Raw genomic sequence first — 72,089 nt, 5'->3', positions numbered from 1 at the left:
TGGGCATTAAAGAGAAATTGCGACCGAGTGCAAATCAGCCCTGACTTACTGAATGGAAGGGCAGGTCTGGGAGGCTATGTGGCCTGGTTTTATTCCAGTATACCCCATAGTGCAGTCACTTTGTGGCCTCTTCCATTTCCTGTGTTACTGATTCAAGTAGCTGAATAGACTGATCCTGTTGCTGTGCAACTGGATACTGGTGCTGCATGATCTGGTTACAGTTTTCTCGGCCCTAGGGGCTTATTGGCCTCCTCCTGTGATTGTATATCAGGCTCCAGGGGCTGGAAAGCCTCATTCTTTTCTGGTGTAATTGAAATCCATATTGACTAAATCTACCGTCCATGGAGAAAGTGAGCACGACAGTTGTTGGAGATCAGTGTAGAAAAGTGTGGCACTGGAAAAACACGGCAGGTCAGGCAGCATCAGAGGAACAGGTGAATCGATGTTTTGGATTTTCCTGAAGAATACTGCCTGACCTGCTGTGCTTTTCCAACACCATATGTTTTGAAATCTACTGCCCCACATCAGTCAATTTTCCGAGTCACATCATCCAATTACTTTAAGAGAATTGTCAGGTACAAAATTCCTCACACAAAACCACACTTACTATTCCTAATCAAAGCCTGTCTTTCTAAATGCAAGTAAATCTTATCCCTCAGAACCTTACTGGTCTTTAGTTCCAAGCCTTTTTGTGTTCAGTTCTTCTTGAATAAGGGCACAATATTTGCTCTCCTCCAATCTTCCGGGACGTCACTGTGGTCAATGATGATCAACATTATAGGCCAGGGTCCCCGCAAATTCTTCTGGAGCCCCTTGAGGTGTTCTTGGATATATCGGGTAAGGACCGTGAGATTTATCCACTTTCAAACATTCCAGTACGTCCAAAATCTCCTCAACTATGATATGGATAGTCCCTAAGATATCACCACTAACTTCCTCAAGTTCTCAAGTCAACATGTCTTTCTCCACAATAAACATAGAGTAGAAATATTCGTTGAGGACTTCACCCATCTCTTATAATTCCACACATACTTGTCCACACTGGTCTTTGAGGAGTCCTATTTTCTATCGAGTTATTGATTTTTCTTTTAACATATTTAAAGTAGCTTTTTGGACTCATCTTAATCTTCTCAGCCAAAGCTCTTTCTTGCCCCCTTTTCACCCTACTGATTTCCTTCTTCAGTAAACTCCGTTATCTCTTATATACCTCCAGGGATTACCTTGATCCCAGCTGCCTGGACCTGAGCCACGCCCCAAGTTCGAACATGAACCTGTGGACCAGTTTTGCCCCTCTACATAACTATTTGAAAATTAATAGAAATACGCTTACTGGTCACAAAGTGCTCCCCCACTGTTAACTCAGTCACCTGTCGTGCCCTATTTCCTAAGAAAATTTCGAGTTTTGTCCCTTTCCCGAGTAGGACACTCTGTATACTGCTTGAAGAAACTTTCCTGACGCTTTTATCCGATTCTATCTCATCAAATCCCTTAGCTCTGTCCATTCCAGTCTGTATTTAAAAATTAATATTTCCTATTATGATAACCCTATTGCTCCTGCAGGTCTCCCCTCTCTTCCTGCATATTTGTTACTGTCATTCCTGTTGACTATTTGGGGGCCTATAGCACATCCATAATCACGTCACAAACACCTTTCTATTTCTTAACTCCACGCACAAAGCCTCACTGGGTGATCCACCAGTTATTTTATCTCTGATGACTGCTGTAGTACTCCCCTTAATCACAATGCAACTCCGCTCCCCTCCTTCACCCATCTCTGTCTCACCTAAAGCACCTGTACCCTGGCACATTAAGTTGTCAGTCCTTTCCATCACTTAGCCATGTTTGTGTAATGGCTATAATATACCAGTCCCACCGACCTATCCACTCCCTGAGTTCATCAGCCTTACTTGTAGGCCTTCTTGCTTTGACATAGATGCAATTTAATCCAAAAGGCATTTCTCTGTTGTTTTCCAGCCTAATCTTACTATTTCTGATTACTGTATCTCCTTCCAGCCTCGCACTTGCCTCCCTGCTCTTGAGGACCCACCCCCTGCCAATCTAGTTTAAACCCACCCTTGTAACACTATCAAAACTGGCCACCAAGATATTGGTGCACCCTCCAATGCAAGTCTCTGACGGTAATCTCCCTCTCATGATTTTACCACTGTCAAGGTTATTTTTGAAAATGTTTATCCTCGCTCTCTGCAATCACGCTGCAAGAACTCGTCCTTGTTGCTACGGGTATCATTTGTACTAACGTGCATAATGATTTCTGGCTGCTCACCCAACCCCTTGAGAATGTTCTGCAGCCACTTGGAGAAGCTTGGACCCTAGCAGCGGGGAGGTAACCCACTATCCTGGATTCCTGTTTGTGGCCACAGAATCTCCGCTCTGTCCCAATAACAATTGACCCTCCTATCTTTACCATCCTGTTTACATTTGCCCCAGAGCCAGTGGTAGTACCACCAACCTGGCTACTGCTGCTTTCCCCTGAACGGTCATCGCCCCCAACAATCCAAAATGGTCTACTTGTTATCGAGAGGAATGGCCACAGGGGATTTCTGTCCTCTCTGCCTACTCTCTTTGCCATTCCTGGTGGCCGCACAGCTACTCTCTAACTGGAATATGACAGGAAGCAGGGTACGCCTGTTGGCTTAAAGTGTGTTTATTTAAATACAACAGGACTGAAAGGTAAATCTAATGAACTGAGGGCAATGAACATTGCAGTGGAATATTACAGTCATTAAAGGAACATAACTAGGGGCGTGTCTTGGGTGTGGCCACCATACGAAAGCACTTACATATGAAAATCTCAGCATCTCAGATGACCCTGACTGTATCCGAAGTTAGATTACCTACAGTGTGTAAACAGGCCCTTTGGCCCAACAAATCCACACCGACCCACCGAAGAGCAGCCCACCCAGACCCACTCCCCTACACCTAGCACTACTGGCATGACCAATTCACCTAACCTGCACATCTTTGAACTGTGGGAGGAAACCGGAGCACCCAGAGGAAACACATGCAGACACGGGCGGAACGTGCAAACTCCACGCAGACAGTTGCCCGAGCCAGGATTTGAACCCTGGTCCCTAGTGCTGTGAGGTAGCAGTGCTAACCACGGAGCCACTGTACCATCCAGCTCCAGCTCCCTCACACGGTCTCCCAGGAGCTGAAGCTGGGTGCACAGTCCACACGTGTAGCCATCAGGGACGGTGGAAATCTCCGTGAGCTCCCACATCCCACACGAGGAACGTGAGACTGCCCTAACTGCCATCTCGACTGCTGTAGCAATAAAGTTGAAAGGACTTTATTTCAGTTTCCCTGTACATTTTGCTGAGCTGGAGCTGTCCGAAGCCCCTCGTGTCAAAGCCCCACTGCTACCTCCGCTACAACGGCATGTCTCTGTACCCCTCCACATTTAGTTTTGGTCAGGGAAGGAAGGAAGGAGACATGATAGTGATATAGTCTTTAGGTCTTCAGCACTCCTTGACACATGGCCACTGGCTACCAGGTCCGAGTGCAGGTCTCTGCTTGGCCTTGGAGGGTGACTTGCTGAGGTCTTTCTTCTAGCGATAGTGGCTGTGTCAATGCAAATCTTCACCCCGACAGGCAATCCGTGTTGTCACAGTCTTCTCGTACTTTCTATCTATTAGTATCGCGTTAATGAATTCCTTGAATCCCTCGATTGCATTCCAAACTGTGTCTCACTCCATAGTGAGAGAGGTTGATGTTCTTGTGAATACAGGGCTATTGGAAAAGAACACCATTAATCATAGAGGCAACAATATGTGTATCCGCTCACTGAGTCTGCTTTTCCTTCGATTAGGTTACATTTATTCCTCATTCCACTTTACTATGACTTCCCGTAACACTTGTATAAAAGTCTGTCTGTCTCAGCCTTGAAGATATTTAGTGATCCAGCCTCAACAGCCCTCCGACTTTTCGACAATTGTTTCCATCTCACTGATGTGAGACTTGGTGGTCTTTAATCTGGTGATTTTCCCACTCTATCTTGCATAAACTTCCAATTCTTCCTCAGTTCCTCTGTCAATTTGCTCAATAGTCAAACGGTCACTCTCCATGAATCCAGAAACTGCTTCTCTATACTGAAGACCGATTCGAAGAATGTATTTAACATATTCTCTGGCTCTGTGAACAGGTTGTCCCCTTCGACCCTAACACTCTCATTCTTTCCCACGTTATCGTCTTCCCCTTAATAAACCAAAACAAAAAATGACTTTGGATTCTTGTCAATCTTACCTGCTAAAGTTTTATCAACCCTCCTTTGCTCTTCCACTGACTTTTTAAGTTTAGCCCTCCACTTGCTATATTCTTTTAGGACCTTCATTGGCCTGCTCACTTGGTATCTGCTTTAAGCTTCTCTTTCTTTTCTCATCCTGTTTGGAATTTGTGTCGACATCTGAGGTTCTCTGGGCTTGTTTTCCTAAATATTATCTTCGGTGTAACATGCTGGGCCGACGCTGTCATCAATTCAATTTTGATCAAGTGATCCCCCAACCACCGCCCCACCTTGTTCTGCTACGGTTTCACCCAGAAGCAACTGCACTTTGCCCAGATCCTGCCATTTTTCTTCACAAAATCTGTCTACCCAATCTAAAAAGCTTTTTTTTTTCAAACAGTTTTGGGGTCTTTTCCTTAGCAAAGTCAAAATGTGTGATATCACGGTCACTGGTCCTATAATGCTCTCCCACTTCTGCCTGGAACAGCTCACTGGCTTCGTTCCCCACAGTGAGGCCCAGCACTGCCATGCCTATTGTTGTATCTGCTCTATGTTGATATAAGAAGCTCTTTGGAATTAATTTCAAAGCACCTGCCCCCGCTTAAGAAGTTATCACTGCCGTAATGAATGTTTGGAATTGAAATGCCTGAATATAATGATCCTATTATTGTTTTTACACATCTCAGTGAATTGGCTATATACCTGCTCCCGCACTTTCCTTTATCTGGGGGTCTACAATATATCCCAAGCAGTGTTTCTGTCATGGTTTTGAGACTGAGCTATAACCACCAAGCCTCATGACAAGATTCTTTCAAGATATCGTCCCTTCTTACACCAGTAACTGACTCCATAATTAATAAGTCACCACTACCCCCTCTTTTACCCTCTGTCCTGTCGTGACAAAAGTTCTGGTACCACAGAATATTGAGTTGTTAGCCATGAACTCCCTCAAACACATCTCTGTAATGGCAAAATTGTCACACTTCCACGTGTCACCTCGTTTCCTTGTCATATTTGTCTGTCTGATAATATTAGCAGCATAAAGGTAAAGTACATTCGACCTGGAATATATCACCTGGAATACTCTGCACCTCGGAGTTCTTCAGTCATTCACTGCTCGTTCTAAAGCTGTCCAATTCATGAACCAAAACTGTAACTCTGGGACTGAATGAAAATTTGTGGAATTGTTATTTCGTTTTTAGTAAAAGTGTTCGTCAAATGCAGCTTTCCAGAACTGAACAGTCAGCTCTAAATACAACGGGTTTCTGCTGATTAATTGCCTGCTCAGTGTGCAGAGAGGACAGCCCTCAGTAATGGAGAATGTGAGGACTGCAGATCCTGGTGATCAGAGTTGAAATGTGTGGCGCTGGCAAGGCACAGCCATTCAGGCAGCGTCAGAAGAACAGCAGAGTCAAAGTTTTGGCATCTGCCCTTCATGAGAAAGACATTCCCATGTTTTCCATTGCATAATACACAGGATATTGGGAATCATACTTGCTCAGGATTGCAGCACTGTACAGAGCCCTGAAATGGAAAACAGTCAATCAGTTGGTTGGACAGGGAGTAAACAAGTTGAGGAAAAATACAGATTGATTGAAGTACAAACATAAGGATAGATAAATCCCTCAGCCAGACAGGAAACACCCTACGTTACTACAGGAAGAGAGGAAAGAGATTTCTGAGCTTTTGGCGATGGTCTTTGCGTCTTCACTCTCCATTTGAGTAGCGTCGGTTGAATGGAGGGTGGCAAATGTTACTCCCTTTTTCAGGCAAGGGAACAGGGATTGACCTGAGAATGACAGACCAGTCAGCCTCACATCAGTGTTGGGCAAAGTATTGGAGACGATTCTGAAAAATCAGAGTTGATTAGAAACAGTCATCATGACTTTGTGAGGGGCAGGTCATACCTCACAACTCTTATTGGGTTCTTTGAGGATGGGATTAAACACACTGAAGAAGGTAGAGCAGTGAATGCGGAGTGCATGGATTTTAACAAGGTGTTTGATAAACTTCCCCGTGGTAGTTTCATTCAGAAAGTAAGGAGGCCTGGCATACAGGGAGACCTATCTGTCTGGATAGAGAATTGGCTAGCCCATAGAAGACAGAGGGTGGTGGTAAATGGGAAGTCTTCAGTGTCGAATTAGGTGACCAGTGGTGTTCCGTAAGGATCGGTTCTGGGACCTCTCTGTTTGTGATTTTGATAAATGACTTGGATGACAAAGTGGAAGGGTAGGTTAGTAAGTTTGATGATGTAACAACGGTTGGTGGAATTATGGATAGTGTTTGCAACGGGACATTGACAGGTTGCAGGACCCAGCTGCTAAGTGGCAGATGGTGTTCGATATGGAAAGTGGGATAGGATTCATTTTGGAAGGTCGAAGTTGAATGCAGAATACAGGGTTAGAGGCAGGATTCTTACATTGTGGAGGAATGGAGGATCATATGGGCCATAGCACAGCTCCCAGAAAGTTTCTACCCAGGTTTATAAGGTTGTTCAGAAGGTGTTTGATGTGTTCATTAGCCGAGGGATTGAGTTTAAGAGCTGGAAGGTTATGCTCCAACTATATGGAGCGCTGGTGAGACCACACTTAGAATATTGTGATCAGTTCTGGTTACCTCGTTCCAGAAAAGATGTGAAAGCTTTGATGAGAATGCTGAGGAAATTTATCAAGATGCTGCCTGGACTGGAGGACATGCCTTGCAAAGAAAATTTGAGGGAGCTAGGGTGTTTTCCTCACTGTAACGAAGAAGAAGGGAACGTGACTTGACAACGGTATACAAGATGATGAGAGGCATAGATAGAGTGGATAGCCAGAGACTTCCTCCCAGGGTGGAAATGGCTATCTCGAGGGGATATGATTTTAAGATAATTAGAGGAAGATTTAGGGGAGATAGCAGAGGTAGGTTCTTTACACAGACAGTGGTGGGTGTGTGCAATGAACAGCCAATAGTTGTAGTAAAATCAGCTATATTATGGATATTTAAATGGACAGGCACATGAATGGTAGTATTAGGGAAGGTATGTAGGTTAGTCTGATCCTAGAGTAGGATAAAAGGTCAACAGAACATCAAAGGCCGAAGGGCCTGTACAGTGCTGCACTGTTCTATGTTTACAGTTTCACCAGCTTGTGGATTTTCATCAATTGTTGAATGTGTGAGGGAGTGATGTGTGTGAGATCAGGAAGCTTTGGAGAGGTGTAAGGCCAAAACCTCCAGTTATGGTGTGCATTGTCATAGTCACCTGAAAGCCAGTATAATATGTGTGGTTACTTAGACCAGACAGAATCCACCAAGTTCAGTTATTAATGTGATTTTTGGTTTGTCGTTTGCTGCTGGTTACTTTACGTAAATTCTACTGTGTGATCCACGTAGTAATCTCTGACCATTCATAGAGATGTACAATTTTACTTTGATACTGGAGAATGTGAAGGTGACATGTATTGGATATGGCTTTAGAGGTTTCTTTGTGAGACACAAGGCACTGCAATAGATTGTCAACTTGTTACTGTCTTCACCCATGTCTGGTCCGGGGTGCAGAAGTATGGAGTCTGGGAGGCAGGTCAGGTTTCATCACCATAGGTAACTTGTATGGTGTGATTCTGGCTCTCCATGTCAACATGTCTGCTCTCCGGGACAGGCTCTGACTGAGATGAATTTCAAAACCTGGTTGCTGTTCAACCATTAGTGTTTAACCTGGGCAATATTTGTACCTACACTGAGACCAGTGATAGTCTGTTGGCGGGTTCTCCCCCTGCCCAAGGAGGATTCCAAATTATTTATTTTGAAGTAATGTTTGACTGACTGCCCTGAACCAGGTTAGAAGCTCAATGCACAAATTGTGGAACAGGCCACTGAGTCTCTCTGTATCACAGGCAGCTGTGAAGTCCAATAACACTGTACATGATTTCAGATAAATTGGAAGCAATTTTCAGCGTAGTTCATTGCAAGGTGTTGACTTTACTGAACCGAACAATAATCAGATGTTTGCTCTATTTCATGAATTGGGCAACAATAAGATGTGAACGATAACCATTCATCTGAACGATAATCTCTTAAATCAATTCTGTTGATTCTATATTTATGGAACTAAAACATAAACTCCTGTCAAGATTTTCTAACTCAGAAATAAAGCATGTACATTTTATTTTAGCGAAGAAAGAACATAAATCTTGTCGTTATCAGAATTAGATATTCAATGTCAGGATTCAAAGCAATGTTTTGCCACTCCAAAAGTTTTAAAGTGGTTGGCTTCTGAGTGATTGCATATTCAGAGTTAGCAGAAGATTGAACATACAAATATAATTAGCGTTCTTATACATTTATATATACCAATCAGTTTAATTTCTTACTGAAATGTACGATCTTCAGCTATTTACCAGCAATATTAAAATGGCAATAATTCAACATGCACTGTGAATATTAAACTAAATAAATTATTTGTGTTATCAAATTTCAGTGAACAATAACTTGAAAACTTCCAATTTTTAGAATGAATGATATTTAATATGAAATGTGAAGAGTTGAAAAAAACAACGAACATAATATCGTGTCAGTGAAATGTCAGAGCTTTCCAAAGGGTTTTGTGCCAAAGCAATGATATATTTGTTTTAGTAATTGGACTAAAACACGTAAAGTATTCATGTTCTGAGTAATAATTAGACTTCATATTGAAGCTGACCTTTCAATACTTGCATTTTAAATGCTTATGCTGCACCAAATAATCAGATATTTGCGAGCATTTACACTGTGAAATAATTGGATACTGACTTTTATTCACAGCTGACAAATGATAGAGTAAAAAACTTTAAAGTACAGGAGGAAGCCATTGGCTATTATGTATGAATCAGCTCCAAACACGTCCCCAAGCACCTCCCATTTGCCAGCACTCTTTCTGTTGCCCGTTAATTTCATAATTTCCAAATATATATCCAATTCTCCTTTGAATCTTCATTCACAACTTTCCCAGCCAGTCAATTCCAATTCGTAACAATTCTCTAAATAAAGACAATTTTCCTTATTTCACTCCTAGCACTGACAACCTTGAAATTAGAATTCTTTGATGCCAGAATGCCAAATAATAGAACATTATTTTTCACTTGACAGTTTATTCATACTTTTGAGCACCTTCATATCTTTCTCAGTTCTGCTCCAGGAACAATAAACCTTGCAAGAACTGTAACAAACACTACAACGGAAAAACAAGCAGACAGCTAGTCACCAGGATATATGAACATCAATTAACCACAAACTACATGACCCCAACACTAATTTATTGCGTACCGATGAGAAAGTACGCCACTTTGACTAGGTCTGCATATCCATTCTAAGACAGGCCAAACAGAGAAAAGCACCAAAATTTCTAGAAGTATGCATTCTAACCGGAACTCCATCAACAAACACATCAATTTTGACTCCATCGACCACCCTCTGAGAAAAAGGGCCGGAAATGACATCATCGACACAGAAAATTGCATTACCAATGCAAGGAAACTGAAACACTTCAATAGAAAGTGGGAGATAACACTAGCACTTCACTGGAGGCTCACTTACTGACACAGTCAATGGAACAAACCAGGAATTGCCATTAGCTATTGCTTCAGAATATATCAGTGTTCATGGCTGCCACCATATAGAATCATTGAATGAAAATGTGAGCCTGCACCACCAATTGCATATCCAAAGGCTTTTTTAAAAGTTTGTGAGATTATTTGCTCAACCACCCGCCGAGAGATTGCATTCCAGACACATGTCACTAGGGGCAGAACGATGGCTCAGTGGTTAGAACTCTTGCCTTAGTGCACGGGGACCCAGGATTGATTCCAGCCTTGGGTGACTGCCTGTATGGATTTTTCACATTCTCCCCGTGTCTGCATGGTTTCCGCTAGGTACTCCGGTTTCCTCCCACAATCCAAAGGTGTGCAGGTTATGTGAATTGGCCATGCTTAATTCCCCACAGTGTTCAGGGATGTGTAGTTAGGTGCATTAGTCAGGGGTAAATATCGGAGGAACGTTTTTGCGTGGGTTATTCTTTGGAGGGTCAGTGTGGATTTGTTGGGCCAACGAACCTATCTGCACACTGTAGGAATTTTATATTCTATGTCTCTGCCACACTCTCAGTTCAAAACTGACTCATAAATCCTCTGTCAATCCCCTGCCTTTCACTTTAAGTATGTATCCCTTTGTTTTTGACCCTTCGAGTAAGGTAAACAGCTGCCGTCTGTTCATCATCTCCATTCCCCTTATGCTTTTGTACACCTGTACCATGTTCCCTCCTCAACCTTCTCTGCTGCAATGAATAAAGGAGCAAATTTAGCCCTCACACTTCACAGTTTGAGTACTCACTTGTCTTGTTAGTTCAGATGTGCATTATCTCACATTTATCAGTGTTAAACTTCATCGGCCATTCATATACCAATCATCTGTTAATATCGTCCTTAGGCTAACCATTTTCTCCTCACTGTGAACCAGCCATTTAATCTTTGTGTCATCCCCACCATTAGTTATCATTCCACTGCCATCCATCTTTCACATTCTCACCATCATCATTTATGAATATCACAAACAATCCTTGATTTCCTTCCTGTTCTCCTGATGTTATTCACAGAAGAGGAATTAAGAATTCAAGTCTCTTGCTTTTGTTATTTTGGTGAATTTACAGTGTGATGTAGTTAACACCTATTAGGAGGGAGCTGCAAATAGCATTTTCGACACAGAGTTGAATTCACCTTTTAGACTCTACCACTCAGCATGTCTTATTCATAAAGCGTGTACCTAATTTAGGATGAACTAGGGTTTGGCACATTGCATTGGGAAACTTTTGTGTGGCACTGTTTTTCGTAACAATTGTCAGAACTGAAGAATTTTTTCATCTGCAGGATGGACACTGACTCATTGCTTGAATCATTAAATGTGATGAGGATAAATACTCAATTAAATTCTACGTTATGGACAAACTGCAGGAGATCAAATCATATTCTCATGTCTACATTGAATTCGAAGCAAATACATACTGTTAAAAAATTCAAAAAAGTTGGGACACCATACCAGGGAGAAAAAACATGTCATCTGCAATTGATGGAGATACAGAAATACGGAGTGAATGTGCAATCTGAACAAGAATCAAGTGCTGGAAAATGAAGTGCATCAAAACTTAATTTTCAATGGAACCAGATCACAATTTTCCTGAACTGTGATGTTTTTCACCCAACCTCACTTTTGCTAAAGCAAGCTTTTCCCAGTCACTAAAACTTCATTAGCCATTCTTGCTCAGCCTTCCTACTCTTTTTTTACACTCCTACTTCCCTTGCATCACTCTTTCTGCTGCTGCATACTCTTCCACTGCTGATACCTCTTCACATATTTCTTCTCCCACTCCCACTGTAAGTTACACCAGTTCTCTAGTTACTCCCACTTACACTGGCCATTCCTTTCCCTGTTTGCTTTCCAACTGGGATGATGAGAACTGCTGGCTTCTGTGCTTCTATTGGTCATCAGTGAATGATGACATTGAGATGATCAATGTCCAATTGGAACAGACAATAGTGTGTGTGTGTCAATGTCCAATGCACCATGAACAGGGTGGTTTTGTTCCCCATAGACAGTGGTACTTTTTTTTCTGTCTCTGTGTCACAACGCTTAAACAAACAGCCTCATCACAAATAAGACAAACCTCTCCTCAGAATCAGACGACCATCCATCAGTTTTTCCTTAAACGTTGTGAGGACAGTGACCACATTGTTCAAATAAGCCATGTTCTATAATTTTGCTCTTTACCATTTTAGCTGATTTTCCAATGTCATTAGAGGTGAGATCAGAGTAACTTCCCTTGTATCGAAGTAATATTTGACTCATGTAGCATCATTAACCATCAGCAAACTGTGGTTAACGGAAATCAGATGAAATTCTGTGCTGGTAATTACCTCAATGAACAATGACAACTTCCCTAGAGCTATTGGGAATGACATATAAACTCTGCCTTTGCTAGTACCTTCCAAAACCATGGATGGATTTGTCTTATTAATAACATCGTTTGTTTTCACGGGATGGTCTAAAGTCTCAGATCAGTAAGACCTTGCTGGTTGAGTGTCACCCTAGTTAAATCAGAGCATCACAATAAGATAACGGTTCTGAATATTTTCAATCAGTTACTCTGAGGACTGATCATGCGATGTCAGTGCCACTGAGACCAACATTTTCTCTGTCCAATAGCATCTCATCACATTGGCTCAAGGCTGCACCATTCCCCAATTCTACTTCATTCTCCAGCTCATTCGCCGTGCTCACCAGATATACGAGGCCCACAACTTAGAGATGCCTATGAGCCTCTGGCACCTGCCACCCCACCCACGCCCTGCGCTCTGAGTCCATCCCCTCCCCCCAGCCCACCTCCTGACGTGTATTTACCAGCCCTCCTGAAACTTCCACGCTCTAATGCTGAATGTTCTGTACTCAGCGAAGATCTCAGCTTTAGCCCTCTGTGCCCCCACTTTAATGAATTTCAGGAAAGACATAATGTAGAACTCGTCTTCCACCGTCTTCTCCTCAGTGTCCATTTCTTTGGGCAAGAGTCAATTCCCAATCCCAAAGACCCTCCCTCCAGCTCCAACACTCTCCCTCCACATAGATCCATTACTCTGGCGTTTACTTGGACTCAATCTGTTCTTTGAGAATTTTCAATGTGACACTGGTTGTTTTAATTTCTCTGCATCCCCGTAACCCTATCACACCTATCACTCTCTGAACCGACTGTATGCTGTATGCTTCGATCCAACCCAGACTGCGTTATTCAGCCTGTTCCTAGAAGGGTGGTGCTGCTGTAGTCTGGTGGACTCATCTCTCCATTTCAGAGGCTGAGTGCCAGCTCTCAGATACCTCCACATATCACCTGCTGTTCCATAACCCTGCCATGGCACATCAGGCCATTGTATTAACTAAATCTGACAACATTTCATCTGGAGGTTTCCACCCACTCGCCCCCTCCTAACAGTCCCGAAGCTGATGGTCCTCTGATAGCAGAGCTCGCTTTTATCTCCTCCTGACAATCCACAAACAGAACTGTCTGGGCAGACCCATTGCTTCAGCCTGCTCCTGCCATACAGAGGGGGTGCATGGATACACATCTGAGCCCAAGTTATACCTGTTCCTTCATGGGGTACGTAGACCATTCCTTGTTCCAGTTCTTTCCAGCCCCCATCCACAACTGTTTATCCGATACATAGATGATATCATAGCTGCTCCTCCTGTCTCTTGTCCAGAATTGGAAAAGTTCATCGTTTCCAATTTGCACTCCTCCCACACTTTCACCTGGTCTATCTCTGACTCCTCCCTTTCTTTCCTTGACATCTCTGCTTCTATTTCTGGGGATAGGCGGGTCACTGTTATCCCGTATTAACCCACCGACTCTCACAGCTACCTGGAGTATGCACCCTCACACCCTGTTTCCTGCAAAGACTGCATTCCATTCTCCCAGTTCCTCCGTCTCAACCGCATTGCTTCTGATGATGTCAACTTCAAAAATGTTTCCTCTGAAATGTTCACCTTCTTCCTCAACCGAGAATTCCCCAGCACTTTTGTCGACAGGGCTTTTAACCAGTTCTGACCCACCTCCTGCAATTCTACCCTCACCCTCTCTCCTCCCTCCTGCAACAGCGTTAGAGTTCTCCCTGTCGTTACCTACCATCCCACCAGCATTCACATGCATAAGGTCTCAGTCTGCATTTCCCCACATCCAGCGAGATGCCACCACCAGACACATATTGGCCTTCTCTCCCTTTTACCGCCTTCTGAAGTGACCATTTCCTCCAGAACACCCTGGTCCGCTCATTATTCACTGCCCACACCTCCCCCCACATCTCCCACCCCCCTCCACGGGTCTGCTACACTTTCTCCTGCCGGAGGTATTACACCCCCCCATTTACCACATCTCTCCTCACTATCCAAGGGCCAAACATGCCTCCCAAGTGAAGCAGCATTCCATCAACATTTCCCACAATCCGGTCCACTACATTCGCTGCTCACATTGTGGTCTGCTCTACATTGGGGAAACTAAAGGTAGACTGGGTGAACACTTCACAGTATATCCAAGCTGTACCTATGCAAAAGAGTCCGATTATCCATTTGCCTGCCAGTTTAATACCCCATCCTGTTCCTTGGCCAATATCTCTGCGTCAGGCTTGTTTCAGGACATCTCAACGCAAGCTGGAAGAACAACACCTCATTTTCCGTGGGCGGAACCTGTAGCCATTCAGACTCAAAAAAAATTCAAAAATTTTAGGGACTGAACTCCCCAAGGCTTCCTACCCATACAACCAGGCCTAGTACTCACTTAGCCTTCCATTACTCATCCCCTATTGTTAGCTACTAACAATCTCCATTAACAGCTATTCAGCGTCTTCTGTATATAAATCAACATTTTCAGGGCTACCATCCGTTCTGAGGAAGGGCCACTGAACTAGAAACTTTAATTCTGGTTGCTTTGCACAGAGGCGGTTAGACTGAAAACGTCGGGTCTCTTCTCTCCTTACAGATGCTGCCAGACCTGCTGAGATTTTCCAGCACTTTCTCTTTTGCTTACATATTACTCGAGATTCAACTGAGATAGCAGCTTTGCTTATCTCGTTCAGATCAGTCAATATGTCACAGTTCAGAATGAAAAAATCGATAGAGTGAAACTCAGCAGGTCTGGCACTCTCTGAGCAGAGATACACAGAATTAACTTTTGATTCCAATATGACTTTTTCAGAACAGTTTCGCATCATATTCGATATGTTAACTCTGTTTCTCTCTGCAGTTACTTCCTCATCTGTTGCGCTTCTCCATCATTTTTATTTGTGTTTCATGCTTCCGTATCACTATATTTCATGTTTCTTGATAGGGTTACATGCTGAATTTGGTTATATATGAACAATGGGATATCATGAGATATCAGGAATACATTATTGATGGTGTCCTTCGTTGAACTCGCTTGTCTACCCCCTCTCCAAAGGCTTTGATTACACAGAATTATTTACAGCAAAAGTGTGGGCAACTCAGCCCATTTTCTCTTGCAGCTTGGAACGACTATATCTCTACTTTAGTCTGCTGTACTGTCCCATAGCCCTCCACATTTTGTTATTAGTGTCTGCTTTTAATTTTAAGTATCCTGCCAGATATGAACAATATGATCAAACTCAAAAAAAAAACCACCCAGAACTTAGAGGGCAAGCTCAGCAGGTCTGGCAGTATCTGTGAAGAGAAATCAAAGTTAATGTTCTGGTCCAGTGATCCTACTCAATCTGTATTCCCAATAATTAAATGGTCTCTATATAAAATATAGTTCACTTTATCATATTTAAAATTATCCTGTTTAATTCACATTGTCATTCAGCATTGCATCTCCCAAATGTTGGCTGCTTCCTTGTTGTGCATGAGATTTAATTCTGTCTGTCAGAAAGAGTGGGAATATCATTGTACTCCCCATGCAGTCTCCACAGCCACTATCCTCATTCTGTCCCATCTCCCAGCCAATGTCACGTTCATTCGAACAAAATAGGTTCATTGTACTTACCATTCTTAGTTTTGAACTGTGGCCAAAATGCGGAAAAAATACGGTTTTACTGCACATAAAACTGCATTTAGAAGTTTGTCAATTTGTATAAATAAATTACTGAAACATATTCTCTATGGAAGTTCTAAAGTTGCCTTATTCCAACAGTGAGAGGAACATTCAGAGAAGTCCACACTTCCTGTATATGTTCAGGGCAACTGTGCCCAGTGATAGTGTGTTGGCTGGCATTTGTTCCCGTGGTGGAAAGATCAGCACAGTAAGAATATCCTGGTTGTGTTTCTTTTGGGGGTGGAGGGATTTGGGGAGAGATGGTTACAGCATAGTAAAAGGAAAACAGAGCAGAATCATCTAGCCTATGAAAAGTTAACATCAATCATTCTCCCTTAAAACTGACTTCACTGGAGTAATTGGAAATGGGAGATTTGACCAATCGCCAGCAATGTCAACATGTAGTCCAGGCCAGTTATATTGTGAACTGAATGTACTGTATTGAAAGCTGGTACTGGTTGCTCAGTGACTATGATTAATGTCAGTCTCCATGCAATGTAACTGTGTCACTGGAGGGTTTCCCTCTCCTATTGGTGAAGGGCTTCATTCAGTGCGCTATCCCAGTGTAGGAGCAGATGCATCAATTCCAACAGTAGCAGAGATCAACAGCTGCGTAGACAGAGAGAGGACAGATCTGAATCTGAGACTAGCGGACTGGAACATTACAACAATGGAGAGGAGGTTTCCCTTGAGTCTTTTCAAGATTTCCCCCTGCTGGGAATTCCTACCATATCGGATGATTATTCTGGGCGGGGTGGAGGGTGTGCTACTAACCTATTATCACTATTGTTGGTGTTCTCTACCTCCGTCCATTCATTAATCGCATAAACAAGTTTGAACTCCGGTGCAATTTCTGTTATCTATATTTGTCAGAGAAAGAAACTCTTGTCTTCAGTTTCAATTGCAGTCTCCACTCATTACCCATGAATTGCAGACCACTCCCTCACAAACATCTGAGAACAAAACTGTGCACAAACTCGAGATCCCTTTTTGTCCTGAACTGATTTATGTCTCGTGTTCTCTCTGTCATGAACTCTGTATACTCCCAGGTCATAATATTTCCAATCTTCATCTCTGCGTCAGTGCTGTTGCTGAACAATCCATTGTCTACACGTTTGTAAAATCAGACTTAATGTTTCAAACTCTCATCTGACCACTTTTCCTATGATAAATATTTCAATCATAAAAATGTTCTTGTCTCGGACGTTACTTCATGATTAGGAATGTCACTGAATGTAATTCAGAATCAACGCTTATTAAACAAAAGATATTCTTTCAAGTAATTTGTTTCAATTCCACCACAAATGATGACAGAACTTCAATAAAACTGATAAGAATTTGAATAAAATTAAATTTCACAAAGACAACCATAAAAGCAATATTTTATCTGAAAGCCTTCCTGTTTCACTGATCACCTTCGGTAAAGAAAACTCATTCTATTACCCGGTCTGGGTTAAGTGTGACTTGAGCCCCATGACAATGTGCTTTACTTTATATTGGCTTGTGGAATGGCCTCAGAGTCAGGGCAATTAGTGATGGTAACCAAATGCTGGCCTTGGCCGAGATGCCAACATCCCACGAAATAACAAAATTTAAGGTGAAATCAATAAAGGAGGATGCTGAAAATCTGAAATTATACAAGGCAATGCAAAAAAAGAAAGTGCTGGGGAACTTTCCTGAACTGAAAGCAGCTGGAAAAGAGTGTGATTAATACCGTTGACAGGGAAGTCTGCTTTGAAGAGAAGGAGGAATCAATAGAGAAAAAGGGATATAGAAGAAAAAGAGGAAACAAAAAGAATGATGATTAGCTGGGCTGGAAATAAAATGTGAGATTCACCTCATTTATTTTTCGCCATTCCCATCTTCCTGAATATCATGCCCATGTATATACAGGTATTCCCCGCTTTTCAAAAGTTCGCTTTTCGCCAGTTCTCTTCCCGAATGACCTACGTTAGGGCCTTGTTTCGCTAACCAAAAGAAATCTGAAGAGGATTTTCACTTTTACGAAGAAAGCGAAGCTTTTCCCATGTAAATTAGTGCTACTGCACTTTACACCATATCAGCTAGCGGACGGTTTCGTTCAGATAGCAAGGGAAACCTGTGTTTGTCTAAGATCATGTATTAAGCGATTTGATTCCTCCTGTCAGTATTCCCTGAGTGTGGTCATCTTCTTATATTTGTTAACGGGATGTGGGTATCTCTCATCCGGCCAGCATTAATTCAGTTTCACAGTTGCCCTTGAGAAGACCTTGAGCCAATGCGGTCCATGTGATTGATCTGATTTGATTTGATTTATTTTATGCAAATCTACAATGTAACGATTTGTTTTGCGAGTAGTGCAGGCACATGATTGTAAACAAGAAAACAGAGAGCGTGGGGTACTTACACACAGTGAGGCATACATGGTTACAGATTCACAAAAGGTGAGCAAAGCTAAATCGACATTAGCAAGATTAATATTATTTGAAAAGTTAGAGATGTCAATTCGTCAGTCTAAATATAGTAAGGATGGAAGTGTTATTGAGCATGCTGGTCCATGTTTTCAAACCTCTGTCTCTCCTCCCTGTTGGAAGAGGTTGTAGGAGATCATTACCGGTTTGGGAGAGATCTTTGATGTTGCCAGCCTTTCTGGGACAATGACAAGTATAAATGATGGAAGGTGGTCTTCCGTGAACACACGGGCTGTGCACACAACCGTCTGTAGTTTCTTATGGTCCTGGGCAGAGCAGTTACCATGTCAGACCATTATGCACGTACCTAGAATGTCTTCAGTTGACAGTGTATGGAACATTGGGAGACAGGTTGTTCTAAAATATTTAGATGTAACAATTGGCTATTAAATGGATACCCATGTTCTGGTGCAGTTTTGACAACGTTTGAAATTTAACCGATAATTTTAAATTATGTCTTCGATACCAAAACCCAGTTGAGTTAGTTGTATTGCCAACATCGAACCAATGAGCCATCACCGGCTTCAAACGAATAGAGAAGACATCACCATCACAATGAGGGAGAAAGAGACAGATACGAAGGGAAGGAGAGAGAGAACACAGCGAGGGAAACAGATGGAGAGGCACTCGAAGAGAGAAAGGAAACAAAACAAGGAAACAAACAGTCACATGGACAAGGAGCGGGGAAGATAATAAGTTCATGGAAAGAAACAGAAGGCAGGGAAAAGGAAAACACAGGGAAACAGACAGGAAGAGAGACACAGGAAGAGACAAAGGACATGGGGAGCTGGGGATGGGGTCACAGGGAGCTGGGGTGTATGGGAGAAGCTGGGGGTGAGGACCGGAGAGAGCTGGGAGTGAGCACTAGAGGGAGCTGTGGGGGGGGGGGGGGGGGAAAGGTGAGGATTTATTTTTACCTGTACCAAGATGTCCAGGCAGATCATAGTAAGCAAGGATGGACAGAACGATGGCTTAAAAACATGTCTGAGAGGCATATAAGTTACGGTGCACAGAACATGCGCTAGGTGAGATCAACATGAACAAGATCAGCATTTTCTGAGATTAGAGAGTCTATTTATCAGTCTAATAACAGCCTGGAAGAAGCCGTTACTGAACAAGTTGATCGGTGTTTTCAAGCTTCTGTATCTTTTAGCCTGATGGAAGAGGTTGTGGATGATCTTTACAGGCATGTGATGGGTCTTTGGTAATGTTAGAACTAAGGAAATTCCAGTACAACAGGCCATTCGTCGGTCAAATCCTGCGCTGATCCAGATCCTCTATCAAAATCATCGCCTATTTTCTAAGGATCTGTATCCCTTTGCTCCCTGCCCATTCATGTATCGTTCTGGAAACATCTTAAATGGAGCACCACTGGTCACAGTTCTCCATTTTGAGAAATGGCCTTCCTCTACTACGCTCTGTACCCTGTTGCCCAGCCAGTTCTTTATCCATGTAGATAGCACACCCCTGACACCATGTGACTTCACTTTGTCCATAACCTGACCATGGAAAAACTTACCAAACGCCTTCCTGAAGTCCATGTATATGACATCTACAGTCCCTCCCTCATCAAGCAACTTTTTCACTTCCTCATAGAATTCTATTAAGTTGGTAAGACATGACCTTCCCTGCAAATAACCATCTTGCTTATCACTGATAAGACCATCTTCATCCAAATGAGAAAAGACCATATCCCTCATTATCTTCTCTAGCAGCTCCCCTACCCCTGATGACAGGCTCACTGGTCTATAATTAACTGAATTATTCACGCTATCCTTCTGAAACAACAACTTACCAGTCCTCTGGGACCTCAGTTGTGTTCAAGGATGCTACAAAGATACCCATTAATGTCCCAGCTATTTCCTGTCTCCCTTCCCTCAGTAATCTGCGATAGCAGTGGAGCTTCTCGCCAAAACGAAGAAGGTAGCTTACATAAGGTGGAGGAAGCAAGGGTCAAGCTCAGCTCTAGAGGATTACAGGCAGGCGAGGAAGGAGCTCAAAAATGGTCTTAGGAGAGGCAGGAGGGGTCACGAGAAAGGCTTGGCAGAACGGATTATGGAGAATACAAAGGTATTTTACATTTACGTGAGGAATAAGAGAATGGTCAAAGAAAGAGTAGCGCCGATCAGGGATAGCATAGGGAACTTCTGTGTGGAGTCTGAGGAGTAGTGGAAGCCCTAAATGTGTTTTTTGCTTCTGTCTTTACGAAAGAAACGAACTTTGTAGTGAATGAAAACTTTTAAGAGCAGATGTGCATGCTGGAATGGATAGAGATAGAGGAAGCTGATGTGCTGGAAATGTTGTCAACCATTAAGATTGAAAGGTCGCCAGGCCCGGACCATATTTGTCCTCGGCTGCTTTGGGAAATGAGAAATGCAATTGCTTCACCACTTGCGAAGATCTTTGCATCCTCACTCTCGACCGGAGTCGTACCTGAGGACTTGAGGGAGGCAAATGTAATTCCTCTCTTCAAGAAAGGAAATAGGGATTACCCCGGCAATTACAGACCAGTAAGTCTCATGTCTGTCGTCTGCAAAGTGTTAGAAAGGATTCTGAGTGATAGGTTTTATGACCATCTGGAAGAGCATGGCTTGATTAAATGCAGTCAACACAGCTTTGTGAGGGGCAGGTCATGCCTCACAAAACTTATCGAGTTCATTGAGGGTGTGACTAGAAACGTTGATGACGGTCGAGCTGTGGATGTGGTGTATATCGACTTCAGCAAGGCATTTGATAAGGTTCCCCATGGTAGGCTTATTGAGAAGGTCCGGAGGAATGGGATACAGGGGAACTTAGCTGTCTGGATACAGAATTGGCTGGCCAACAGAAGACAGTGAGTGGTACTAGAAGGGAAATATTCTGCCTGGAAGTCTGTGGTGATTGGCGTTCCACAGGGCTTTCTCCTTGGGCCTCTCCTGTTTGTAATTTTAATTAATGTCTTGGGTGAGGTGATTGAAGGATGGGTCAGCAAGTTTGAAGATTACACAAAGGTTGGACGTGTCCTTGACAGCATAGAGGGCTGTTCTAGGCTGCAGCTGGACATTGACAGGATGCAGAGATGGACTGAGAGGTGACAGATGGAGTTCAACCTGGACAAATGAGAGGTGATGCATTTTGGAAGGTCGAATTTGAAAACTGAGTACAGGATTAAGGATAGGATTCGTGGCAGTGTGGAGGAACAGAGGGATCTTGGTGTGCAGGTACATAGAACCCTTAACATGGCCACCGAAGTGGACAGGGTTGTTTGGAAAGCATATGGTGTTTTGGCTTTCATTAATAGGGGGATTGATTTTAAGAGTCCTGAGATCTTGTTGCAGCTCTATAAAAATTTGCTTAGACCGCACTTGGAATACTGTGTCCAGTTCCGTTCGCCCTATTATAGGAAAGTTGTTGGTGCTTTGGAGAGGGTTCAGAGGAGGTTTAACAGGATGCTGCCTGGACTGGAGGGCTTATCTTATGAATAGAGGTTGACTGAAATCGGAATTTTAGCATTGGAGAAAAGGAGGATGAGATGGGACCTAACTGTTTATACAAGGTAATGAGAAGCATAGATAGAGCCGATAACCAGAGACTATTTTCCAGGGCAGAGATGGCTACCACGAGAGGTCATAGTTTTCAGCTGATAGGAGGAAACTATAGAAGGGATGTCAGAGGCGGGTTCTTTCCACAGAGAGTTGTGAGAGCATGGAATGCGTTGCCAGCAGCAGTTGTGGAAGCAAGGTCATTGGAGACACTTAATTGACTGCTGGACATGCATATGGTCACAGATAGTTGAGGGTCCATACATGAGGATCAATGGTCGGCACAACATCTTGGGCTGAAGGGCCTGTTCTGTGCTGCACTGTTCTATGTTCTATGTCCTTTGTTCTAGATGTTGGCAGCCTTTCTGCGGCAACGAGCCATGTAAATAGAGTCAATCGTTGGGAGATTGGCTGTGCACCCAACCTTCTGTAGTTTCTTGCGGGTCCTGGGCAGAGAGTTGCTGTATGAAGCCGTGATGCACACAGATAGTATGCTCTCAATTGTGTATCTGTCGAAGTAGTACATGCTGAATTTCCTGAGCATCTTGAGGAAGAAGAGGCGCTATTGAACCTTCTTGACTGTCACACCTATGCAAGAAGACGAGGGAAGATTGTCAGTTATCGTCACCCCAAGGGAGTTGATGCTCTGCACTGCCTCAACCATTGATGTAGATGACGGCGTGTTCCTCTCCTTTCTTTCTGAACACAATGATCAGTTCCTGACCATTGCCAAATTGGAGAGAGAGGTTATTATCCTTACACCATGCCACTAGGCCCTCAATCTCCTTTCTGTATTCTGACTCATCGTTGTTTGATATCCGTCCTGATTTGGTGATGTCATCAGTGAACTTGTATCTGGCGTTGTTTGGAATTTGACAACACAGCCGTGTGTGTACAGGGCATACAGTAAGGGGTGAAGGCAGCGATATGGAAGGAGAGGGAGTAGAGTATGGGGATGAGGACACAGCAATGGGAGTGTAGGGACTACAGTAGGAGGCTGAGGGCACAGCCGTGGGTGTACAAGGAGTACAGTAGGAGGCTGAGGGCACAGCCATGTGTGTACAAGGAGTACAGTAGGGGGCTGAGGGCACAGCTGTGGATCTACAGGGAGTACAGTAGGGGGCTGAGGACACTGCTGTGGGTGCACGGAGAGTACATTAGGGGGCTGAGAACACATTCTCCAGGAGTTCCAGTGTTGAGTTTTATTGTGGAGAATGTGCAGATACCGATCTTCATATATTGTGCTCTGTGTGTAAGAAACCAGATTATCCAGTTGAAGAGGGTGGAGCCATGATCAAGGTCACAGAGTATTGAGATAAGTCTGGAGGGGATAATGATGTTGAAGGTGGAGCTGTAGTCAATGACCGGGAGTCTGGTGTAGGCATCCTTGTTTCCAGATGTTCCATGGATGAGGGCAGGGCAGGTATATGGCATCTGTTGTGGACCCGTTACATCAATCGGCACATTATAGGACAGCAGGTCAGGCTGGAAGACTGAAGGTGGTGAGGGCCATAACCAGCCTCTCAAAATACTTCATGTTTATTGAGGTCAGAGCTACTGGCCGGTAGTCATTAAGGAACGTTGCATGTGATTTCTCACTTACAAGGATGATGGTGGTCTTCTTGAAGTGGGTTGGGATTTCGGCTTCAGGAGGGAAAAGTTGAAGTTGTTTTTAAATACCTCTGCCAGTTAGAACATATAACGTAGAACATAGAACAATACAGCACAGAACAGGCCCTTCGGCCCACGATGTTGTGCCGAACTTCTATCCTAGATTAAGCACCCATCCATGTAACTATCCAAATGCCGCTTAAAGGTCGCCAATGAATGTGACTCTACCACTCCCACGGGCAGCGCATTCCATGCCCCCACCACTCTCTGGGTAAAGAACCCACCCCTGACATCTCCCCTATACCTTCCACCCTTCACCTTAAATTTATGTCCCCTTGTAACACTCTGTTGTACCCAGGGAAAAAGTTTCTGACTGTCAACTATATCTATTCCTCTGATCATCTTATAAACCTCTATCAAGTCACCCCTCATCCTTCGCCGTTCCAACGAGAAAAGGCCGAGAACTCTCAACCTATCCTCGTACGACCTACTCTCCATTCCAGGCAACATCCTGGTAAATCTTCTCTGCACCCTCTCCAAAGCTTCCACATCTTTCCTAAAGTGAGGCGACCAGAACTGCACACAGTACTCCAAATGTGGCCTAACCAAAGTCCTGTACAGCTGCAACATCACCTCACGACTCTTGAATTCAATCCCTCTGCTAATGAACGATAATACTCCATAGGCCTTCTTACAAACTCTATCCACCTGAGTGGCAACCTTCAAAGATCTATGTACATAGACCCCAAGATCCCTCTGTTCCTCCACCTGACCAAGAACCCTACCATTAACCCTGTATTCCGCATTCTTATTTGTTCTTCCAAAATGGACAACTTCACACTTGGCAGGGTTGAACTCCATCTGCCACTCCTCAGCCCAGCTCTGCATCATATCTAAGTCCCTCTGCAGCCGACAACAGTCCTCCTCACTGTCCACAACTCCACCTATCTTTGTATCATCTGCAAATTTACTGACCCACCCTTCGACTCCCTCATCTAAGTCATTAATAAAAATTACAAACAGCAGAGGACCCAGAACTGATCCCTGCGGAACTCCACTTGTAACTGGACTCCATGCTGAATATTTACCATCTACTACCACTCTCTGACTTCGACCGGTTAGCCAGTTTTCTATCCAATTGGCCAAATTTCCCTCTATCCCATGCCTCCTGACTTTCCGCATAAGCCTACCATGGGGAACCTTATCAAATGCCTTACTAAAATCCATGTACACTACATCCACTGCTCTACCCTCATCCACATGCTTGGTCACCTCCTCGAAGAATTCAATAAGACTTGTAAGGCAAGACCTACCCTTCACAAATCCGTGCTGGCTGTCCCTAATCAAGCAGTGTCGTTCCAGATACTCGTAAATCCTATCCCTCAGTACCCTTTCCATTACTTTGCCTACCACAGAAGTAAGACTAACTGGCCTGTAATTCCCGGGGTTATCCCTATTCCCTTTTTTGAACAGGGGCACAACATTCGCTACTCTCCAGTCCCTGGTACCACCCCTGTTGCCAGTGAAGACGAGAAGATCATTGCCAACGGTACTGCAATTTCATCTCTTGCTTCCCACATAATCCTAGGATATATCCCGTCAGGCCCGGGGGACTTGTCTATCCTCAAGCTGTTCAAAATGTCCAACACATCTTCCTTCCTAACAGGTATCTCTTCTAGCTTATCAGTCCGTTTCACACTCTCCTCTTCAACAATACGGTCCCTCTCGTTCGTAAATACTGAAGAGAAGTACTTGTTCAAGACCTCTCCTATCTCTTCCGACTCAATACACAGTCTCCCACCACTGTCCTTGATCGGACCTACCCTCGTTCTCGTCATTCTCAGGTTTCTCACATACGCATAGAATGCCTTGGGGTTATCCTTGATCCTATCCGCCAGGGATTTTTCATGCCCTCTCTTAGCTCTCCTAATCCCTTTCTTCAGGTCCCTTCTGGCTATCCTGTATCCCTCCACTGCTCTGTCTGAACCTTGTTTCCTCAACTTTATGTAAGCCTCCTTCTTCCTCTTTACTAGACATTCAACCTCCCTCATCAACCAAGGCTCCCTCACACGACCATTTCTTTCCTGCCTGATCGGTACATACATATCAAGGACACGTCGTATCTGCTCCTTGAAAAAGTCCCACATTTCCACCACATCCTTCCCTGACAGCCTATGCTCCCAACGTATGCTCCTCAAATCCTGTCTTACAGCATCGTAATTTCCCTTCCCCCAATTGTAAAAACTTCCTTGTTGTGCGCACCTATCTCTCTCCATAACCAAGGTGAAAGTCACAGAATTGTGGTCGCCATCACCAAAATGTTCACCCACTAACAAGCCCACCACTTGTCCCGGTTCGTTACCGAGTACCAAATCCAATATGGCCTCCCCTCTGGTTGGACAATCTACATACTGCGTTAGAAAAGCTTCCTGGACACACTGCACAAACACCGCCCCATCCAATCTACTTGATCTAAAGAGCTTCCAATCAATATTTGGGAAGTTGAAGTCGCCCATGACTACGACCCTGTGGCTTCTGCACCTTTCCAAAATCTGTTTCCCAATCTGTTTCTCCACATCTCTGCTGCTATTGGGGGGCCTATAATAAACACCCAACAAGGTGACTGCACCTTTCCTATTTCTGACTTCAGCCCATACTACCTCCAGAGGCAGATCCCCCTCAAACTTCCTTTCTGCAGCCGTTATACCATTTCTAATTAGCAATGCCACCCCCCCCTCCTTTTTTACCACCCTCCCTAATCTTACTGAAACATCTGTAACCAGGAACCTCCAACAGCCATTCCTGTCCCTCATCTATCCATGTTTCCGTGATGGCCACAACATCGTAGTCCCAGGTACCGATCCACGCCTTAAGTTCACCCACCTTATTTCTGATACTCCTTGCATTGAAGTATACGCACTTGAGCCCATCTCTGTGTCTGCAAGTAGTCCCTGTCAGTGCTACCTTCTCCACAGCCTCCCTACAGTCTTGGACATCCTGACACACAGCTAGCTTACTTGCTGGACTACAAGTCCGGATCCCATCCCCCTGCCAAATTAGTTTAAACCCCCCCGAAGAGTGCTAGCAAACCTACCCCCCAGGATATTGGTGCCCTTCTGGTTCAGGTGCAACCCGTCCTGTTTATACAGGTCCCACCTTCCCCAGAATGCAGTCCAATTGTCCAAATATCTGAAGCCCTCCCTCCTACACCATCCTTGCAGCCACGTGTTCAACTGCACTCTCTCCCTATTCTTTGCCTCTCTGTCACGTGGCACCGGCAACAACCCAGAGATGACGACTCTGTCTGTCCTAGCTTTTAGCTTCCAGCCTAACTCCTTGAGCTCTTGAATGACCTCCCCACCCCTCTTCCTACCTATGTCGTTGGTGCCAATGTGTACCACGACTTCTGGCTGCACACCCTCCCCCTTAAGGATTCTGAAGACACGGTCCGAGACGTCTCGGACCCGAGCACCCGGGAGGCAACAAACCATCCGAGAGTCTCGCCCATGTCCAAAGAACCGCCTGTCCGTCCCTCTAACTAGAGAGTCCCCTATAACTAGCGCTCTCTTCTTCTCCCCCTTTCCCTTCTGAATCTCAGATCCACAGACCCCTTCACTGCAGCTTACACCTGCAAGGCTGTCCCCCCCAACAGTTTCCAAAGCTGCATACTTATATTTTAGGGGAACGACCACAGGGGAACCCTGCACTGCCTGTTTCTTCCCCTTCCCACCTCTAACTGTTACCCAGCTACCTCTGTTCTCTGGCGTAACTATGTCCCTGTAGCTTCTATCGATCACCCTCTCAGCCTCTCGAATAATCCTCAGCTCATCCAGTTCCAGTTCCAGTTCCCTAACTCGTTCGGTGAGGATCAGGATCTGACTGCATTTCCTGCACACGAAGTCGGCAGGAGTATCGGTGGTCACCCCTACCTCAAACATCCTGCAGGAGGAACATTCCACCGCCTGTGCTGCCATGACTGTACACTGTCTCCAAAAACAAGAACACTGAGTCAATAACCTGTGGACTTTAAAGTTAGGTTAGAGGAGGAGGGTGGGAGGGAGGCCCTACAGAAGTAGGACCTGGGGTCTAGAACACACCCACTCAAATACTAATCACTTGCCTTCCCGCCCAGCTATGCGCTCCAACCTCACTTCCGCTGCCCGCTACAGGTAAGTAATTTTGAAACAAACTGTCTTACCTTAGCTGTAGTCTCCCGGGTTCGTTTTTCCTCGGCCGCTGCTCCCACTCAAATGACCGTTGGTGATTAAAGGGGGAGTTGGTCCTCACAGCATCTGAGTGCTCAGCCAGGAACACTCTGCAGGTCTGTCATTTTCTTTGATTTGACCTGCAGGAAGACTGATCATATCTGCCGTGGTGATAGCAGGCACAGGTACATCCGAGGCTGTCAGGCCAGGTTTCACGCTGGCAGTCACACAGTCATTCATCATAGACATTCCCTCCCCCAGCTCTCTCCATCATCATCAATACACAGTGACATTGGTTGCTATGAGCAACACACAGATAATGTTGAGACAGAGTGACATCATTAGATTGGGATTGTGCGCCATCAAGTCCTTTGTCACCATAACGGAGTAATGTCACAACAAAACGGGGGCAGGGTGTGCTCCTACTGGGTGTCAGTGGTGCAGGAGTGAAGATTTTAAAGGTATAATTCCAGTCAAGCCACTGCTTTAACCTGAATGGTGTCAACTACCTTGAGTGCTGTGTCTTTTCAATGGGGGACAGTTCTTAGGGAGTCAGGAAGTGCCATTTACATGAACCACCTGAACAAAGGACCTGAGGGCAGCTTTGCTCAGTTTGGAGATGATACAGTGATGGTTGGATGGGCAGGTGATATTCATGAAGTGGGGAGGCTGCATTAAAGCTTGGAGAGTTTCGGACTGTGGGCAAACACGTGGCTGATGGAACACAATATGGGATCGTGTGTGATTATGCACTTTGATAGGCGGACTAGAGGCATAAAAGGATCTGAAGCACAAAAGGATTTTGAAACACTCATCCTCTCTTACGGTTAATGTGCAGGTTCAGTTGACAGTTAGAAAGGCAAATGCAGTGTTAGCATTCATTTCAAGGGATCTAGAATACAAGAGAGGAGACATACTGCTGAGAATGTAATGGGCTATGTTCAGATGGCATTTGGAATATTGGGAGTTGTTTTGGGCACGATCTCTAGGGAAAGATCTGCTGGTGTTGAAGGTGATCCATCCTGGGGAAGGTGATTTGTCATATGGGTGGCAGTGTGTGTACTCGATGGAATTTAGAAGAATAGGAGGTGAGGTATCCGATAGAAACTGGTTGATCACTGTAACGAGTGACACAGTCAGTGTGTAGAAGATAGTTCCACGAGTCAAGCAGACAATGAAAGAATGGCAGTTTCAGCGTGTAGGAATGGGCTGAATGGCCTAAATCTATTGATATATCTCATGCTCTTTAGGTAGTAGGATCTATTCGTCAGTGCAGAATTGTAACTCTCTGACCTGCTCTTATAACCCTTGTATTTGTATGTTGATTTTACTTCACGTTCTGTTCAATAGTAACTGCTGTCATATGGAGGGTGGGAGGATTCAGTGTCGGACCGTAGTCCATTAAACGTTGAATATAAACAGCGATCTGTGAGTCTCATCTGGCGGGAGTACATTGTCTCTCCGATTATTGTCATTTTCAGTCTGGTATTTTCGAAGGATTGATCCTGTTACGCCAGTGTTGTTGAATTAAGCAAAACAGATGCAATTTATCACAGCGCACCGCAACAATAAGTCATCGAACACTGAACACCCTTCGAATAACAAAAAGTGTACAATGTTCGATATAAGAAACAATGATTTCCTATTCATGTTCAAATCAGATAACCTATCCCATTGAGATGTTCAACTTGGAACTATTTTTTTAAATCTGTTTTTGGATGCGGGCATTGCTGGATGGGCCCACCATTTCTTGGCCGTCCCTCGTTGCCTCCTTGTGAAAATGGTACTGAGCTGCCTTCTTGAACCGGTACAGTCCACCTGCGGTGTGCTGAACCGCAATGCTATTAAGGAGGGAATTCCAGGGTTTTCTTTTCCCAGCAACAGTGAAGGAAATGCGATATATTTCCACATCAGGATGTTGACTGGTTTGGAAGGGAATTTGTATCTGGTGGTATTCCCATAAGTCTGCATCCCTTGTCATTCTAGACATAAGTGTTCGTGGGATTGGAAGGTGCTGTCTGAGGATCTTTGGGGAATTTCTGCAGTGTGTCTAGTAGATGGTACACACTTCAACTACTGAGAAGCGGTGGTGGAGGGAGTGAATGCTTGTGGATGTGATGCCAATGAAATGGACTGTTTTGTCCAGGATGGTGTCAAGCTTCTTGGTGTTGTTGGGGCGGCACTCATTCAGGCAAGTGGGAGAATTCCAACTCATTCCTGACTTGTGCCTTGTAGATGATCGACAGGCTTTGGTAAGTCAGGAGGTGATTTACTCGCACAGTATTCCTAGACTCTGATCTGCTCTTATATTTATGTGGCGAGTCCAGTTGAGAGTATGGTCAATGATAACTCCCAGGATATGGGCAGTGGGGAATTTAGTAATGATAATGCTGCTGACTACCAAGTTGTTATATTGTTTCTTAATGTTGATGTTCATTGTCTGGCATCTGTGTGGTGTGAATGTTACTTGCCACTTATCAGCCCAAGCCTGGTGAGGGTCCATTTCTTGTTGCATTTGGACATGGACTACTTCCATATCTGAGCATTTGCGAATGGAGCTGAACATTGTGCAGTCATTGTGAAATATCCCCACATCTGACTTATGATGGATGGAAGGTCATTGATGAAGCAGCTGAAGATGCTTGGATCTAGGTTTTATCTGAAGAGTCACTGAAGATGTTACTTAGTATGGTGATGAAACATCTGATAATGAAACTTCCAGCTCAGCTAACAAAACTACATACACATTATCCTGAGGTACTACTGCAGAAATGTTCTGGAGCAGAGATGACTGACCTCCAACAATAATGACCATCTTCCTATCCGTCAGGTATGACACCAATAATGGAGTATTTGCCCGCAATGCCCTTTTTGCTCGGGTTCCATCATGCCACATTTGAAAGAATGTCGCATGATGTCAAGGGCTGGAATTCAGCTCCTTTTTCTATGTTTGAACCAAGGCTGTAATGAGATGGATAGATATTGACAGACAGAAGTAAGAAGTTTTATTTAGAAATTCCTCTGGACTGCAAACACTTTGTCTGGGTGTCATACACTGTGAGCAGCGTGCTGATACTGGCTGTTATCCCAGATCACTTATTCCCAATAATGTCACAGAGCTAGGTTACTGACGCTAACAAAATCCATTCGACCAATAGATCAGTACCATGGAGAAGGTCGGTTTAAAAAAAAATAGACTATGCCAGGAACAGCAGGGAATGATAACAACCCCCACTGTGTGCGAGACTGGTCCAGAGAATCTCAGTCAGGTAGATCGCTGACTGTCGTGGAAATTAATCTGACTGGACTCAGATATGAGCAAGAGCAAAGGAAAAGCTTTATTTTTAACCACTGCAGGGAACCAATAAACTTGGCAAACACACTTTGTGTAAGGGCCCTGAACATAATTAACGTATTCCTTTTGTGCTCTTCTTATCACACGCTCAAGGACATGGGCTGGGAAATATTCAAGTTCTTAATTTCTCATCCCCTTGCCGTGGACATAACTGTCTTTATGTTTTCCTTAGCTTTTCTGCTGAATTCGCCTGCTCGCCAGGCCAGGTTGAATGTATACAAAGTTCAGCAAAGACAAGCTGTCTCTTCGACTGCAGAATTCAACAAAGTGTTTGCAACGTTCAGAAAAGTTTTAGAATTACCATAGCATTCTCTTTCAGGTTTCACAGAAAATGTTAAGTTTGTTTCTTTTCTATTACACTGACAGAGGGGAAATCAGGATCTCAGCTGTGGATCAAATAATGATTGATAAATATCACACACCACTTCCATAGTTTTGTAATTCACATTTCAATTTATATAGCTCCTTATCAGGAGTGCATTTTAACAACCGTATCTCTTTGTGGTTTGCATATTTCCATCTGTACTGAAAATCACTTTTCCCTGTATTTTGTATTGCATAAATGCATTTCATTAATATTGTCTCTGCTAATTCCTCATTGTAGATGTACCCTTGAAATGTTCTTCATATGAGTTATAAAGAGTAACGTACCAATGCTAGTGATTGGGGAAAATCACTGTCCCTCCGCCCAGACTGAAGAGTCATGTCCCCGAGTCCTCGCCATCTTCTCTATTTTCCCCAATGTCATAATCACAATGTAAATGAAGTCCAGTAAATGATACTTCTTCACAGTTCTTTATCATCGACAACATCAACAACATGACCCACACCTGCCCTCTCTGATTCTGGAATAACAATCTGAATTGTGTTTGTCACGTACAATTCCCCGTTAACATATCCATGCCGTTTGTTTGTTATAAAACCACATTGTCTCAGGCACATATTGCCATCAGATCATGGATGAAAGATGTTCTCTCAACGTGTTACTGATATTGCAATGACTGATCTGTAGTTACAGGATTTGTTTCTCCATGTATGAGCAGAGAAGCATGTTCATGGTCTGTTAAACCTCTGGCATCATTTCCATATCCAAGGCAGACTGAATGATTACACACAATCAATCTTCCATCTTTAACATTCCTTCCTTCAGTCATACTCACATATCACACCCAGAATGCATGAATGTTAAAAGTTATTTTGAATTTTAATGAAATAGTGTTGAATTGAAAGGGATTAACTGAGCTGTTTATTCAGCGATTGTGATTATGTCAGTCTCCGTGGATCCTATGCGTCACGATAAAAGTTCTCTCTTCTATCAATAAGGTAATACTTTCAGTTTTTTAACCCAACGCATGATCAGGAGCATCACTTACACCAGTAACAGGGATCCGCAGCTTCAGACAGAGGGTGAGGAGAGATCAGAAACTGATAGCAGTAGACTGGAATATTCCAACAATGGACAGGAGTTTGTCCTATGGTCTTTAATGACTTTCCCAGCCTTGGATATCATTAGTATCGCGGATTGAAGATGTACTGATGGTTATTCAAGCTGGTTACTATCCTATCCTTGCGATAGTTGGTGCTACAGGTAACTCACTCGAGCTGTCTAGTGAAACGGTCTGAACTGAATTGATGCTAATTATATGTACATTTTGGAAAGGCGCAAGTCAACGTTTTCATTTTCAATCAAAGATTCCATTCCTTAGAAATTATAACGAGCAAATTACTCAATACCAGTTGTTCACCAATATGCGAGGATGAAACAGACTGTTCTCAACCTCCTTGATTCATTTTCTCCTGCCCAGTTTACATCTCCATATCTTCCCCTCTCACCAATCCTTTCCAGTACCACCATTGTGACATCCAGTGTCCTCCTCAGCCTCATGCAATTCCTGAATAAACCTTCGTTTGTGCCTTTGTTAATTCCGGATACAGCTGTTTAACGTCCCTTCTACCACGTGCCCATTGCAAATCAATTGCACTTGAGATGCTTAACTTGTTCTCTGCACAGAATCTGAAAGATGGGATGACAGTGTATGGTGGTCAGATCATTGGTTCATAATCTAGAGCCACAGAATTATAATCTGTTGTTATCGGCTTGCCTCATGACCATAACAGAAGGCAGTTGGTCATCCTTCCCTGGTAAGGTTTCTGTCTGACTGCAAACCCACAGCATTGTATTTTATTCTTTTCTGTCCTGTGGAACTAGCCACTCAGTTCAAGATCGGCATAAGATGAAGGGCTTTTGCCCGAAATATCGATTTCGAAGCTACTTGGATGCTGCCTGAACTGCAGTGCTCTTCCAGCACCACTAATCCAGAATCTGGTTTCAAGCATCTGCAGTCATTGTTTTTACCTCGAAAAGATGCTGGCCTGACTAGGTCTGCACAGATCCTGCAAGGGTAGATCAAAGGGAAAGATAGCTCCCTCCCTCTGCCTGTATCCCATATTCCAGCAGTTCATTTCCATTCAGGTAGGTGGCCATTCACTGTTTTAGATGTATTCTTTGTGATTGAGTCTCTCCCCTAGAGTGATGTCCATCTGAATAGTCACCTACGGTGCTGACTTTATTGATGCTGACGTACAGATGTAAGGTTGTTTTAAATTCCAAATCAGTGACACTGCATCGTAAATGAATGATTTCCTATTTCACACAAAAGGAACGGAGCCAGCTAAGTGAGGGAAAGGAATTATTGCGATCAAACCTGAGAGTGTAGTTGAGGCAGTATTTGTGGCATTGTGGACAGACTTTCTATCCTTTATAAGAAGTGATCTTACCACAGAGAGTGTGAAAAGGAGTTCCACCAGATTAATCTCTGAGATAATGGCACCATGAGGAGTGAGTGAAGCTTGATCTGCAGCGCTGTGAGAGAATTCGAGGTGATTGCATTGAACACTGGGGGGGGGGGGGATGGGCAATCACTCATTATATTTTAAACAGACAATTAGAAGGTCATAGATTCCATGACTGTTGTTTCACTCTGTATGCATATTTCTGGATAGTTCAAGTGCCTCTGAGGACGTTACGCCCTCCCACCAAAACTCGCACTCCCTACTGTAATTGACAGAGAAGGAGAGGTCCAGGTTTTGAATAAACTCTCCCCACATTAAATCAGTGCAATTGGTGTGCCATCCTGCACTGAATGTCATATTATCCACCACCCTGATAGCAGCCACAATGCCTTCATTCTAAAATAGTTAACTATTCCCTCAGCTTCTGACCTTCATGAAGAACATGAATCCATCCTCTCGGAGATGCAAGCTGTCTCCTTGAGGTTTAAACCATAAGATGATAAGACATAGAAGCAGAAAGTAGGCCATTTAGCCCATTGAGTCTGCACCGCCATTCAATAATCACTGATAGGTTTCTCAATCCCATTCTCCTACCTTCTCCTTGCAACCCTTGATCCCCTGGATAATCAAAATCTTATCTATCTCCATCTCAAACATACTCAATGACCTGGCTCCCACAGCCTTTTGTGGCAACAAATTTCAAAGATTCGCCATTCTCTGGTTAAAGACATTTCTCCTTTTCACTGTTCCAAAGGGTATTCCTTTTCATCTAAGGCTGTGCCCTCTGCTTCCAGTCTAATGTAAACATCTTACCAACATCCACTCTGTCCAGGTCATTCGGTGTTCTGCACGCTTCTGTTACAATCCCTCTCATCCTTCTAAACTTTATCGTGTATAGACTCAGAGTCCTCAAACATGCCTCATACGATAAGCTTTTCATTCCTACGACCATTCTCGTGAAGATCTTGTGAACATACCCCAGGGCCAGTACATCCTTCCTGAGATATGGGCTCAAAATGACGCACAATACTCCAAATGTGGTCTATTCAGAGCCGTATACAACCTGTTTTATATTCGATTCCTCTCATAATAAATGCCATCAATTGTAAATGCAATTGCACTCCTCACTACTGCCTCAACTTGCAAGCTTACCTTGAGAGAACCCTGCACTAGAACTCCCAAGTCCCTTTGCACTTCAGATTTCTGAATTTTCTCCACATTTAAAAAATAGACCATGCCTCTATTCTTCGTGCCAAAATGCATGACCTCACACTTTGCGACGTTGGAGTGCATCTGCCGATCTCTTTACCTGTCCAAATCCTTCTTCAGCCTCTCCGCCTCCTCAATATGACCTGTCCATTTGCCTATTTTTGCATGGTCTGCAAACTTAGCCAGAGTGCCCTTAATTCCCAAATCTAGATTGGTAACGTTACGATTAAAAATTATGATTCCAAAACTGAGCCTTATGGACCACCACTTGTCACTGGCCGCCTTCCTGATAAGGACCATTTCATCCCCACTCTCTGCTTTCTCCCAGACAGCCAAGCTTCTACCAATGCCACTACTTTGCCACCAATACAATGGACCCTATCGTACTCAGTCATGTCTTGTGTGAAACCTTGTCCAAGACCTTCTTGAAAAAATGTGCTTGGTTGAGCCTGCTCATTTCGTCTTCAAAGGATTCCAACAGATTTATCAAGCATGATCTTCCCTTGATGAAACCGTAGTGACACTGCCCTAGTTTACCAAACACTTCCAAGTATTCAGAAATCTCATCCTTCACAATGGATTCCAGGATCTTACCCACGACCGAGTTTAAGCTATTCATTGTGGATCTTTGTCTGTTTCCTTACTCCCTCGTTAAATAGGGGGGTCACGTTAGTGGGTTTCCAGTGTTCTGAGATTGTTCATTACTCTAGTGATTCCTGAAATGTCACCACGATCGCCTCCCTTCTCTCTTCAGCTATCTGTTTTTTAACACTGGGATGTAGTCCATCTGGTCAAGGTTATTTAATCAACTTAAATTATTTTCTAGCATGTTCTGCAATGGTGGTGGCCATCATACTCAGGTCTAGCCTCTCAATCGCTTGAATGTTTAATGTATTACTCGAGTCTTCCATCGTTAAGGTTGATGCGAAGTAATTCTTCAGTTCCTTTTCCATTTTCTCGTTCCCCACTACTATCTCTCCAGTATCATTTTCCAGCAGTCCAATGTTCAATTTTGCCGATTATTTGTACTTTATATATCGACAGAAACTGTTACAGTCTTCCTTTACATTACCCCAGACTTAATATTCTCCCTCCTTATTTTATTTTGTTTGCCCTCAGTTTATCTTGGTAAGCTTTCCAATCCTCAGATTTCCCTCTGCACTTTGCCACATTATATCATTTCTATTTTGCTTTTATGCTAAACCTGAGTTCCCTAGTCAGCTATGGTTGCCTCATCCTCCCTGTACCATGCCTCTTTTTCCTCAGGATAAATCTCTGCTGTATCCTGAATTACTCCAAAAATCTCCTGCCATTGCTATTTCACTGTCTTTCCTGCTGGGCCCGTCTTCCAGTCAATTCTATCCTGCTCCTCCCTCATGTCCCTGTAATTGCCTTTATTCAGCTTTAATACCGTTATGACTGATTCTACCTTCTCCACCTGAAATTGCAGAGTAAGTTCAATCATATTATGATCACTGCCTGCTAAGAATTCCTTCACCTTAAGCTCCTTCATCTAGTTCACCTGTACAAGCTGCTCCCAGAAGCCATCTCATAGACATTCCACAAATTCCTTTCCTTGCGAACCACTACCAACCTGAATTCCCAGTCCACCTGCATAATGAAATCCCACATGATCATTGTAACTTTGACTTTCCTACAGAACTTTCTAGCTCCTGGTGTATCTTGCACCCCAGCTCCCTGTACATAACTCTAACTGCATTTTTTTCACCTTTTTGATTACTCAATTCTACCGACACAGATTCTACACGATCTGACCTTACTTCATTTCTTATTATTGATTATTCATACAATTCCATTCTTAATAATGCAACAACTCTATCTCTCTGTTCACCTGCCTATCTTTTCGGCAGGATGAATATCCTTGAATATTCAGCTCCTAATCCTGATCCTCTTGCAATGATATCACTGTAATGCCTATATTGTACCTGCCAAGTTGTGAATGAGTCACAAGCGTATTTACCTTATTCCTTATGCTGCATGCATTTCGATATGATAGTTTAGTCCTGTATTACCCGTCGCTCTTTTCACTGTCATTTATTTGTTCAGCCGTTGGTACCTACACGGATCCTGACTACTGGATCCCCGCCCAATCCAAGTTCTTTTGCAGCCCAGATGATATATCCCAAACCCAAGCACCAGGTAGGCAACACATCAATTAGGACTCTCAATCCCAATCACAGAGAAGAGTAGCTATGTCTCTAACTCCAAGTATCCGCCACTGGGCGGCACGGTGGCACAACACTGCTGCTTCAAAGTGCTAGGGACTCTGGTTCAATTCCAATCTCTGGACCCTGTCTATGTGGACTTTGTAAATTCTTCCCGTGTCTGCACTGGGAACATTAACTCTTTCGTCTCTCCACAGTATGTCTCTGTGTTGGCTTCGGATTTCTACCATCTGCAGTATTTTTGATTTGGTTCGACAGAGAAATCTAGCAAACGTGACAGGTTTTTTTAAAAGCAGCCGTGCATCCCGGGTTCCCTGGTTGTTTAGGAATCTTGCCCGGCCCCTTCCATTTGTGCAGTGTCCCTGGATACCCATTCCATCCCTTTCAGTCCCTCAGTCCATCGTCACTGCATGCAGCCTTTCCTTTGCCACCCCTGGGACTCCGCACACCCCATTGCCTGGCACTGGACACTTCCTTCTCAAGACTGTGCACACAACGACACTGGGCACTTTCTGACCGACTGGGGATGCTGAGTAAAAATCCTACCATTGAAAGGAACAGAATAACTAAAGTCCAATTGAATAGCAAAGCTGAGTAAACAGGCTGCATGACATCCATCTGCTCTGATATTTTCTATTTTTCTGTTTATCCTCGTCCATCTACAAATATATGGTTCATATGTATACCTTGGTAAAAACAATGACTGCAGATGCTGGAAACCAAATTCTGGATTTGTGGTGCTGGAATAGTACAGCAGTTCAGTGGTGCTCTTCCAGCAGCACGAATCCATATGTATACCTTTTCAAACAGGTTTAGTGGCGGGGATAGATATCAGATCCTCTGGGCATTGGACTGATTCAGTGGACCCCACTTTCCTGATGTCACACTTGAGTTTTTATTATCAAGTCTAATCAACTTTAAAGAAAAGGCCTTGCTAGAGTTCTGTTGAAAGGATATTTGAATTTTGGAGACACTAGAATATGTCACGTGCTGGTGAGGTTAGGAATGGGAAGGTAGCACAGTTAAATACATGGCCAAACAGCTGGCAGGGCAGGCAGCACTTCTGATATGTGGATCATTGGGATACCCGAGTCGGTAGGACCTAAACAAGAAGGACAGGATGGACCTGAACTGGCAGCAATCTCTGATATGTGGAGAGGGGTATAGCAGGAAAGACAGTGGAACAGCAATGGCAGGTGATTCCAAGATTAATTCAGGAGACACTGCAGAGATTCATGCTGAGGAATAGAGGCATGATACAGGGAGGATAAGGCAACCAGGGCTGACGAGGGAAGTCAGGGATTGCATACAAGCAAAGGAGCAAGCATACAATGTGGTGAAGGGCAGTGGGAAACGAGAGAATTGGAAAACTTATAAAGACCAACAGAGGGCAAAACAATAAGGAGAGAGAAGATTAAATATAGGGGTAACAGAACCAGCAATGTAAAGGAGACTGTAAGAGGTTCTTTAGATATATAAAGTGAAAAAGAGAGGTAAAAGTAATATTGGACACTAGAAAATGATGCTGGAGATACGGTAGTGGGAAACAAAGAAATGAATGAGGAACATTGCATCAGTCTTCATGGTGGAAGACATGAATAATTTCACAAAAGTTGAAGAGAGTGAGAGGGCAGAGCTGAGTATGGTGGCCATCATCAAGAATAACATGTCAGAAAACTGAATGGCCTGAATGTGGATAAATTACCTTGACCAGATGGACTACACCCCAGCCTTGGTGGGGAGATAGCTGAAGAGGTAGTGCAAGTATAAGTAGTAATCTTTCAGGAATGAATAAAATCAGGAAGGGGCCAAGAGGCTGGAAATTGCTAATGTCATACCCCGTTTAACAAGGGAGTTAAAAAGAAAATGGAAAATTACAGACTGATTAGCCTCACCTTAGTTGTGGGTAACAACCTGGAATCCATCGTGAAGGATGGGATTTCTGAATACTTGAAGGTCTTTGGTAAAATAGAATAGAGTCAACATGGTTTCATCAAGAGGAGGTCAGGCCTGACAAACCTGTTAGAATTCATTGAGGGAGTAACGAGCAGATAAGACCAAGAAAAACAATAGATGCTATCCGCTTCCTCCTCAAGAATCCTTTGACAAGGTGCCACACAGGAGCTGTTGAGAAAGATAAAGGCCCATGGTGTTAGAAGCAACGTGCGAACATTGATAGTAGCATGGCTGTCTGACAGAAAGCAGAGATTTGGGATAAAAGAGTCAGGATGGCAGCCAGGGACAAGTAGTGTTCCATAAGACTCAATTTTGGGACCTCAACCTTTCCCTTTATGCATTAATGATTTACATGAAGGAACTGAGGGGATTCTGGCTAGGTTTTCAAACAGTGCAAAACATGATAGAGGGACAGGTAGCATCGAAGAGGTGGTTTGACTGCAGGAGGGTGCTCTAGCTCGTCTGCTCAATTTCCCGCACCTCCGCCCTTGATCTCCACCCTTCCAACTACAACAAGGAGAGAACCGCTCTGGATCAGCCTTCCATCCCACCAACCACAGGATACAATGCATCATCCCCCGCCATTTCAGACACCAATAGTCAGACCCCACCACCTGAGGTATAATTCCCTCCCCACGCATATCAACAGAGAGCATTCACTTCACAACTCCCTCGTGAGGTTCAAGTCCCCCAACCCCACCCAGCCACTTTCCACTCCTGACACCTTCTTTGTCACTACAAGAGGAATGAAACTTATGTCAACACTCCCTCCTCACCTCCATGCAAGACCCCAAATGATCCTTCCACATCAGGCAAAGAACATCCTGTGCATCCAAACACCACATCTAATCTGTTCATTGCACTGGATCTCCTCTCCATTGGCGAGACAGGACATCAACTTGCATAACGGCTAAGTTAACACACTCGGACACACACACACCCAACAACCCCACTTCCCTATCCTTGAATACTTCAACTCTCCCTCCAACTACAACAAGGACATGCAAGTTTTTGGCCTCCTCCATGGCCAACTTCTAGCCAGCAGTTGTCTGGAGAAAGAACGCATCATCTTCCACCGAGGGACCCTCCAACCAAACGGTATCAAAGGCAATTTCGCCAATTTCCTCATCTCCCCTCCCACCATCTTATCCCAGATCAAACCCTCTAGTTCAGTACAGCCCTCTTGAACTTTCCAACACGTCCATCTTCCTTCCCATGTATCCACTCCACCTTCCACTCTGAACTTTCGCCATCACCACTCACCTTCATCTAGCTATCGCTGTCCAAGCTACATTCCTCCCAGCCTCAGCCCCTCCCATTTATCTCTCAGCCCCCTTCCGCCCAACCCCCTCGTTCCTGATGAAACTTTGTGCCTGAAACATTGAATCTCCCTCTCCTCGAATGCCGCCTGACTGGCTGTGCTTTTCTAGCATCACACGTTTTGACTCTGATCTCCAGCATCTGCTGTCTGCACTTTCTCCTACTGAAGGATTTGTACAGGTTAGGGGAGTGAGCAAAGATGTGGCAAATGGAGTATAACGTGGCTACGTGTGACATCATGCACTTTGCCAGGAGGAATACAGACATGGACTATTTTCGACAGAGCGAGCAGGTTCTGAAGTCAAAAGTGCAAAAAACCGAGGGAGTTCCAGTCCAGGAGTCTCGATAGGTAATCTTGCAGGTTGTCAATAGTTAGGAAGGCAAACACAGTGATGGCATTTATTTCAAGAGGGCTTGAATATAAAAGCAGGGATGTACTTCTGATGCTGTATAAGGCTTTGGTCGGGCCACATTTGGATTATTGTGCATAGTTTCGGGTCCCATATCTCAGGAAGGATGTACTGGCCCTGGAGCGTTTTTCAAGGAGATTCACGAGAATGGTCCCAGAAATGAAAAGCTTAACATATGAAGAACATTTGAGGGCTCTGGGTCTATATATGATAGGATTCAGAAGATGTTAGGAGCTCTACTCGAAACTTATAGGATACTGAATGGCCTGGACAGAGTTGATTTTAGGTAGGTATTACTAATGGTAGGAGAGACTAGGACCCGAAAGGACAGAGTAAAGAGAAGACCTTTCAGAACAGAGATACGGACGAACCTCTTCAGCCATAGAGTGGTGAATTTATGGAATTCACCGCCACAGAAGGCTGTCGAAGCCAGGTCATTGAGTATATTTAAGAGTTAGACTGATAGGTTCTTGATTGTAAAGGGGATCAAGGGTTACACTTAGAAAGTGGGAGAATGCGGTTGAGAAGCTTTACAGCCATCATTGAATGGCTGAGCAGGCTAAATGGGCCTAATGGCCAAATTTCTGCTCCAATGTCTTCTGGTTGCATGGTTAATATTGGCTCTCCTCATTCCTCATTGGAGTTGTCTCCCGAAATTTGATCTTCATATGATATATGAAGAATAAAATTACAATACTGATGGCTGGGAAATATCATATTCCCTCCCTCCAGTCTCAGCAGCCATGTCCCCAGTATCATAATCACACTGCAATAGAAATCCAGTGAAATTTACTTCATCATAGTTGATTGACATCGATAACATGAACAACATGACCCTTACCTGCCCTCTCTGATCCTCGAATAACCATCTGAATTGTGTGTCACATCATATTCTATGGTAACATGTCCATATCATTTGTCTGTTATCACTCATGTTGTTGTATGCACATTTTCCTGTCAGATTATGGACTAGAAATTTCTCTCCATATTTTACTGACATTATAATCACTGATCAGTAGTTACAGATTACATGTTTCGATTTATAAATGGAGAAACTTTTTTAAGTTCTGACAATCCTTTGACATTACTCGCACATCTAAGGCAGATTGAAAGATTACATACAATCAATCTACCATCTCAAATATTTCTTCCCACTGTTCATCCCCACCCCACACATATCCAATGCCATATGTGTAACTTTAAACTTTTTTTTTAATTTTAATAAAATCAATATTGAATTCAAAGGGGTTAACTGAAGCTATTTGTTCAGTGACTGTGATTAATATCAATCTCCGTGGATCCTAATTATCACAATGGAGAGCTTTCATTGTTGAAAGCGAAATGGGCTTTGTTCAACTTGCTATCCCATAGCATGAGTAGGAGCATCACTGACAGCACTAACAGGGATCAGCAGCTCGAAAGAGAGAGAGACGGGGAGGAGCGATCAGAATCTGAGAACATTAGACTGCACTGTTCCAACAATGGACAGGAGCTTATTCTCGGGTCTTTACTGGCTCTCTCGGACTTGGATACAATTAGCATGGCGGATCCAGGATATCCTTTGGATTATTCAAGGTGGTTACTATCCCATCCTCGCTATAGTTAGTGTTCCTGGTAAGTCATTATATTTAATAGGAGAAAGTGAGGACTGCAGATGCTGGAGATCAGAGCTGAAAAATGTGTTGCTGGAAAAGCGCAGCAGGTCAGGCAGCATCCAAGAAGCAGGACAATCGATGTTTCGGGCATAAGTTCCTGAAGAAGGGCTTTTGTCCGAAAAGTCGATTGTCCTGCTCCTTGGATGCTGCCTGATCTGCTGCGCTTTTCCTGCAACACTATTTTCACCTTTCAAATTATTTTATTTGTCTACTAAACCGGGTTGGCTTGAATTTCTGCTCATTATATATAAATTTTGGAAAGGGCAAGTCAATGCCTTCAGTTCCAAACAAAAATTCCTTTCCTTATATATTATAAATATCAAACTACTATTTATAAATTACTCACTGATATGCGAAAAGTAACCAGACTGTTCTCAAACTCCATAATCCATTTTGTCCTTCACAGATTTACAACTCCATGTCCTCCCCACTCACCAATCCTGTCCAATACCACCATCATGATATCCCAATGTCGTCCTCAGTCTCAGTGCAATATCTGAATAAACCATTTGTGCCTTTGTTCAATCCGAATGCAATAGTTTCACATTCCTTCTAACCACATGTCCGTCACTAAATAATTGCTCTTGAGAATGTTTAACTTGTTATCTGCACGTATGGGAAGACAGTTTATGGTGGTCAAGCCATTGACCGATAATCTAGAGCCACAGGATAATGGTCTGTTTATATCTCATGAAGGAAATTGGGGTGTTTAAAAGCAACCATTATCATTTGTTATAAAAACCAATCTGCTTGCCTCAAGACCTTTAGTGAAGTCAATGTGTCATGCTTCCTTGTCAGTTTTCGGTGTGACTTCTGTGATGAACACGTGGGTGTACTGTACCATTGAGAGAATTAAAAGCCAGCAATAACTATCTGACAGCACCAAGTGTTCTGAAAAATTGATATAATGTTATATTTGGTCGAACAACCCGATTAGCTCATTGTATCGAAACAAAAACAAATTCAGCACAACATTTTAAATCATACCCCAAAATACCCACCTTCAACCAAGTATGAATTTATTATATTGACAATCTTAAAAGCCAATGATACAGTCCCCAATAGTTTGGCGGTACAAGACCATGGAAAATTGAACAGTTGAGAGGAGAACTGCCAAGCTACCAGCATGCAAAGACTTCCTGAAAAATAGCTCTCCTATTGGTACCTTTATTGATTAGTAACTGGTGAAGCAGAGTCCCCAAGAAGAAAAAAAGACAGGAATATGGAGAAGAACCGAAAGCTTCCTGATTTTGAGATAAGACGTTTTGTTTTGTAAATCTTAATTAGGAGTCTTATAGGACTAGTATTGTGGAGGGGGAAGGTAAAAGACAGGTTCGAGGAAGAAGTTGTAAATAGTCATTCGTTTATTATTCTCTGTTATACTTTAAGAAATAAAGTTGTTAATTTTTACTTTAAATAGATTTGGTCTCGAGAATTATGACAGATTACTGCATTGGATAAATCTTTTCTCTGTTGCTGGTTTTAATTAAGCAGGAAGATATATCCTGTGTTGTAACACTACAAACCCACAGCTATGCGATTTACTCTTTATGGTACTGTGGAACAGCTGAACTCAGTTAAAGATCTGCATAAAATGCTGCCCTGACCAGGGCTGCATACATCCTGTGAGAGAAGTACAGAAGTAAAGGTAGCTCCATTTCTCTGCCAGTTTTCTGTATTGCTACATCTCAGTTCCATTCAGGTACGTGATCATCACCTATTTTAAGTGTTTTCAATCTCATTGAAATTCTCCCCGAATGTGATGCAAAGCTCCATAGGTATCTCTGGTGCTGGCTTTATTGATGCTGACGTACAGATGTAAGGGACTTATTATTTTCCATGTCAGTCGTAGTGTATAGAGAAGGAATGGCTTTCTGTGGCACAGGAAAGAAATGGCGATGTCTAAGTGAGAGAAAAGGTGCTTTGTGATCATCCCTGAGAGTGCTGTTGAGGCAGTATTTGGGGTACTGGGGAAAGACTTTCTCCCAAGTTTCACCAGACTAATCCCTGGGATGATGGCACCATGAACAGTAAGTGAAGCTCAGTGAGAGAATAAGAGGTGATTGCATTGAACCTTAAGGGGGATGGACAATCACTCATGATGTTCTATACAGACACTCTGATACGGTGATAAGTTCCATGGCTTTTTTTCACTCAGGTTACATGATTCTCGATAGTTTAAGAGCCTCTGAGAACTTTCCACCTAACCACCCCCACTCCCTATTTCGCCTGAGAAAGAGAGGAGAAAGAGAGTAGAGAGAGACAGGGAGAGTGAGGGGTTCAGGCTTTTGAATAAAACCTCCCAACATTAATACAGTTCAATTGATGCGTGATCCTGCAATGAACGTCATGTTATCCATATTCCCGACTGCAACAACAATACCGTCATTATAAAAGAGTTAACTCTTTCCAGCAGTGTCGAGAGAAGGAAAGTCTTTTTACGCTACAGGAAAGAAACAGAGATGTCTAAGATGAAAAAAGAGTTATTGTGATCATTGCTGATAGTGTCGTTGAGGCAGCATTTGGGATATTGTGGACAGACTTTCTCTCCTTTATAAGGAATGATCGCCTTGCCACAGAGAGAGTGCAATTGGGTTTCACCAGATGAATCCCTGGGATGGTGGTGCCATGAGGAGAGAATGATGATTAATCTCCGGCATTGTGAGAGAATGAGAGGCGATTGCATTGAACCTTGGGGGAAGTGACAGCCACTCACGATGTTCGAAATAGACACTGATACGGTGAAAAATTCCATGGCTTCTTTTTTACTCGGGTTACATGACTGTCAATAGTTTAAGAGCATCTGAGAATATTCCCCTCACGCCACACCCAATCCCCATTTTGTATGAGAGAGACAGAGGACCAGTCTTTGAATAAACCCTCCCTACATCAAGACAGTGCATTCGGTGTGTGGTCCTACATTGAAAGTCTCGTTATCCGCAATCCCTACAGCAGCCACAATACCTTCATGCTAAAACTGTTAACTATTCCACCAGATTCTGACCACCACGGAGAACATGGGTGTGTCTTCTCGGCGATGAAAAATGCCTCCTTGAGACTTGGCACAAATCATTGGGCTTCCCTCCTCATTACCAGCAAACCATGTTAAAGCAGCACACGTTCTACAAACAATGGAACCATGATTAACATCATGGAGTCCTCTATCAGTGCAGTCTCGGTTTCATTGGTTTGTCATGTTGGAATATCAATGACCCCCTCTTGTTCCTGTGTAACTGTCTCGTGGGGATGAATAGCCTCCTCCTGGTCTCATGGAACAGATTTAAGGGTCTGATTGGGCTCTGCCTGTTCCTGTTTAACAGCTCGATGCACTGAACAGACCACTCTTCTTCCTGTGCAGCAGTCAGGAGTATTGCATGTGCTGTCACTTTTCCTGTTCCTGAATGCTAGCTCATACCCGTGTGCAACCACCTTGAAATGCTGAATGAGCATCTCTTTTGACTGCCGAAATGGGCAGTGTCTGGCCGTACATAAATGTTACCGACACTTTAACAGCACAAACCGGATCTTGCTGCACAGAATGGCTCAGGGGCTGATGGGGGACAAAATGTTCTGAACATTGTGTGATCTTCAGTCCCACTTCCGATCTTATGATGGGAAAATACATTGATAGAGCAACTGAAGATGTTTGTGCTGAGGAGGCTAACATGAAGATCTCCTGCAGAGATGTCCCGTGACTGAGAGGATTGTTGGCGACTGACCCCAAACCTTATTGTGTTCTGAAAGACCCCGTCCAGTGGGAAAGTTGCACCTGATTCCCATTCAGCTCAAATACATAGGTGGTCTCAATGGCATCCTCAGTCAAATACTGCATTGGCATCATAGCCATTCACTCTTTCCTGAGAACCTGTGTTCGCCTCTTGTTCATATCAATAGGTGACAATGTATGTGTAGGGAGTGTTTTCCTCTCACAGAAGGTAATCACTGTTAGAAATTATCTGGGCTAGAGAGCTAGGGGAGCTACATTACTAAAGCATTTAAGTAGGAGGTGGATGGATTTTTGACCTGTCAGAGAGCTAAGGGGTGAGGAATTGGGCGTTAAAGAGGAGTTAATGTCAACAGTAGATCAGCCATGATGGTATACAATGGCTTGATCATCCGAATTACCTGATCCTATTCCTTTTCTCCTCCTATTCAGTAATTGCAAAGTTAATGTTTGTAATTTTCCTGAATGTTCTTTTATTGAACTTTGCAATCAGAGAGAGTGAAGTATTTTGTGACTCATCTCTGGTTGAGGTATGGGGACTGTATTCACAGTGAATCTGGGTCTATAATATGACCAACAAATGAATCAAAAGTTGCAGAGAGGAAACACTCTGTAATGAGACCAGAAGCGTCTTTTGAACCAAATAACATTTTCCAACCTACACCAAACCATGTGTGACAGTCTTGACGGACTGGATGAGATCCTGTGTTACTGTTGATCAGGTATCTGGGACAAGTGGCCTCCATCTGCTCCTTGCAGGAGCTGTGAGAGGTTGAATAGAACACAGAAACATAGGACTGACCAGCAGGAGTGGGCCATTAGATACTTTATCACCGCTCCATGTGCTTTTGGTCTCAGCAGCACGTTTCTGTCTGTATGCCATTTTACTACATACCAAAAACAACTTTGAATAGATGCAAACATCCAGAAACCACAATCCTCTGGGGAAGGGAATTTCCACTTGAACAGCTCTTTAAGAATTTCTCATTTGTGTTCCAACAAATGTTGGAAGGTCACTATGTCCTTTTCCAGTCCCACCCCTCCACTGGTTACAACAATCTTCAATGCAACCAGTTTAGTGATGTGGCCAATGATATAGATCTCAGAGTAGGTCATTTTCGAGAAAAATGTGAGACACAGAAAGTTGAACTCATAACAAATGGTAAAATGACAGAGTGCCCCAAATGTTATTCTGCCTTTGAAGTTACTCTGCTCACACAAGCTACTGCTAGTGGGATTTCTTTCTGGAACAGTTGGATTTGGCTGAATTCCCTTCGTTTCAGGCAGCGAAGAGATTGCAATGAATTCTCACCAGGAATCCTTCACATGTGGTCAAGATAACTCAGGGATTGGCAGGTCTCACACTTTGCTATCGGGCGGAACAAAGTAAGAGAGAGGGATCAATCGGCTGCTGCTTCTCAGGCAGGGAACATTTTTCTCCCTTTCTGTGTTGGAACAAGCAATTATGTCAACTGACCAGCAAACTGGACCATGTGCGATCTCCTGCAACATTCTCTGGAAAACCTGATTATGGATTATATGCAAGTGCATCATTGCTCTTCTTGTGCACAATTCCTTCCAGTCCCAAAAATTTCCCAATTTATAATTTGCTGACATGCTTATATGTGTCTGTGTAATTTGTAAATATTGGTAGGTGTCTTCATAGTATGTGTGTTAATATCAATGTATCTTTTCCTTAAAATTTATTCTCTAGCTTTAGTCTCCCTGACAGGAGATAATATGCATTCAGTTTATACACTTTTCATAAAGTCATGGATGGTTCAATACTATTTCCTAGCTAAGATCAATACTGATAATCCCCCATAACAAACGACCTGCTTTCCAGGAATGAGTAAATCTTCGAAAAGAATTATATCTTTTTATTTTAGTTTAGGGGATCAAACCTGCACACAGTGTATTAGGTGTGGTCTCAGAAATACCCGGTACAGATGCAGTAAAACATTCCTGCAATTAAACCCGATGTTTTTTTTTGCCAAAAACAGCATTATTCCACTTACCTTCCAAATCACTTGCTACATCTGACTTCATATGATTCATGTCGCAGAACATGGAAACCTCCTGTATCACAGAGTTCTGCAATCTCTCTCCATTTAAATTGTTTACCATTGTTTCATCTTTCATGCCAAAATAAATAACTTACCTTATGTCATTTCTGCTGAAGGTTTGCTCACTAACCTACCCTGCCTTTATCACTTTGCAGCTCTCATACCTCCATTTAACGACACATTGAATGGCCATCTTGGGGTATGAGCTAATTGAGCTCCAAGCCAATCCCTCCCCTTCCTCCAGATATTTGAAAAAGATTATTGATCATTGATGACCCCACAGTGATGTCTGAGGCACTCCATCAGTTACATCTTTGCAGCCTGAAAATAAACATTTGTCTCTACTCTCTATTTCCTGTTGGCGACAGCTTCCCTGTTCCTGTGTAGCAGCTCGAGTGGGTTGAAAGGCCTCCTCCTAGACTGTGTAGTGCACTGAACGAGCTGAATTACTTCATTCTATATTCCTGTGTAATTCCTTAGAGGCGCATAATGATCTCCTACTGTCCCATTGTAACGATCCTGTGTGACTTAATGGAGTGGTCCCCTACCCTGTAACAGCATCGAGGGGTGGATTGAGGGAACAACACATGGAGTAGGGACAGCAGTATATCTCTGTAACAGCCTCGAGTGGTGGAATGAGGGAACACATGGGGTAGGGGCAGAATTTGCCCATTCGGCTGCACCATTCAGAATGTTCATGGCTGGTCCGAGTGTGCCTGACCATCCATTTCATGTCTGTTCCCAATAAACACTGACCCTTCTGTCCAGTAAAGATCTCAGTCTGGAATATCTTCTATAACCGAGTCTTCACGGCTCCCTGAGGATGAAGACACCAGAGGTAGCACAAGACTAAAGTGAAAGGGACATCCTTATTTCATTGTGGGACAACTGTTATTTTAAAACTGTTAAGTGAACATCAAATCACCACCTCTTTTCAGACATAAGTACAGAATAATTAGGAATAAAGGTGAACCACTATGGACTCCAAACCTATCCTACATTCCCACTGACCCTTTCCAATCAAATATTTATCACGCCGATCCTCTGCTGCTGTCTCAGGAAGAGAATGCCTGAGACCATAATACCGCAGGAGCATTAAGGAAATGAGCAGATTGAGGCTATTCAGCCTATCGAGTCTGAAATTCCGTTCAATAATTTCTTATTAGTACCTCGACTTCATTCTTCTGCCTTCTCCCTGGAATCCTTGATCCCCTTACAAATCAAAAACATATCGATTTGTGTCTTAATGACACTATTGTCTGTGCCCCTGTGTGTCTGTATGTGAGTAAGTGTTTGTGCGTGTATCTGTATGTGTGTGTCTGTGCCTCTGTTTGTGTGTCTGTATGCATATGTGTGTGTGTGTGTGCGTGTGTGTGTGTGTGTGTCTGTGTGCTTGTTATCTGTGTGTTTCCATGTCTACATCTGTCTGTCTGTGTTTCAGCCAGTGTTGCTATCTGTATTTATGTCTATTTGTATGTGACTCTATATGTCTCAGTCTGTTTATACGTGTGTGTATGCCTATCTCCTTGTAAGTATTGTGTGTGTTCGTCTGTGTATTCCTGTGTCTGCGTCTCTGTGAAGTGAGGTATCTGTGGCTGTTTCTTTTTTGGAAATGAAAGGACTGTTGCGACTGTTGCGGGAGCTGCCAGTGGGTTAAACTGAGAATTGTCTTTCACTGAACATTGCTTCTTAACTGGTCAGTAGGACGTGGATGTTTCAGATTCTCCACACGAGGCGTCCTGATCCACTCCAGCTCCTTAAGAGTCCTCCCCACATCGCGGGGTGAGGGGAGTGTGGGAACGGATATCAGGCACTCCACTACCCGGGTTGGACCTTTCTATCCTATTCCAGGCGGTTTCTCCTGGAATGGGAGAAAGGGATGGAGGGAGAGTGTGAATGGGTGACCCTGCTGTTTGTGCTGGTGTAGGTGGGGAAAGTTGTGAGGTGTCTGGAATGAGTCAGTCGACAGTTTTGAATCCATATAGTATGATTAGTTGCTGAATTCAATAGTGAGAGTGGTAGTGCCTGAGCCTTATTTGGAGACAGAGTGTGAACCTTGTTCGGGGCTAGGTGCTATAACAGATATACAGTGAGTGTGAGGGAGCAGAGAGTATATGGTAACAGAGCGAGGAGGATATTGTTGCTTGTCCAGTACCGTGGGACATTTCTTCACATCATCTCAGCGTCGTGGTGAGCTTCCCTAAATGTCTTGTCCAGGTCTATCACGAACAACGACACAGACCTGTCCCTCAGCTTCCACAGAATAGTTTAGCTAGAGTTTACAGATAGCAAAGAGAAGCAACTATTGGTTTGTTATATATCGAAAATAAAACGGTAGCAGAAAATCGGAGCATCATATGCTCTGGAAATTAGATAGGCAAGTATTGTGGATACCGCAGTGTTATTGAATGGTTAACAGAGTTAACTAAGTGACTGCTGAAGCTGTGAAAAATAAGTTCCGTAAGTGTATTTGAGGTGGGTTGAAGAGTATGTTGTGAAGCAAACTAGAGAGCAGGTTATTTCGGATTTGATGTGGTGTGGTCAGAAGGACGAATTATTAACCTTGGTCTGAAGCAGCCTTTAAGGAATAATGGCATTTATAAGGTACAGTTTAAAGGTGTCTGCATACAATATAGAATGCTTGAATATTCTAGTCAAACATCGCGGAAGACTGGAGGCTAGAATGTCAAGATATCTTCAGTAAATGTGGAAAGTACAATATAACATTCAGTGGGAGATAAGCAATGGCTGTTAGAGTCATAGAGGCAGACAGCACGGAGACAGGCCCTTCAGCCCAAACTGGTCAATTGCAACCAAAATGCCCATCCACGCTAAACCCATTTCCCTGTCATTGTCCCGTATCTTTCTAATCCTTTACAATCCGTGTATTTGTTCAAATGCCTTTGAAATATTGTTAATGTATCCACCTCAACCACTTCTCATTCCATATGCGTAACAGCCCCTGTGTTAAAAATTTATTCCTCAAGTTCCCTTTAATTCTTTCCCCTCTGACCTTAAACTGATGCCCTCTCATCTGTGATTGCCCAACCCTGGGAAAAAAGACTGTGTGCATTCACTATATCCATGCCTGTCATGATCTTATAAACTTCAATATGATCCTCCCTCAGCCTCATGCACACAAAAGTAAAAAGTCCTAATTTGACCAACCTCTTTCTATAACGCAGATCATTGGGACCTGGGCAATATCCTTATAAATGTTTTCTGCACTCTTTCCAGTTTAATAACATCCCTCCTATAGCAAAGTGAACATAACTGAACATAACGCTACCAATATGGCCTCACTAGCATTCTGTATAACTGCATCATAACTCTCTAATTTCGATACTCAGTGATATAAATCGAGTAAGGTTAGTGTGCCAAAAGCTTTCTTAACTGTCTTCATCTGAATCAACTTCCAGAGAACCATGTACCTGAATTCCAAGGTCCCTCTGTTCCACTACACTCCTTAGGACCCAACCATTCACCAAGAAACCCCAAACTTGATTTGACTTTCTAAAATGCAAGAACTTACACTGATCTATATTAAAATCCATTTGCCATTTCTCAGCCACTTCTCCAGCTGATCAAAGTACTGCTGTAATTTCTGAAATTTCTGATAACCTTCCTCACTCTCCATGATGCCGCTTGTTTTAGTGCCGTCTTCAAACTTACAAATCATGCCGTACATTCTCATGTAAATCATAGATATATGTAATATGTAGTGGTCCTAGCATCAACCCCAGAGGCATTCCACTATTCACAGGCCGCCAGTCTGACCAGCATGTTTCCAGTATTAATCTCTCCTTCCTACCATCAAGGCAATTTTGTAGCTAATTTGCCAGCTCCCCCTCAATTCCATGCGATCTAACCTTCCAGAGCAAAGTACCATGTGGAAACTTACTGAAGGCCTTACTGGAATCAACCTAGACTACGTATACCACCCGGACCTCCTCAACATTGCTGGTCACTTTATCAAAGAACTCCAACAAAATTGTGTGTCACGATCTCTCTTGCACAAACTCCTGTGCTGAATTTGATGAAGGGCTTTTGCCAGAAACATCGATTTTTTAGCTCCTCGGATGTTGCCTGACATGCTCTGCTTTTCCAGCACCATTTTAATCTTACTCCGAACCATACCCTGGCTTTCCAAATGCATGTATATCCAATCTCTCTAAATCTTCCAAAGTAACCTACCCACTAGATTTTAGGATTACTGGTCTTTAGTTCCCAGGTTTATCTTTGTAGCATTTCTTGAATACGGGCTCAGTATTCGCTATACTCCAGTCGTCCAGGGCGGCACTCGTTGGCCAGTGATGATAGAAAAGAGTCAAACAGTGCTCCTGCAATATTTTCTCTATCCCCCTATCCTCCTGCTGTGTTCCTGAATATAACTGGTCAGGGACCAGGAGTTTTTAGAAATACTGCAAAGTCTGAAACATACATCTATTTATTTCAGGTGCAAACACCAAAGAGTGAGAAAGTGACTCAGTGATGGTTAACATAACAAATTAGAAAATATATTAATCATAGGAAGTGACTTCAGAAGAATTCCAGCTATTGTGTAAACCTGAGAATTCTCAGAAATTAACGATACAAGAATGGAAGGCCATGAAACTGAAAAGGAAATCAAAAAGAGAACATACCTGCGAACAAACAGGACCACAAAGACTACATCAATCTGCGATCTACATTTCAAAAGAAACAAAATAAAAGCAAAGTCAAATGTGGAAATTTGTAATCTGGAGAGGAGAGGTCCTTGTGGAGAACAGGGAAATGGCCAACAAAATAACCAGTTACATTGCATCTGTCTTCATGGAGGAAGATTCAGAAAATCACCCAGTAATGCCAAGTTATTGTATCGGAATCCTGGAGCTAAAGACAAACTCAATTCATATCAGTAACAAGGTAGTACTTGAACATGTAGCTGGATTGAGCATTGCTAAGTCTGCTGAAACAGATGTACTCCATATCAAAATGCCAGAAATAAATACCAATAGCAGTATTAATTGCACTGTCGATGACTGTGTTTTATTTTCCTATGCATTCTGCAGAGACCGGAATCTATTGTGGATAAACCATAGATGAATGGAAGGGATCCAAACAGCTACAAAGGGAAAAAGACATAGTGTGGAGAACTGTAGACCAGGTAACTTTACATTTGTAGGGAAACTGTTGGAATCTATCACACAGGATGACATTTTTGCTATTTAGAAATTCGCAGCAACAATGGAGAAAATCAGCATGCATTTCCGATTAGAGAAATCATACTTGGTAAACTTCGGAATTGCTTGAAGTTTTTTCTTATAGCATAGATAATGGGGAAAGAGTAGAAGTGGCATATATTGGATTTTCGGTAGGGTTTCTATCAGATCTCAGTGAGTTCGTAAATGCAATGAATGTGAAGGGTATTTGGAGGAATATATGTAAGTGGAAAGTTAAAGTTTGGTTCGCCTTCATTTAAGGGAGTCAGAACATTGATGTAAAGACATGTTGAAACAGTTTCACAGCGTGTTGGTGGGACTGTAGCTGGAGTATTGTGCACAGTTTTGGTGACCGAATCACAGAAAGAATATACTGACCTGAGAGGAAGTGCAGTGGACATTCTCCAGATTAATCCCTCAGATGGTGAGATTGCCTGATGAGGAAACTCGGCCTGTGTTCTCTAGAGTTTCAAAGAATGAGAGGTGGGTCACAGTGAAATTTAGAAAATTCACAAAACATTTGACAAGTTGGAAATTAACAGAACGTTTCCCTCGCTGTCTATTCCACATTCAAGGCAAATAATGGCAGGATCTGGGACAGGACAGTTAAGACTGCAATAAGGAGGAAATTCATCACTTGTAGGCCACTAATTAACACAGGGGCATGGAAACCTACTGGTAGGAAAGATTCGGGAGAATCACCAGATATTCTACAAGTGTCTCCAGCAGAACAGAATAACTAGAGAACAGGTAGGACTCATTAGTGACTTGCCAAGTTGCAACCAAATTAACCTAAGTGTTAGGAGACAGAGGGTGGTGGTAGAGGGCTGTTTGTGTGATTGGAGGCTAGTGTCCAATGGTGCACCACAGGGATCAGTGCTGTGTTTCTTAATATTAGTGATTCGGAGGTGTTGGTGTTGGATTGGGGTGGACAAAGCTAAAAATTGCATAACACCAGGTTATACTCCAAAAGGTATATTAGGTGGGACTAGCTTTTGAAGTGCTTCATCAAAGCGTACAACCACCTGATGAAGAAGCAACGTTTTGAAAGCTCGTGCCTCCGAATAAACCTGTTGGACTACAAGCTGATGTTTTGTGATTTTAAACCTTATCATAAAGGATGCAGTTGTGAATATGGGCGAGGGGTGGGGAGTGTCTTAAGTAAGTTTGTGTTTGATACAAAGATTGGCCGGGTAGATGACAGTGAAGAGGAAGGCCTTACGTTGCAGGAAGATACAGATGCAATGGTCAGATGGGTGGATCAATGGCAGATGGAATGTAACCCTGATAACTATGAGTTGATGCACTTTGGAAGTAGGAACCAGGCAGGCAAGGACACAATTAATGGCAACACACTAGGAAGCTGAGAGGGTGCTTCTCCACACCTCTCTGAATGTGGTTGGACAGGGTAACACACAATTTGAGAAAGCGTACGGGAGCGTAAACATCGCCTTCACATATCGAAGCATAGATTATAAGAGCTATGCGGAACTTTCATTAGCCAAGATGGAATACTGTGTGCAATTCTGAGAGCGACATTACAGGAAGGATGTGATTGTACTGGAGGGGGCGCAGAGGAGATTCACCAGGATGTTCCCTGGGATGGAGCGTATCAGCTATGGATAGAGCCTGGATAAGCTCGAATTGTTTACTTTGGAGCAGAGAAGGCTAAGGGGGACATGAATCAGGAGGATAAGATTACGAGGGATATGGATGGGGTGGATAGAGAGCAGCTGGTCCTTTTAATCAAAGGGACACACTTTTGAAGTGAAGGGTTTGAGGCTTAGTGAGGATTTGAGGACTGTTTTTGAAGCAAAGTGTGTTTGGGTCTGGGATGCACTTCTTGAGAGGGAATTGTCATGATAACCTCAAAACCATTAGAAAATACATGGTTGTGCACTCGAAATGCCATAAAATTCACGGCGACAGGTTTTGTCTTGGAAAGTGGGGCTAATGTAGACCGTGCTGTATTTCTGATAGTACAGAGTCTGTGCTTCTGTGATGATATGGCTATGGAAGGTCAATCATTCAGCAGCTTAAGATAGGAATTGATGGTTTTCTGAAGAATATCTTATCACAGTGTATATGAGTGAACTTGTAATATCTTCTGAAAATACGCCAATGGCAAAATTAAGAGAAAAAGGTGCAGCTTTCTTACAGTCTGATACCAGAGAATTGAGGACAGGGAACTAGCAGATCAATGGAGCAAATACTTCGGTTATGCCTTCACAGAAGAAGAAAAAACAAAAATAACATTTCCTCGCAGTACTCGGGAACTTTAATCTGGTGAGAAAAAGGGAATAGATTGAAATTAGTAACTAAAACATTTTAGAGAAAATATTGGACTGAAATTAATGGGCATAGACAAAGTCAACAGAGGTTTATGAAATAGGAATCATGTTTGGGAAATTGGCTTTAAGCAAAATTATGGAGAAGGTATCAATGCAATATGATTGGATTTTCAGAAAGATTTTTGATAAAGCCCCAAGCCTATTGTGCAAATTCGAATCCTATGGGACTGGGTCTAATACATGGTCATGGTTTTAGAATGGGAGAGCTGGCAGGAAACAGTGAGTAGGAATTAAACCATGCTTTTTGAATGGAAGGCTTGGAGGATACAACAGGGATCGAGATTTGACATCCAACTATTCCAAATACACATCATATCTTTGGTTGAGGGGCTCAATTGCAATATTCCCAAGACTGCTGACAGCTCTAAACGATGTCAGCTTGTGAGTGGATGAGGAGGATGTAAAAAAGGCTCCAAATTGATTGAGGCAAGTGGAGTGACTGGGCAAATACCTGGCAGATGGAGAGCAATGGCAGAGATGAGAGGTTGTGTACATTGATGGGATCAATGGAATGGCAGCCTATCATTTGAAAAGGGATTGGTTGAAATTTGTTGATATATAAATGAACGTAAGCTGCATTTTTGTTTATTTCTGCGCAGCCTCCCGAGTCCATGTAGGGCAGTGAGTTCTGAACACGGAAGTCAATACTGGGAATGGCAATGGCACGCTGTATGCAGTATACGTAGACCCAGCACGTAGGGAGCTGTAACATTGAAAAGAATCTGGATCTCCCTGTACACTAGTCACTGAAAGCAATATTGCAGGAGCAGAAAGCAGGTAGGAAGATAAATGGTTTATTCACCTTAATTTCAGGGTGATTTAGAATACAGGAGTAAGGGTCATTTTCTGCAACTGTACAGGGCCTTGGTGGGACCCCATCTCGAACATTGTGCAGTATTGTGTGCAGTTTTGGTGTCCTTACCTAATAAAGGATAAACCTGACATTGAGGGAGTGCAGTGAAGAATGACAGACTGATCTCTGGGATGACAGTTAGTTGTGGGAGCAGAGTTTGTGGTGACTGGGCCTATATTCCATGGGCTTTAGGAAAATGAGTGGAGATATCAGTGAGATATATAAACTCTGACAGGGTGTGACAGATTGGAAGCAGGGATGTTAGTTCACTTTCTAGAAAATGGTTCACGAATCACATTGCAGTCAAATCATACTTAATAAACACGTGTTATCAGAGAACTCCCTATATACTGATGGGCCGAAGGCACTATATTTCATAATGTTTAAACATATTTTCGGATATGAACATTGTGTGGGGAAAACTGCTTTGAGGAGATGTTCGGCCATGAAATAGCATGCGGAAAGCTCAATGTGCTGCATGACCTCCCCCTCTCCCGATGTTTCTGTTCAGTCTGTAGGAAAGCTCTGTAAATGTTGTCATAAGCTCTCAGATGTTAGGAAGGATGTCTATGCAGGGTCGACAGAACTGTGTTTCTCACTCCCTTTTCTGATAACGAGGTTGTTGCTAGATATTCTATCAGGTTTTATCCTTTAAGACCTCAGAGTAGTTTGATACTATTGAGTGTCTCACTTGGCCGATTCAGAGACCATGTTTGTGTGTCTGGAGTCACTTTTAGGCCAAGAAAGCATGGGAGATCACTTGGGGAAGCAGACCGATGTTTACAATCAACATTCGACACTATTACTGACACCAGATTTTAGGTATCGATATTTTATTAATTATTTTTAACTTCCAACAGCTGCCAGATCATTGGCCTGGACTGGATTCGTAAACCAATGATATGTCCACTGCAGCACCATCTCCACATGGGGACCTATCAGAAACCACACTGACCTGATTATTTCGGTGCTACTTGACAGCTTTATCGAAAAGTATTCCCAACAATTTGACTGTCCAGATGGGACTGAGGGTGTGGTAATTGGTCAGATTGTAATTATTCTCCTATGCAGGGACTGGATATAGTTGAGTAATTTTCCTCATCGCCAGGGACATGTCAGAGTTGGAGCTGGAATGAAACGTAGGATGGCGTTTGTACAGGGGGCAGGGTGGGAAGAGGTGTAATCGAGGTAGCTGTGGGAGTCAGTCGGTTTATAGTCTACATCCGTGTTGAGTCGGTCGTCCGAGATAGAGATGGAAAGGTCTAGGAAGGGGAGGGAGGAGTCTGAGACTCTCCAGGTAAATTTGACGTCTGGGTGGAAGGTGTTCGTAAAGTGGATGAACTGTTCAATCTCCTCGTGGGAACACGAGGTAGCGCCGATACAGTCATCAATGTAGTGGAGGAAAAGGTGGGATTATATTCCCAATTCCTTCGCCTTCACCGCATCTGCACCAAGGAGGACCAATTCCAATACCGAACAATCCACTGGCCTCCTTCTTCAAACACCGCAATTTCCCCTCAGACGTGGTTGACGATGCTCTCCACCGCATCTCCTCCACTTCCCTCTCCTCCGTCCTTGAACCCCGCCCCTCCAATCGCCACCAGGACAGAACCCCACTAGTCCTCACCTACCACCCCACCAACCTCCAGTAACATCGGGTCATCCTTCATCATTTCTGCCACCTCCAAACGGACCCCAACACCAAGGATATATTTCCCTCCCCACCCCTATCAGCGTTCCGGAAAGACCACTCCCTCCGTGACTCGCTTGTCAGATCCACACACTCCACCAACGCAACCTCCACTCCCGGCACCTTCCCCTGCAACTGCAAAAAATGAAAAACTTGCGCCCACACCTTCCCCCTCACATCCCTCCAAGGCCCCAAGGGATCCTTCAATATCCATCAGAAATACACCTGCACCTCCACACACATCATTTAGTGCATCCACTGCACCCGATGTGGCCTCCTATACATTGGGGAGACAGGTTGCCCACTTGCAGAACGTTTCAGACAACACCTCTGGGACACCAGCACCAACCAACCGAACTGCCCCGTGGCTGAACACTTTAACTCCCCCTCCCACTCCGCCAAGGACATGCAGGTCCTTGGACTCCTCCATCACCAGACCATGGCAACACGTCGCCTGGAGGAAGTGCGACTCACCTTCTGCCTAGGAACCCTCCAACCACAAGGGATGAATGCAGATTTCTCCAGCTTCCTCATTTCCCCTCCACCAACCTTATCTCAGTCCAAACCCTCAAACTCAGCACCGCTTTCTTGACTTGCAATCTTCTTCTTGACCTCTCTGCCCCCACCCCCTCTCCGGCCTATCACCCTCACCTGAACCTCCTTCCACCCGTCGCATTCCCAATGCCCCTCTCCCAAGTCCCTCCTCCCTACCTTTTATCTTAGCCTGCTTGGCACACCCTCCTCATTCCTGAACAAGGGATTATGCCCGGAACGTTGATTCTTCTTCTCCTTTGATGCTGCCTGACCTGCTGCGCTTTTCCAGCAACACATTTTTCAACAACTACCTCATTGTCCACTTTAATTTTAGGAATGTCCGAATCAGAATCCTCTGAAGTTGTTTTTTTCCTTCTGTGCCGTAATCATTAACACCTTGTTCTCTGGCTGTCCCTACCTGTCAAAGTACATTTTGAGCATATTCACATGACATACGCTGTGAGATTTCTTTCTGTCTGGAGTCCCTATCAAGTAGTTACTCTCACTCAATATGCGTTGTATGTGATAAGGTCTACTAAACCTTGCTTTTCAAGGTTCATCTATAACTGGAAGTAACAGTAATATCTTATCCCGATAACAAAATTGCAATTTTTAAAAATTTCCTGTCCGCTTCCTGTTTTATTGCATGTTGCATTTCTTTTAAATGCTTTCGAGCCAACTCCACAGCGCTATTAATCGTTCCTTAAATTTCGAGACCGAGTCCAAATGTGTGGCCTTTGAACTCTAATTTACTATTTTCTCCTTAATCAATTTTAATGGTCCCCTCACTTAATGCCCCAAAAATAATTCCAATGGAACGAATTTGCTCTGTTAATTTGGAGGCATCCCTCATCACAAAAAGTGCAAATGGAATTCCCCAACGCGAATAATCTGGACAATCCTGATTATAAGCCCTCAACATGGTCTTTAATGTTTAATGTCACCTTTCTAGTGCTCCCTGCAATTATGGATGGTTTGCAGTAGATTTGAATTGCTTCATTCCTAAGACATTATCTTGATTAATTAGATGTGAACTTTGAACCTTGATCTCACTGTATCTTCATTGGTAGTCCGTATCAATTTTTTTTTAAAAGAGTAATTCCTTTGCACTTCTTTTAGCTGTGATACTGCACCTTGGGATGGCCTCTGGAAATCTAGTCGATGCATCCATTATTGTTATAAAAATACTGATGCCCACTCTTTTGATTGTGGTCTGGGACCTAGCCAATCAATTAAGACTCCTGTAAAAGGTTCCTCAAATGCCGGAGTAGTTAAGAAAGGTGCAGGTTTTATTATCGCTTGTGTTTTTCCAATTGCCTGACATGTATGATGCATCTGGCAAAATTCAACTACATCCTGTTGCAGTCCAGGCCAGTAAAATGTCTCTGTATTCAGTCTGTTTTTTTTTTTCCTCACTCCGAACTCATCCACCATTCGCATCACCTCGTTTCTGTACCACATTGGCAATATGATTTGATGAATCTCTTCTCATTTCTCATCTCCTTGAATATATGATAGTCTCCATTTCCTGATTTGGACATCATTTTTAAGGTAATAAAGCTCAGGGATACATTCAAAATTCCTAATGTATGTGCTTTTTGATACAACTGCTTTAAACTTTTATCTTTCTGCTGTGACTCAATTAGTTTAGCTGAGCAAAAAATATTTACATGATCACCTATTTGCTCCTGTTTTGTCTCAACTTTCTGATGGAACAAAGTATCTGTTCATGCCACTTAAGCTTCCTTATCTTTACATTTTTTTTATTTTCTGTTTCAACTCGTGACATTGGGACTTTGTTACCCACAATCAGGAAAATTTCAAGGATAAGACTCCTACATTGATTCAGTTGCCTGCATATCCACTGGCTTTTCAACGAGAGTAGCAGTAATCCTACCACTGAATCAGCTGTATTTTCCGCAAGGACAAATTGTATTCCTGGAGCTGAGAGTTTGTCCAATACCTCTACCACAATTTCCCCACACTTTTCTGGACACGCTATGCTCACTTTACATGATTTTGCACCTTTTGTCTCTTGGTGAATTGCCTTTCGCTCTACCTTTTCTGGAAATATTCCTTCAGGAGTACATATCTCCTTATCTATTCACAGAGGATCCTGTGTCTCTTAATATTTCATTCTCTTTAACTGCCCTATGTGAATAAACTTTCCCTTTGCAGGTATATTTTATAAGCAGGTCTGGCTCTCCCTCCGTAACAAACCACCAATCAGATTATACACTCTGATGCAGCTTTCTAGTTTCCACTGTGCATTCTGTTACCGCTCCATCAAAACTCCCAGATTTATTCCTTTTTCCTACGTCTGTGTTTTTTTCTGAATCCACCAAAACAGTGAATTCATGTGCTCTAATTTGTTGCAATGAAAACACCGGAGGCTTTTTAAAAGTCTTCTCTCCCTCCTTCAAGTGTTGCCTTCACCGAGATCTACGTCTCCCTTTCTACTTGGGGATTTCTCTTTGCCCCAATTTCTATCCATCATTGACTGAAATTGACTCTGGAAGCCAAACCAAGTTTTGTAACAATAATCCCCAGTCATAATCATCAGCCTCTTCAGCTGGCAGTCTTGCCTTTATTACTCTAGTTCCTTCCAAATGAGGTTGCACTATGTGAATGCTTAAACTCCTCCAAAGTAATTGTCTCTCTCAGAGCATTGTAGGTTTGTCTCTTTTTATAGCTCTTATCCATCTATCAAAATTACTTTGTTTGATTCTTTCAAACTCAATATGGGTTCGACCAGGATCCTTCCTTAAATTCCTCACGTTGTCTGTAGGCTTTTGGCACATGCTCATATATACATTTTCCCCTCCTCATACTCCCCGGATCCCTCCTCTGATAGTGTTGCGCATACCTCACTAGCTCTACCTACAAGTTTTGTTTGAGTCAACAAATCCTACATGGTCCCTGCCCACTGAAATTCTTTAGCCACTTCCTCCTCATTAATCTCGGCAAGCTGTGAATATACTGAAACACATTTCTCACCAGGCTTTGGACGACCATGGGTTTACCCATCTTCAGTCTGTTCCTCACTAAGCTGACCTTCATCCTTCATCCTCATCCTTTAAAGCTGACTTTCCATTCTAAGTGTCCACCTCTGAAGCTCAAATGCTCCCTCTTTTTCTTTCTCTCCTGCTGAAGCTATTTTTTTTTTTTCTCTTTCCTCTGTTAAACCTATTCGTTATCTTTCTTCCTCTTCTGATTTTAGTCGTAGCTCAAACTGCTTCACCTCAGCTTCCAACTCAAGCTGCCTCTTTTGCGATTGAAGTTTAGTCATCTCCACAGATCCTGATGGAGTTTCCAGCAAATTGGAATGCTCAGCTACTGCTGCATTCATCTCATCTTTCCTCACATCACACGGTAGCTTTAACTCCCTTTGTCTACTAATTCCTGCGGCTTGGACTTATGTGCATTTTGTAAAACCCCAACGTCACTTTCTCCACCTCCAAAACAAGCTTTGTTCCTGCAGGAACCATTGCTATCTGAAGGTCTGTTTACTCCCAAATCAACACACGAAATAAGAGACAATATCACCTGCCACTCGCTGTCTAAATTCCGCGAAGGCCCCTAATCTGTGATGGACCAGACCCAAACCCTCAAAACATTTTAAGCAGGTAGCCGGACGATAAATTTGCTACTTGTTGAAGGTTAGTGTATAGCTGATATTCCCAGAGTGAATTAGCTGGTCAGACTGTCGAGTTTTAAACAAATGACATTTGTTTTCCAAATTACCAAATGAAACATAAGGAACTGAAAACAGAATACCTGAATAACGTATCGTATCCGAACCTGACAGGCTCTCCCGATTTAAAGATGCTGTTCCAATATACTTGCAACAATCCCAATAAACAAAACCCCTTAGCACCAAGAATAAAACTGACACAACTGCTTACAGGTTATAATGTCGGAAGGGCAGAAGGAGGCAGAGAGCGTCCAGTGACACTGACTCAACTAACCCCCGAACTGATCTAACCTGTCCAGCTAGGGAGTTGGACAGGTCCTCTTGATTATACAGGTTACTTTTTAGAGACTTGAAAGGCTTCTTGGATGATGCATTATCTGTTAGCTATAAACAAAAGGACCCTAACGAACCTTTCAAAATTCTGACATATTGGAATCTTGGGTCCTTTAGACCCTCTTTCAAAAAAACCAAGGACAACATAACCCTGTAAAAGGACTGGCTTTGTGAGAACATGCCACATTTGGCTTTGGACTGAATTCCAAAAATGTAAGTCTTACCGCTTTGAAGCCAATATAATGTATTAAGGTGTTTGTTCCTTTCCATAAAACAGTGCTCAATCATATTGTGTGTTGAAAATTCAGCATTGTCACGAGTGGAATGTCCAGACATATCCACACTTCCTGTGTATGGTCAGGGCAAATATATCCACTGAGAATCTGTTGCTTGGCGCCTGTTCTAGTCAAGGAGAGACCAGCATGGAAACCACATCTAGATTGTGATTTTTTTTTTGTGGATGGTCATGGTGGAGCGTTCAGGTGGTTAAAGCATTGCAAATGAATAACACAGCAGAATCATCTAACCCGCGATAAGAAAACGTCAATAATTCTCCCTCACAATTAACTTCACGAGAGCAAATGGAAATGGGAGATGTGACCATTAGCCAGCGATGTCAACATTCAATTTAATCCAGTTGTTATTTTGAACTGAAGGTCGTATTCCAAAAGGATTTATCTGGATCTGTTTGTTCAATGACTGTGATTGATGTCACTCTCCATGGATCCTAATTATGTAACTGGATGGTTTTCCTCTTCTATTTGTACGGGGCTTCTTCCAGTGCTTTATCCCATTATTGATGCAGATGTATCACCAGCAACACTGACAAGGATCAGCAGTTGCAGCGACAGGGATAAGGAGAGATCAGAATCTGAGAACCATAGACTGGAATATGCCAACAATGGATCAGAATCTGAGAACAGTCGACTGGAATGACGCATCAATGGCTCAGAATCTAAGAAAAATAGACTGGAATGCTGCAACAATGGACAGGAGTTTATCTTGGGGTCTTTTGTATCTTTCCTGGTATTGGCACATATTACCAGATCGGATATTCGGTGTACTGCTGATTATTCAGGCTGGTTACTATCCCATGCTCGCTATTGTTGGTGTTCCTGGTAAGTCTCCCCATCACTATCGATTTATTAATCCCATGGTGAGCTTCAGTGCTATTTCTGTTATCTATATTTAGTAAATACTGAAACTATTGTCTTCATGTTTCAAATGCAAATGCATTCATTATCCACAAATTTCAGAACCGCCCACACCCCCGCACACACAAACATCTGAAAACAAGACTGTTCACAATCACAAAGTACCTATTTTCCCCGAATTGATTTATGTCTTGGTATTCTCTCCATCACCAAAGCTACCCACTCCCATCTCCATGGTATCGCCAGACCCCATCTTGACGTCAGTGCAAGTGCGAAATAAACCATTATCTATACCTTGGTAAAAGTCAGACTTTATGGTTCCTGTTCTATTCTAATCACTCTTTCCGTTCCAAATGTTTCCATCAAAATCTTGTTCTTGTCTGTAAAGTAAATTCATGACAGGGACACGGTGTCAGAGTAGTAATGTCGCTGGCCACGTAATTCAGTGGCCCAGGTAACTACACTGTGGACACTGTTTCAAATCCTATCACAGATGATGACAGAACTTAAATTCAAATGACAGGAACTGGAAATAAAAGTGAATTTTACTGGTGTAATCCCATCAGCACTTCGTCAATAAGTTTATCTATTTCACCTTTGTACTTTGGTGACTAAATCTCACATTATTGCCTGGTCTGAATTAAGACTGACGTCAGACACAATACCTTAAGGAATGGCCTCACAGTAAAAGGCATTTAGTGAGATTCACAAATGCTGCCCTGTCAATGATGGAGACATCCCATGAAAGGTAGAGGGAAAGAAATGTCTCTAGAGATCAGAAACAAAAGGAACGAGTAAGTGCCAGAGAAACTGAATAGATTTGCCAGCCTCAGGGCGAGAGAAAAATAGAAGTGAAGTTTTGCGTCCAATCACCATACATCAGAACTGAATGCAGCTGGGAAATAGTGTGTTTGATGTTGATGACAGGGATGGCTGTTGTGAAAGGGAGAAGGAGTGAGTTGAATAGATAGAGAAAGAGAGAGGTAGAGAGAAAGAAACAAACAGAGGGACTGTTGATGATTAGCTGGAGTGGAAATAATAGTTCAGACTCATCTTATTTATTTTTCTCCTGTTCCCATATTACTGAAATGCATGCCCATGCGAGGTGTACATCAAAGTCCCAGTTTGAAGTGAGCTATGTCCCTTTGTCTCTCTTCCTTGAGTGTCATCATCTTCTTTTATTCAGTAATGGAATGTTGGGCCAGTAATTAATTCCTTTCCTGATTGTCCTTGAGAAGGTGTTGGTGAGCCGCCTCTCTGACCCACTGCAGCCTGTGGGCTGTACGTAGTCAGTGCTGTTGTCCGCCAGGTTTCATTTATTTGAAAATTTTAGTGAGTGATATAACGGAGCGGCTGGCTTGGCCATTTCAAACTACAACTGTGTGTTAACCAGTGTTGTTTTCTGGAGTTGCATCAAAGTCCGACCGGGTGAAGACAGTAGATTTCCATCTCTGAAGTGCATTAGTGTTCCATGTAGGACAAACACAATGGTTTCATTAGATTCTCAATTCCTGATATTTTATTTAATGCAAATTCCAACATTTGCCGTGGTGGGATTCGAAACCGGGGTCTCGGTTATCACCTGGGTCTCTGGGTTATTATTTCACAGAAAATACAGCTCGGCCATCACCTCCGCAGCATCTGCAACTATCTCCAATGGCAATAGTGGTGTTGTTGTTGGCGTGGCTGTGCTTAAAGCATAGCGTTTTTCAAGGCAACAAAATGATTTGGCAAAACATACCATCCTTCTCAGTTTGTATTTATGCGAAGGTGAGATGATGGGAAGTGTTCTTGGTGAAAAGGAGGTGGGTGTCCTTGGTCATGAGCCACTGATAGAATTCATACGGAGCAGTAGGTAATCAGCACAGTAATGTAGAGTGTCCTTCATTGCAAGATGATGGAAGTATAATTATGAAGACACCTTACTGAATTTGTAAAGTGATATTGAAACAGTACTTGGGACGCTGTGAACAGATTTTCTCTCCTTTATGAGGAATGATCTCCTTGCCACAATGAGACAGAATACAGGCAATGCGCCAGAGTAATCCCTGCGTTGAAGGTACCACGAGGAGAGTGTGAAGGAAATGAGTGCTTAATCTGTAATGCGAAAAAAGAACAAAAAGTGATTGCAATAAAACTCGAGCGTTATGGACCAATATTCATTATTTTCAAAACTAAGCATTGATACCGTTAAATATTACGTGTTTCCCGCAATTTATGTTTTCTCATTTGGACAAATATATGATAGGGAATGTTAAGAAGGACATGGGCCAACTATCGGAAAATGGATTTAGCATGATGGACATTTTAGTCTGAATGGACCAGTTTGGGCTAAAGGGCCTGTTGAACTCTCTGACTCTGTGATAGTTTACATGACTCCGTGGAGCCCCATGTTGGTAGAGAGACAGCTCCAGGATCTGACCAAACTCTCGCCGTCTCAATGCACGGTTGGAGTGAGACCTTGCACTGAGCATCATGTTGTTCACAAACTTGTCAGCAGCCACATTCTGACAGGGTTGGTCACTCTCAAAAGCTTCTGACATCCATACAGAAGACTAGTCCTGCCTTCTCGGAGATGGAAGATGCCTCCTTGAGATGTGCCACAAACCATCCGGTGTGCCTCCTTACCATCAGCAAACCATGTTAATGTAACACGTGTGAAACATTAGCAAAGGAGCCAGAAGGCACAACATGGAGCAATCTGTCTATGCAGCCTCTGCTTCATTAGTTTGTAGTGTTGCAGCATCAATTACATCCTCCAATTTCAGTGTAACTGTTTGGACGGGCTGAATGGCTTCTTCTGTTCATTTGTCAATGTCTCGGGTGGCTGAATATCCTCTTCCTCGTTCCAGGGAAGAGGTTCATTATTGGGTGACCGGTGGTAGCTGCTTACCTGCGTGTTGTGCTGACGAGATTCCTTATCTTCCTGTGTAACATTAGACAAACAGGAGGCTGGAAGAAACAGCAAGTCAGGCAGCAGCAGGAGGTGGAGAAGTTAACACTTCAAGTATACCCGTTCTTCAGGACTGCGGGTGGGGGTAGGGGGAACTGCAGATAAAGAGGGAAGGGAGTGGTTGGGGTGGGGAGAGCAACAGGATTGTGAGGTAGCAGATAGGTGGACACAAGTGGTGGGTGCAACCTGGTTGGTCGATGGGAGGGATGAATACGGTTGGGAGCTAGATGGTGGGGTCATTTGGTGGAATGGAAGGGAGGAGGGGGGGCTGGAAAGTGAGTAGGGCCATGGCTGGGAAGGTTATTCCAAATTGGAGAACCCAGTGTTGAGTCCTCCACGTTGTAGGCTAACCAGGCAGAAGGTAAGATGTTGTTCGTCCAATTTGCGGTCTGACTCACTGTGGCAACAGAGGAGGCCAAGGAGGTCATGTTGGAAAGGAATTGGGAAGGGGAATTGAAATGGGTGGTGCCTGGGAGTTCAGGTCGGCTGCTGTGGGCCCGGTCTTGATGCTCGGCGAAATGAGCCCTTAGTTTACGTTGCTCTCCCCGATGAAGAGAAGACCACACCATGTGCACCTGATGCAGTAAACTAGTTTGAAGGAGAGGCAGGTGACCTCTGTTTCACGTGGAAGGACTGTTTGGGGCCTTGGATGAGATGAGGGAGGTGGTGTGCCAGCAGGTGATGCATTTTTTTCATCTGCAGGGTCAGTTGCCAGTGGGGATTGGCGGGTTTGGTGGGGAGTGTGGCAAGAACCAAAATTATCGAAGTGATTGGTCCTTGTGGAAGATGTGTCAGGTGATGGGAGCCAACCTCGATAACTGTATCTGGTGCTACTGATGTGGTCTTCTCTATATCAGGGAGACCAAATGTAAACTAAATGGAATGCTTTGCTGAGCATCTCAGCTGGGATTGAAAGGGCTGATTTGACCTCCCAATTACCTCCAATTTCAGTTCCCCCTCCCACTCCATTTCCGACATGGTCATCCTTGACCTCCTCCATTGCCACAACGAAACAAAGCACAAACTGGAGGAACAACACTTCATATTCCACCGGTGCAGCCGACAGCCCGGGAGACTCAACATTGAGTTTTCCAATTTCTAGTAACCTCCCTTCCAATACCCCGACTCCCTTCCCAGCCTCTCCTCCTTCCTTTCCTCTGATCAACCCATCTTCCAGCTGTCAACTGCATTCATTCCTCCCATTGCCCAACCCGGTGGTACCCTCTACCTGTGTTCCCCACCTCACCACACCGCCTCCTCCTACTCTTGCACCTCGACTCTTTATTAGTACACACCGTTACCCCACTCCCAGTCATGAAGAAAGCTTATGCCCGAGGAGTGGACTTCTTCTCCTGATTCTGCCTGGCCTGTTGTGTTCTTCCAGTCTCCTGCATTCCAACATTTGTAGTTTTTTTAAAAACTCTTCTTGTGCAATAGGTAAGAGATAGTAAATGGGCTGTGCCTCTTCTTATCCAAGAGCTTCAATGGGCTGAATGGCGTTCTCACATGTCTGTGACACCAGCTTGGGATACAGAATGAGCTGCTCTTTTTTAGTTCTTTGGAAATGTTCAGGGTCCAGTAGTACTGTTATATTAATGTTACCTAGATGTTAACAGCATGAGCTTGAATGTTGACCAGGTTTTTATGCTTTATGCGCTATTTTCTGAGCATCCTCACTTCTGATCTAATGACGGAGGGTAAGACGTTGATGAACCAGCTGAAGATGTTTGTGCCGAGGAAGCTACCCTAAAGATCGCCAACATAGATATCTAGGGACTGAGAGGATTGATCTGCACCAGCCACATGGTGTCCTGAATGGCCCAACCACTTGGGAGTTTACAACTGATTCCCATTAGGTTCAATGTTATTCAGTTTCCTTGACACCTTCCTCAGTCACGCCCTGCCGTGATGTCAGGGTCAGTCACTCTGATACTATGATCATATATTTTGTTCATGTCAAAGGTCAAGGTAAATCCGTGGGGACTGTTTCCTTCTCTCAGAGGATAGTGACTATTCTGGCCTCTCTATCCCAGACAGCTACATCTCTGAACTGTTTGAGGGAGCAGAATGGTGTTAATGGATCTTGACACATCAGGGAGTTGAGAGCTACAAAGAATTGGGCAGAGAAGAGAAATTAATGCCGGAAGAGATCAGCCCTGACCTTATTGAAGGGAAGGGCAGGCTTTAAAGGCTATATAGTCTGGTGTTATTCCAGTGTACCCCATAGGCCAGTCATTTTGTTGCCTCTTCCATTTCCTGTGTTATTGACTTCAAGTAGCTGAATAGCCTGATCATGTTGCTGCATGATCTAGAATGGGTCTAGTTCTATTGCCTTGAGGGCTGATTGGCCTCCTCCTGTAACTGTATATCATACTCCAGGGGCTGAAAAGCCTTATCCTGTTCTGGTGTAAATGAAATCCATATAGACCAGATCTACCACCCTTGGAGAAAGTGAACACTGCAGATGCTGGAGATCAGAGTTGCAAAGTGTGGCACTGGAAATGCCTAGCTGGTCAGGCAGCATTCAAGAAGCAGGAGTATCGAAACCTTGGACATTCCTGATGATAGGCATATGCCCAAAACGTCGACTTTCCTTCCCCTTCAATGCTGCCTGACCTGCTGTTCTTGTCCAGCAGCACATATTTGGACGTCTACTGGCCCGCCCTAGTCAACCTTCCTGGTCACATCATCAAAGAAATTTAACAAATTTTTCGGGCATGAACTTCCGCTCAAAAAGCCATGCTTACTATTCGTAATCAAACCCTGTTTTCCGAATGCATGTAAAACTTATGCTTCAGAATCTTCTCAAATAATTTACCTACCACAGATGTTAAGCTGACTGATCTGTATTTCCCAGGCTTTATTTTTTCAGTCCTTCTTGATTAAGTGCACATTTGCTCTCCTTCAGTCTTCTGGGATCTCACCTGTGGTAACTGATGATCAAAATTATCAGCCACGGCCCCCCGCAAATTCTTCTCTAGCTCCTTTCAGTGTTCTTAGATATATCTGGTAAGGACCATGAGATTTCTCCAACTTCAAAGATTCTAGTACATCAATTACCTCCTCTACTGTGATACAGACTGTCCCTAAGATATCACCATTAATTTCTCCAAATTCCCATGTATTCATATCTTTCTACACTGTAAATATAGAGCAGAAATATTTGTTGAGGACACCGCCTATCTCTTATGGTACTACACATGCATGTCCACTTTGGTCTTTGAGGTGTCTTATTCTCTCTTTAGTTAATGATGTTCCTTTAATATACTTAAAGTGCCTCTTTGGATTCACCCTGATTTTCTCAGTCAAGGTTATCTCATACCCCCTTTTCGCCCTCCTGATTTCCTTCTTTAGTAAACTTCGATATCCCCTGTACACCTCCATGGATTTCCGTGATCCAAGCTGCCTCTACCTGAGCCACGCCTCCACATTTTGTTTGGTCAAAGCCTAAACATTTCTTGTTATCCAGTGTTGCTCATTCCTGTCAACGTTCCTTTCATCCTGTGTGGAATGCTCTGCCCCAGAGGGCAGTGGAGGCCCAGTCTCTGGATTCATTTAAGAAAGAATTGGATAGAGCTCTTAAAGATAGTGGAGTCAAGGGTTATGGAGATAAGGCTGGAACAGGATACTGATTGGGAATGATCAGCCATGATCATATTGAATGGCGGTGCAGGCTCGAAGGGCTGAATGGCCTACTCCTGCATCTATTGTCTATTGTCTATCCTCACAGGAACATATAGATCTTAAGCTCCCACTTGCTGGAGGTCCCTTTGCTTGCAAACAGACTACTTCGATCAACCCCTGCAAACGCCTGTCTGAGTCTATCAAAATTAACATTGCCCCAATTTAGAACTTAAATCTGTGGACCAATTTCTTCCCTCTCCATAACTATTTTCAAATTAACAGAACTATGGTCACTGGTCCCAAAGTGCACATCTACTGTCAACTCACTCACCTATCCTGATATATTTCGTAAGAGTAGGTCAAATATTGCCCCTTCCCGATTAGGACCCCCTATATACTGCTTGAGGAAACTTTCCTGACGCACTTAATTGATTCCATCCCATCAAATCCCTGAATGCTCTGGCAGTTCCAGTCTGTGTTATAAAAATTAAAATCCCTATTATTACAACCCGAATGTTCCCTGCAAGTCTCCCCAAACTCTCTAGATATTTTTGTTAATGTAATTCCTGTTGACTATTAGTACCACCCCAATAATGTAACCATCCGCTTCGTATTTCTTGGTTCCACCCTTCAAAGCCTCACTGGATGATTCCTCAGTTATTTTATCTCTGATCAGTGCTTTCTACTCCCCTTGATTAGAAATGCTACTCCCCTCCCGCTTTCCACCATCTCTGTCCCTCCTAATGCATTTATCCTTTTACATTAAAGGTCAGTCCTATCCATCCCTCAGCCATGTTTCTGTAATAGCTAGACTATCCAGTGCCGATTATCTATCCACAACCTGAATTCATTGGCCTTACCTGTCAGGCCTTTCACATTGAAATAAATGCAATTTCATCAACAGGAAATTCCTTGGTCCGGATCGAATTCCAGCCTGGTCTGTCTCTTCAACGTACTATTTCTGAATACTGTATTTCCTTCCAGCCTCATATTTGCCTCCCTGCTCTTGAGGATACCACCTCCTGCCAATCTCATTTAAACACTCCCTTGTCGCACGATCAAAACTGGCTGCGAAGATATTGGTCCCCCATCCAGTGCATGTGCCACCAGTCCCTCTTGAACAGGTCAACTATGTCACAGAAAAGCTCCCGATGATCTAAAAATATGAATCCCACCCCCTGCACCAATTCTTTAGTCACATACTTATCCGCCATATCTTCCTGTTCTTACCTACACTAGCTCATGGCAATGGAAGTCATCAGGTGTCTGTCAAGGTCCTGTTTTTTTAACTTTTCTTCGAACTCTCAGTAATTACTCTGAAGGACCACATTCCTATGTCTACCTGTGTCATTTGTGCCAAAGTGCACAATGACCTCTAACAGTTCACACCTCCCCCCACACTCCC

Source organism: Chiloscyllium punctatum, chromosome 16, assembly GCF_047496795.1.
Source record: "Chiloscyllium punctatum isolate Juve2018m chromosome 16, sChiPun1.3, whole genome shotgun sequence".
NCBI classification, from domain to species: domain Eukaryota; kingdom Metazoa; phylum Chordata; class Chondrichthyes; order Orectolobiformes; family Hemiscylliidae; genus Chiloscyllium; species Chiloscyllium punctatum.
This window is presented reverse-complemented; position numbering follows the sequence as displayed.